General features: G+C 41.3%; 2 protein-coding genes across 4 annotated transcripts; both read right to left on the bottom strand.

The window, feature by feature from the left end:
• Nucleotides 1–12,257: 12,257 nt before the first annotated feature.
• LOC143746807 (uncharacterized) lies at nucleotides 12,258–37,435 on the bottom strand. The gene is made up of 3 exons (XM_077238943.1): nucleotides 37,379–37,435; nucleotides 36,555–36,687; nucleotides 12,258–18,901 (listed from the first exon to the last, which is right to left on the bottom strand). The coding sequence occupies exons 2-3, from the start codon at nucleotides 36,637–36,639 to the stop codon at nucleotides 17,643–17,645; spliced, it is 1,344 nt and encodes a 447-aa protein (XP_077095058.1). The 5' UTR covers nucleotides 36,640–36,687; nucleotides 37,379–37,435; the 3' UTR covers nucleotides 12,258–17,642.
• A 9,669-nt stretch (nucleotides 37,436–47,104) lies between these two features.
• LOC143746812 (uncharacterized) lies at nucleotides 47,105–69,549 on the bottom strand. Of its 3 annotated transcripts, XM_077238976.1 has the most exons (4): nucleotides 69,499–69,549; nucleotides 68,674–68,806; nucleotides 51,188–52,355; nucleotides 47,105–50,441 (listed from the first exon to the last, which is right to left on the bottom strand). In XM_077238976.1, the coding sequence occupies exons 2-4, from the start codon at nucleotides 68,756–68,758 to the stop codon at nucleotides 50,342–50,344; spliced, it is 1,353 nt and encodes a 450-aa protein (XP_077095091.1). In that variant the 5' UTR covers nucleotides 68,759–68,806; nucleotides 69,499–69,549; the 3' UTR covers nucleotides 47,105–50,341. The 3 variants fall into 3 exon arrangements, with proteins under 3 accessions (XP_077095091.1, XP_077095082.1, XP_077095072.1); XM_077238967.1 differs by having other exon boundaries at nucleotides 47,105–52,355; XM_077238957.1 differs by having other exon boundaries at nucleotides 47,105–52,355; nucleotides 69,433–69,548.
• Between the last annotated feature and the right edge of the window lie 2,540 nt (nucleotides 69,550–72,089).

The following is a 72,089-nucleotide window of genomic DNA, read 5'->3' as shown; positions in this document are numbered from 1 at the left end:
GATCTTCAAGAAAATGGAACAGCCCTGATTGTTCCAAGAGACATGAAAATGAATATCTTGGACAAATTGGCTGAAACTGTGTACTCTTACAAAGCTTACCCAAAAGACTCTGAAATAGAGAAGGTTGCTTGTGCTTTAGTAGAAAAACACCCCAGTCTCAAAGACCCAGGATCTGACACGACAGGATGTGAAGCATGGAAAATGAGCCTGAAGTTTAAAATGGCTAATTATCGTCAGAAACTCCGCAATGCAGGATGCAGTGAGATGGTTGTGAATACCCACTCTAGACAAGGTTCATCTCGAGGATCTCTCAAGAGACCCAGAAGATCTGAGCTCAACTTTCTTCCCGACCATCCTGTTGGTTTGAATGAAGAAGAATTGGAGAAGGAAAGGTCATTTCTGGAGGAAGAAGTGAAAAAGATAAATTTGAGCTTGACCGTTTTGAATGCAAAGATGGAGACAACATTTTCCTTGAGGAGAAAGGAAATTGTGCAGGATCAGCCGCTGGTGTCAACAATCCAGCAAAGATGGCCAGGACTGTTTTTTGAGGAGGAGTTAAGTCATTGTTTCCTCTGTCACAATTGGAATTTAATCAGAATCAGAATCAGAAAGAGCTTTATTGCCAAGTGTGCTTGCACACACAAGGAATTTTCCTTGGTACTGAGGCTTCCAGTGCACATATACAAATACAGATACAACAAGTATTAGTAATACAAATAGTAATACAAATTCTACAAATAAAATTATAAAAAATATGAAAATACTATAAAAATATATGGTCACAGTTGGGTTTTGTCAGAATAAACATTTACAGATAATGATCATATTTACAGTATTTTGTATAGTATGAATAGATATAAATATAAATATCACCTGAATTTTTAAGATATTGCACTAAACAGTGGGAGTATTGCACTTACAGGCATATACCTTGGGAGATATGTTAACTGTTCATAAGGGAGATGGCCTGTGGGAAGAAACTGTTCCTGTGCCGAGATGTTCTAGTGGCCAGTGATCTGAGTCGCCGTCTTGACGGTAACAGTTCTAACAGGAGGTGTCCAGGGTGAGTGGAGTCTGTGATTATTTTACCTGCTCTCTTCCTAACTCTGGAAGAGTACAGGTCCTGGAGGTTTGGCAGGGGGGCACCAATAATCCTCTCCGCAGTCCGGACTGTCCGTTGTAGTCTCCTGATGTCTGATTTGGTAGCTGAACCAAACCAGACAGTTATAGAAGTGCATAAAACAGACTCAATAACGGCTGAGTAGAACTGAATCAGCAGCTCCTGTGGCAAGTTGAACTTCCTCAGCTGGCGAAGGAAGTACAGTCTCTGCTGGGCCTTTTTCACAGTGGAGTCAATGTGATTGTCCCACTTCAGGTCCTGAGAGATGATAGTTCCCAGGAACCTGAATGACTCCACTGCTTCCACAGTGCTGTTCATGATGGCGAGTGGGGGGAGTGCTGGGCTGTTCCTCCTGAAGTCCACGATCATCTCCACTGTTTTGAGCGTGTTCAGCTCAAGGTTGTTATAACTGCACCAGACAGCCAGCTGTTCAACCTCCAGTCTGTAAACAGACTCGTCACCGTTTTGGATGAGACCGATTGCAGTGGTGTCGTCTGCAAATTTCAGGAGCTTGACAGTGGGGTCTTTAGAAGTGCAGTCATTAGTGTACAGGGAGAAGAGCAGTGGGGACAGAACGCACCCTTGGGGAGCGCCAGTGCTGATTGTGAGTGTCTTGGATATGTGTTTCCCCAGTCTCACTCGCTGCTGCCGGTCCGTCAGGAAGCTAGTGATCCACTGACAGATCGAGGATGGCATGGAAAGTTGGGTCAGTTTGGCTGTGAGAAGATCAGGCATGATGGTATTGAAGGCCGAACTGAAGTCCACAAAGAGGATCCTTGCATAAGTCCCTCGTCTGTCGAGATGTTGCAGGATATAATGCAGTCCCATGTTGACTGCATCATCCACAGACCTGTTTGCTCTGTAAGCAAACTGAAAGGGATCCAGCAGGGGTCCGGTGATGTCCTTCAGGTGGGCCAGCACAAGTCTTTCAAACGACTTCATGACCACAGACGTGAGAGCGACAGGTCTGTAGTCATTAAGTCCAGTGATTTTGGGTTTTTTGGGGACAGGAACGATAGTGGAGCCTTTGAAGCAGCAGGGAACTTCACACTGCTCCAATGATCTATTGAAGATCTGTGTGAAGACCGGGGCCAGTTGGTCAACGCAGGCTTTTAATCAAGCAGATGAGATGCCGTCTGGGCCTGAGGCTTTCCTAGTCTTCTGTTTTTTGAAGACTCTGCTCACGTCCTCCACACAGACCTTAAGCTCAGGTTGGATGGCAGGAGGGGGGAGTAATGGGAGAGCAGGAGGTGATGGTGAATGTGTGAAGTGCAGATCAGACCGGGTGTGTGATGTGAATGAGGGCTTTTCAAACCGGCAGTAAAATGAATTTAAATCGTCAGCCAGGTGTTGATTGTCCACAGATCGGGGGGATGGTGACTTGTAGTTGGTGATGTTCCTCAGGCCAGACTGATGATGGGTCGTTGGATGAAAACTGGTTTTTCAGTTTATCAGAGTAGTTCCTTTTAGCAACTCTGATCTCCTTTGTCAATCTGTTTCTGGCCTGGTAATACAAGATTTTATCCCCACTTCTGTAAGCATCCTCTTTGGCATGACGAAGGTGTTTGAGTTTCCCAGTAAACCATGGTTTATCATTAGTGAATGATAAGAATGTCCTGGTAGGAATACATGTATCCTCACAGAAACTTATATATGATGTTACAGTATCTGTGAGCTCATCCAGATCGTTGGTAGCAGCTTCAAAAACAGTCCAATCAGTGTAATCAAAGCAGGCCTGTAGATTCTGCTCTGCTTCATTAGTCCATCTTTTTACTGTCCTTATTAGAGGTTTAGCTGATTTCAGTTTCTGCCTGTAGGTCGGTATGAGATGAACCAAACAGTGATCAGAGAGCCCCAAAGCTGTCTGTGGGACGGAGTGATACGCATTTCTTATTGTGGTGTAACAGTGGTCCAGTATATTACTGTCTCTGGTGGGACATGTAACGTGCTGTCTGTATTTTGGTAGTTCACGGGAAAGATTTGCTTTGTTAAAATCCCCAAGAATGATTAAAAGAGAGTCTGGGTACCTTTGTTCCGTTTCAGCTATTTGTTCAGCCAGCTGTTGTAGCGCCGCGCTCACACACGCGTCTGGAGGGATGTAAACATTCACGAGAATGAAAGAGGAAAATTCCCGAGGCGAGTAGAAGGGTTTACAGTTTATGAAATGTGCCTCTAAATTAGGAGAGCACATCTTCTTCAGTGTTGTTACATCTGAACACCAACTTTCGTTAATGTAGAAACACAATCCACCACCTCTCGTTTTCCCCGTGAGCTCCGCGATGCGATCCGCTCGGAACAGCTGGAAGCCCGGCAGATGTATTGCATTGTCTGGTATGGCTTCACTCAGCCAGGTTTCAGTGAAGCACAAAGCACCAGAGTTTAAAAAATCCTTGTTAGTGTGTGTGAGGAGAAGAAGTTCATCCGTTTTGTTAGGAAGGGATCGGAGATTCGCGAGATGAATACTGGGGAGTGCAGTGCGCAGGCCGCGCTCGCGGAGTTTAACCAGCGCGCCGGCACGCTTCCCGCGTTTGCGTCTGAACGCGCGTTTGAACAACACCGCTGTCCCTCCGACGAGAATGTCCAGCAAAACGTCCGAATAATCAAAAACTGTAGAAAAGGTTTCTGGTGTGTGTTTCCTAATGTCCAGTAGTTCGTCTTTGGTGAAACTGATAGGAAAAGAATGACTAAACGCAGAACAAACGAACAAAAACAACACAATAGCTGGAGAGCTCCACACCGAGGCAGCCATCCGCGGCGCCATCTTGAATCAAACTAGCCGATTCAATTGGATGTCTTGAAATAATTTGCTCGGCTTTTACTTGTTTGCTTCTGAATCTTTCATTACCCACAGATTTGTGCTGAATTCTTCCGCATCAACCGTATTGACCTGAAAACAACATTCCTGACGTCGCTGGACAATCACACCCAGGGGTTGCTGAAGATGTACAGAGCCAAAGCAAGACAGGGAAGGTGGAACAACTTGGAAGAACTTCTGGAGAAACTGGATGCCCAGGTATGTTAATCATTTCTTTGTATAAAGTATAACAATGTTAAACAGTGTAACATAATTTACTGATACCTGTTTAAGAGAATAATCTGCCAACAGCTCACTGCTCCACAAAAACGTAACTGGAAAACTCAACATTTTAATTTCAAGGTCTCTGTCAGTTGAGTTGATACTTTGTCTTGTGACATTTATCCATTGCTCATTATGTGAGCAATAGAATTACATTATATGATCAGAATGTGTCAAAAAGGTTCCATGTATACTTGATGTTGATGATCTACAATACATGTACAAATTCCACAAATACATAATATAATGGATGCCATAAATGGTTTTCAGAGATGATGGCTTATTTTTTGTTTGTGGGATATGTCATGTATTGTTTACATTATCTTATTTACATAGGGTGTACATGGAACCTCGGTGAGACTTTGATTATTGTGCTATTTTATTGTTTCAATTGGTATGAATAACAAACCAGGCAAAGCAGTCAACTTCCCTGATTAAGACCTTGTGATCAACATGTATGCATTACACAGAAATATTGTGGTGTAGTATAGGCCTTTATCACAGTGCTCGTGTCGTCACTTCCAATGGCGGATAGTAGCGTAAAGCGACTTCCGGTTTAGTCTGTAGCAATGGCGGCGCGAAGGTTTTCAATATCACTACGGGATCTTCCCCATATCACCGATGTTTATAGCCTGGGTTTCCCCATACTGCCTTACCGCAGCGCGATTCAATTCACGCTGAAAGGCAGTCTGGATACCGTGGCCAGATTTTTCGCCTCATTTAGGGAACCAATCACAGAACGGGGAGGGAGCAGCTAGACGATGACGACATCTATGCGACACACGGAAACAGTTTGTTTATATCGATTTAACATGGCTGAAGACGCGAAGCTACTCTTTGATGCAGCCTTAGAACAATGTCTAAGTAGTTTAGAATGCAAGTTCATTGTTTACAAAAAAGATCTTTCCCATCGTCTTCTTCCTTGTCTAATTTCTGTCGCTCTACATACGTCATCTGGTATAATCGAAACGATTGGCTATGAGCTACGTACAGGCATATTTGATAGACATTCTTAGCACCCAATAAACTGCGACGGGCATTCTGAAACCACGCCTCAAATACGAGAAATTGCGCATGTGGTTCCCAGACCCAATTCTCAACGAGATTGGGTCTGGCGTTAGCCAGGCTACGACGTTTACGCAATTGTGGAAAATCATTCACAAACGAAAATATCCAAACTTGGAAGGGATATAAATTCTTCTACGAACACTACATCTTCAATTATGAAGGTAAGTTTAAGACCTGGACACGGAGGTGTTGAGTAGTCATGGTCTGTCGGTGCGACGGGACCATAATAGACTACAGGCTGTTCGTCACTGATCTCTGGTTCACTGCAATGTTGGCGCTTTAACGTTACCTTATCTAGCACATCGGATCGTTTTTGGCGAACACTCCCCCAGTTGTTCCATTCGAACCTGGACGGTATAACTCCACGTTTCAAGCGTTTACGATCGGCTGTTGACGAGTAGTCAGATTCTGTGAAGTGTTTCCTGCATACGTACGTACTCCCCTTTAAAACTGCAAAACTTTTGCCTTCATCCCGCCGAATAGCATGAATCCACAATTTCTTCGCTTTTTCGTCGGTTGGAAAAGAATGGAAACTGAGATACGGCTGTTTAGTAGAACTATTAGAACATTTAGGAACGCAACAACAATTCCTCGCTGTGCTCGCCGCCATTGCTACAGACTAAACCGGAAGTCGCTTTACGCTACTATCCGCCATTGGAAGTGACGACACGAGCACTGTGATAAAGGCCTATTAAGCTGTTTTTCTCCTATTGTCACGAATCTGGTCCACACTTCCGGTCAATCACCACCAGAGGTCACCAAATCACAGCATGGACTCTTGCACTTCACTACAATCCCCATCATTCATTGCACTGACGACTCACACAGCTGATTCCACTAATCACGCTCTCACCTGAGAACTATCACACACTTTCTCACACTCTTTATAAGCCTTGGATTTCCTCTCCCTGATGCCGAGTATTGTTTTGCGTTTAGCACTCCCCTAGTGCTAGCTTCTCTACTGAGCCCTACCATTGACCTTAGTCTTGCCTTGTCACGATTCTTGACTGTTTCCTGGATTCACCTTTAGCCTAGCCCTTTGGACTCTGTTTGTACCCTGTTTGGTTTATTGCTGTTTCCCTGGATAATCTCTCCTTGCCTTGCCCCTGTTGGATATTGTTCGCCGATCGTCTACCCACGCTTGCCCTAGGATTACTCTGTGTCATGCCTCTGCCATACCTGTTTGCTGTTATTGGACCTTGCCTTTATTAAGACTATGTTTTTGGAATAAAGCCTTGCATATGGATCCGCACGTCTCTCATCTTGTTCGCCCTGTTGCACCTATCATATAGCTCCATTTCACCAGCACCTACATACACTACTGTGCAAAATTGACTACTGGTAATTTCACCATTGGTTCATCTTGACCAGCCTAATGAAAGTCACCTGACATGCTTTTGGTCAATATGACTGAACAAAAAACAGCCAACAAGCACACAGCATGTTTGAGATCTATTTTAGGACTGTTAAAAAAACACTCTCAGTATCTAACCTAAGTAGACTCTGGGAATGTTATTCCAACAGTCTTAAGGGATCTGCATACTTGCTGCACTTGTTAGCTGATTATCCCTCGCAGATTGTAATCTTAATGTATTTCAGGTAACTATTTCTTACTGTTTGAGATGCAGTAATGATTGCATAAGACATTATGCTTTCAGTCTGACACTAAGTGTCATTTATTGTGTTTCACAGGATACTGAGGCACTGGGGCCACACACAAAGGCCATGAAAATGGGGATCCTGGAAGTGACTGACAGTTCTACCAACTCAGGACCATATTCCACAGTGGTCAATGTGGCTGTAGTACTGGAGGAGGAAGTTGTCATGGACAATCTGGGAGACTTCACAAATGCCCTCATGATGCTCTTTGGTCTGCTTTATGTTGTAAATATGGAGTACCCTAAGGACTTAAGGTACACATTCGAGGCAGTCCAGAAGATTATCTTAAACCTGGGAAAAGAGTGCACAGCAAGAACACAGTCCTTGAAAAACAAGTTATTACAGGTGTAATGGTCATTACATGTTATTGTCAGTCATTGAGGTATCAAAGGTTTCATGCAAAAGTTTCTGTTAATGCCAGTGATTTTATTCGTTGAATTTTTGTAACTGCTCCGGAACTTGTTGATTACTTTTTTCCCCACGCAGTTTATTTGTGAGGAATTTGAATTTCAGAGGGAATGTCTAAGTTTGTTTTAATAATATCTGAGTTTATGCTGATATTTGATTTGTAAAGCAGTCATCCCTGAGAAATATCAGAATGTTTCATTTTTAAAGCAGAGATTTATTTTGCCAATAGAACTGTTTTAATTTACATAGTGACATATGAAACCTGAAAGTAGTGGGCAGTACTGCAGGGCTGGACTGGGACTAAAAATCGGCCCGGGCATTTTCGCCCAGACTGGCCCACTACATATAATCATAAACACAACCGATCTTTTCACGCCCCTGAATATGTATACTAACTCCTATTAAAACCACTAATGCCATGTAGCCTAATGAGTGAGTAGGAATGAGTAAGAGTTAATAGATGAAATAACTACTAATTGTAAAATACAATCGAACTACTCCACAATGATGAATCCTAAAACAAGTTATAAGCTGCATTGGCATAGCAATACCAGTGTTTGACAAAGGATTTTTGGTAAATCTGTGGTGGGTGGACTTCTGTCCTTTTAGGGGGGTTCTGGTGCACTTTGAGAGTTAAAAATTAAGAGCAACAAACCCATAATCAGTGTGCAAATTGAACAAAGAAAAACTCAAAACTCTTTTAGCTGTGATATGGTGTCTGTCTGCATTAAACTACTACATAATAATAGTTATAATAATAATTCCATGACAGTAATAGCCATATATTGTAAAACAAATGCACTGAAAAATAAAAGGAACTTTCATAATTAGTTTTGTACTAATTTCCATGCTTGAAAGAGATAAACACATGATCTTTTATTTTGGCGGAAAACATGGTTTACAAACGCGTCTCATTACAATTCTAGTAAAATGCGTAATCATAAACTATGCCGATGTGTAAATAATGCGTGACTGGGTGATGGGTTCCCATTCTATGGAAGCTTGTTTCCGCCACTAAATAAATAAATAATAATAATAATTGCGACTTTTATCTCACAATTCTGACTTTTTTTCTCACAATTGCGAGTTTACATCTCGCAATTCTGACTTTATTTTTCAGAATTGCGAGATATAAAGTCAGAATTGTGTGATATAAAGTCACAATTGCGTGTTATAAAGTCAGAATTGCGAGAGAGAAAACTAAGAATTCTGACTTTTTTCTCGCAATTCCGACTTTATATCACGCAATTCTGACTTTATAACACATAATTGCGAGTTTATATCACGCAATTCTGACTTTATAACACATAATTGCGAGTTTATATCTCGCAATTCTGACATATTTTCTCAGAATTGTAAGATATAAACTCGCAATTGCGAGTTATAAAGTCCAATTCTATGGGGAAAAAAGACTGACTTTTTTCGTCTCAGAATAGTTTATATCTCACAATTCTGACTTTATAACACGCAATTGCGACTTTATATCACGCAATTCTGACTTTATATCTCACAATTCTGACTTTATAACACGCAATTGTGACTTTATATCACGCAATTCTAACTTTATATCTCGCAATTCTTACTTTATAACACACAATTGCGACTTTATATCACACAATTCTGACTTTATATCTCACAATTCTGACTTTATAACACGCAATTGCGACTTTATATTACGCATTTCTGACTTTATATCTCACAATTCCGACTTTATAACACGCAATTGCGACTTTATATTACGCATTTCTGACTTTATATCTCACAATTCTTACTTTATAACACGCAATTGCGACTTTATATCACGCAATTCTGACTTTATATCTCACAATTCCGACTTTATAACACGCAATTGCGACTTTATATTATGCATTTCTGACTTTATATCTCGCAATTCTGACTTTATAACACGCAATTGCGACTTTATATCACGCAATTCTGACTTTATATCTCGCAATTCTGAGAAATAAAGTCAGAATTGTGAGATAAAAAGTCGCAATTACCTTTTTTTATTTTTCATCCTGTGGCGGAAACGAGCTTCCATACTCATCGCCTCAGTGTTCTTCTGAAAGTTGCCTAGTTCTGCTTACCACAGTTCTCTACACTCACTCGTTCTCTCCTGATCCTCCTCAATATCCTCATCAGACACTTGAAGGGCCCGTTTCTTTTTTTTCACGCTATTTCTCTGCACATTTCTTGCGTTTCTTCTCCATCTCTGACTATTTTGACAGATACACACTGCACGCGCGCTCAGAGCCCAAAGGGAGAGGAGATTTGATTGGACCAGCCCAGTGCCAATCAAGAAAAGAACCAATGGGCCGCTGATCTACGTGTTTCATGGGCCGGTCTGTAAAAAAAAAAAAAAAAAATACTACGAAGACTTTTTTTGTCCAATGCATTACACCGGCACAAAGATCCCAGTGCCGCCAATTAACCAAAACTAAACGAATGGGCCGACGATGTACGAGTATTATGGGCCGTTTAGACAAAAAAAATGTTTTTATATTTGTTTTAAAGAATGATCTGTATCGGTCCAAAAAGCATGTCGGCCCACCGGGCAAATGCCCGGTATGCCCGATGGCCAGTCCAGCCCTGCAGTACTGTGTATTTTATTTTTTACATGTAATGTAATTGCCCTTAGTCTTAGACTAACAGACTAAAAATGTCAAATGTTTACAGGCAAAGCCGTTGTCATGTTTTACTGAGTTTCATTTTGTAAAGCAGATATTTGTTGTACAGCTATTGACTAAGAGTGATATGCCAAGCTTTCTTGAACTCTCAGATCTTGTTTCGGCACTGGTTGAATGCTTGTGTAATATTTTACTTGAGCCTAACAGGCAAGTTCTTATGTACTTTAATAAATACATAAAATGTACTTTATCAGAGCATAGTGTGTAATGTATTTGAAATAATGAAAAAGAGACTTTTTTGACCAACATTAATGAAAAATAGACTTTTTGGCAAACATGAAATATTTAATTAATTCAACATTTTATTTCAATTTGAGTCTGCTTGTTGGCCCAACAAGCTGTTCAGTCAACAGAAAATATTAAATTGACACAACATTCTATTTCAAGTTCAGTCTACATGCAGGGGTAGTCAGCACAACACAAAAAGTTGGTTTCCGCAACTTAAATTGTGCCAACTAAAAATCTTAGGTGCAACGGGACACTAGAAATGTTTATGTTGGAGAGGCATATATTTTTTTTACAGTGTAGTGATATAAATATCCAAACTATAGTGAAAAGAGTTTTTATTAGCAAAGTAACTTAGGGTTTAAGACAGCAGTTTAAGATGTTAAATTCGTAAGCAAATAACACAAGAACACTTCTCTGTAAAATACAAACAAGACTTTATTGGTAACTCTAACACATTGATTCTCAAAGTGTGGTACGCAGAGGAATCAATGAACTTCGATCTCACCGGTTAGAGTAGAACCGTCAGTGCATCACGTGATCAACTGCTAAATTCAAACTGTGCTTTTGCGCATTGGCTGGCGCATTTCAACCACATAATGTTTATTTTAGGTTTCAGACATTTCAATTCACACAAGTACTAAAAAAAACAACACATTTAGAGTTTGTAAAATACACACTGATGACTATGGAAGCGTCAATAATAATCCTATCCATTATAATCAGGCAGCGCCCATCGCGCATAAGCCTATAGCTTAACTAACAAAATTTTAATATTTTGAAAAAAAAAAGTAAATAAAAGCAGATCATCAGTCATTCATTTAAAGGGGTGATGAACTGAGAAATCAAATTTTCCTTGAGCTTTTGACATACATGAGGTCTTCATACTATAAGAATATCCTGTAAGTTTCAGAACTGAAAACTTCCTTGTTAGTCCAATAAAAGTTTTTATTGACACCAGGCTCAGCGAACGACAGGTTTTTCAAAGTGGGGATCTATGACGTCAAAGAGGATAAAACCCCTCCTCTGCAAAAGAAGATCAACGCCTACTTCAAAACGGCCTGTTTAGCCCCGCCCACCGACTCGCGCATTACATAGGCCCAAGACGAGGTAATTTTGCTAAACTGGATCGAGCTACCAAGCAATAACATTTACGAAATATTGTGCAGTACCTGGTTGTGGAAGAAGACAGTTGCTGTATAAGCTTCCTTCGGATTCCAATATTAGGAATGCGTGGTTAAGCTTTATTAAATCAACAGAAAATCAGTCACAATTTCCAACATAGGCTCTGCAAACAGACTTTTACGACACGGTTTTGCCAGTAATGCCACAAACATGTAAGTAACCATGTTTATTTTAATGCCAGATCTGTGAGCAGTGATTTCTGATGTGTAATTTTTCAAGTTCCGTATTATATTTCTCTCAAAATCATTCAATACTGTTTATGCATCAGTGACTAAACGATCAACTTCACATCGTTTCTCTTAAGATTAAATAATATTAAAACTGTGATTAAGTAATAGAAAGAAAGCGACCAAAGAACGGTCCCTTTCCAATCGCCCAAGCTGTCAGTCAATCAATCACACAGCGTGCAAATCTCGTTATGAAATCAATGACGCTGTTACACTGCACAACGAAGCTCTACCTGTATTTACGTCGTGTTTGCATTGTTATTTGGTGAAAAAGCATTCGTGAGTGTGCAAAAACTGCGTTGCAAAAATGAGATCTTTATTCACGCGATCACCAGACTGTATGTCATCTGCTCAGCTCATCACTGCAACCTTTCATGTGATGGAATAGATTTAAATATAATGTTTTAAACAATACATTTAAAGATTTGTTAATCTTCTCGATAGCTGTAATAGTAAAAACTTAGTAGTTTCCGAGAGTTTCACATGTAATACTAGCTATTTTATATGCAAACATGTCAGCCTATCACAGCAGTGGGCGTTTACACTGAAGTCTCACAGCAGACACGCCCTTTCATACAGAGCGTTCAAACCAGAGGCTAAAATCAGGCTAGGAAAAGTGCCTTTTATTTCTTAATTATGACAATGTTTGATGTAAAAATCATACTAACATTATAAGGGCACCCCAGGCAATATTTTAAAATAATAAAATAATCCAGTTCATGACCCCTTTAAAGTGGCTGACAATAATACATATTCTTATAACTAAAACTACCTGTTTTTTGAGCTGTGCATAGCTGTAGCTGAATAGTTAGGCCTACTACTACTGTATTTTAATATTGGTCATTATGGTGGTACTTGGAGAGCCAAATATTTTCTGAGGTGGTACTTGGTGTAAAAAGTTTGAGAACACATAATTAATATCTAACTCGAACACATGCGCACACACACATTCATACGAGTTGTAGAAAGAAAGGAAGTGAGAAAATAATGGGTTTTAAGAGTGAGATGATGAAATCCTAAATTTCAAGAGTGAGAAGATGAAATCCTAAGTTTCTAACAATATATGCACTTATAAGACATGACCTGAACAAACCATCAATCATTAATTTAACCCTTCTATTGTTTCTTATGCGTGTGTTGGGGAATCTCCTCTGTCTCATGTACAAGTCTAAATGCTGTAATGCCAAACAGAAAACTAGGTCACAGAAAACTGGGTCACAGGGATAAGAGAATGGAAAAGTACCCAGAAAACACTTGTAGGAGAGATGCAGGTGTTGGGAAGCACTGGAAGAGAATCATATTATATACAATGTAAGATGTTCCACCAATGGAAGAAGGTCTAGGGGAGATGTTTTGAATGGTGGCGAGAATACGAGTAAGAAAACAGATAATAATACAGATGCACATTGTGTAAAAAGATATCAATACAGATGCTCATTGGGTACCAACGATAAAAAAAGGTATAAGACCTGAATGTCGACAAATGTAAAGTCAGATGGCCAACTGGCATCTCACTTTGTTGAATTGCTCAATAAAGTTACTTCTTCTGAGACCTGGAACTTTGACTCTGAAAGATTTTCTTTGAGACCTGAATAAGAGAACTTTAAAATCTGCAGACCAGAACCAGAGCCCTTAAATCTGCCACAACACGGGTTATTCAATTTTATATCAAAGCACCAGTTCAGCTAAGAGTCTGGAGGCTACTTGTGGTTGTCTTTGCATTCCTTTGGGGATTCCGTTTGTTGACGTGAAAGGGGGTTTGCTGGGTTCGTTGATTGGTTGGCGGTCTCATCGTGTCTGGATAGATGTCTTGGGCAGCCAATCACGTGGTGTGTTGGACGATGGATGGAAATTCTTTGAATTTGGAAGCGGCCTTTGCAGTCGAATCCTTGACCGAAACTTTACAGCAAAACATAACTTAGAACTGAGACTCTCAATGAAAAAGAAAAGAAACAAAGAGAAAGAAAAGTGAGAGTTGTAAGATGGCTTGAAAGAAGCTGTTTAACCCATGTTCTTCTGATCTTTATCTGCAGTCTTTTGTCTGCTCGTCTACATGGTTACTCAATCGTCTTCTAATCATCATCTAATGCTTTTTTCGTGTCCTAAGATTTTAAATTCAAATGTTTGTCCAGCTTTCAGGATGAGTTCTGACCAATTAGACATGGTCTTTAGTTGAGAGTAGAGCCCGACCGATATATCGGCGGGCCGATATTATCGGCCGATTTTAGGCATTTTCCTAACTATCGGTATCGGCATTTATAATGGCCGATAAATGAATATTTTTAAAAATGCGGGTACGGTGATTCATGTAAGGGTGGCGCTGCCAATAAAGCACCTAAAAGCTGTCACAAGAACTGGCAAAAATAATGATTATGAATACAACAAATATAGCAAGGAGACTTTTTATTGTTTATTAATAAACAAGTGTTTTCAGTCAGTGTCAGCCAAAGATGAAGTTGACGATGCTGACTCCCGATCTTCAGTGAGCGCGCGCCAGAGAGAAATGCACATTTCATACGATTACATGAGTCTGTCTGTCTTTTGTTTTGAATTGTTCTGTTTAAAAGTAGACATTTCAATTTAGATATATTTCAGTGTGATATATTCTCAGGTCTATACGCTGAGTTTCGGTTCATGAGACGAGCTCCAGTTCACCCGCAGGCGCCTCCGTGTCGAGATTATCTATCGTCTGCTAAATTTACTTCTTATAAATTAAATCCAGGCAAATGGCTGATGAAACATTGATTAAAATTAAGATACAATTAATACAAAACGAAATTCACTTTGAAACGAAAGGTTTTGTGCTTTCTGTTTGATGTCTATGTGAAAGTTTCAAAGCATTAGTGCCGCTTTCAGAGCGCTCACGTCCGTAGTGCTGAACTGTCGCGTCTGTAACATTGTTTTTTCCTCATAAATGCAAACACGAAAAATAAAATAAAATAAAATAAAGTGAATATTTTATGTAGCCTGTGGAGACTGAGAGCCAACCCTTCTTCATCCGGTGGGTAGTAGCCTACTTGTGATTTGCGCAGTGTAATTCACAGAATTGATTTCTCTGCTACAAGCCTCTGTCACGTATTGTTTGAGCTTGTGACTATTGCAAGCGCGCAGCTGAGAAGTCCTGATTATATTGTCTGCTATATTTAGGCCTTCTTCTTATTTATTAAGGCAATTGGTTGATGAAACATTGATTAAAATGCGTGGCGCGAGCGATCTCCGACAGTAAACTGATTCTGCTTTGTCTAGGGTAAACAGCTGTTGCGACGCGAGCAGTAACGGCCGCGTCCGGTGTAGACACAGTGTTAAAGCTCATTCTGCCTGATAACGCTTCGTTACAACATCAAGCAATATTCCAAAAATGTATATAATTATAACACTTTATATAGGGCCATTTTGCATTAAGAGTAGCCTAGTTTCACGTTTAGTACATTTTGCTTACTAATTATTTAAAATAGTATAAAAGTACTGTACATATGTAATTAAAAACGTTTTCATTATGATATTATTCATTTTACTTTAGTAAAAAGATCTGAGTTCTTCCTCCACTGGTAGAGATTAGAGGAATTAAGAGTAAAAATAGAAGATAATAAGGTTTTGTCAGTGACACTTTTTATATATTTATTGATACAAGTTATGACTAAATTAAAAGACAAAGTCGTCGTTAGTGAAGATTATGCAACAGTATTTAGAATATAATATAATATAATATAACATGCAATGCAAACTAGTTTGGTTACAGCTCAGCTGTATAAATCTCATTCTATCATTCCCCCTGCCTCCATTACATATCTGTGTCACACAAGTGTTTGATTACCACATTTGAGTGATCATTGCAAAACGTGTTTATAAAATATATTTATTCTGTTTATAGCTACTGTGTAAAGTACCCATCAAAAGTTACACACCAATAGGAAAGTGTCCAAACTTTTGACTGGTATACTGTACTATAATACACATAAATAATATTGCTACTGTATTATAATATACACATAAATAATATCGGCCGATATATCGGTATCGGGCTTTTTTTACTCCCTAATATCGGTATCGGCATCGGCCCAAAAAAATCCATATCAGTCGGGCTCTAGTTGAGAGGTTGCTTTTTCTTCCCCTCTCATCGTAAACCATGCGTTATCTGTGGTATCTTACCTTCCCGCTCTGAGCAGAGTACAGAGAGTAAAGTTTATTCATGATTTCTTATAAAAAAGGATATGATATATTTTACACAGATTTCAATCAAGCCATCGTCAGAATTATGAGCATACGATCATACTGATAGGAAAGAAGAAAGACTTTCAATCAACCATCTAATAGTTATAACAATTGCATGACTTGCATATGTGATCTAAGCATAATAGTCACATATAGGTTATAGGCATGATATAGAATTATTCAGTTGAACGATGTTTGATTATAAGTCCATCTAGCATTTGGAATGATCTGGTGCATTCTGATCATATAAAAGCATTTCTGTGAGTTTCTCTGTGCATTTCAATCCTGAGGTAAGAGAGGTCATGCAAAGGTTTCAAGAAGAAGGAGGTCTGTTTTTGATCTTTTGTCTTTTGTCATCACAACCTCTGCCGTTTTCTTGGTCAGGCTCAAGCTATGCCATCTCCGAACCAATCCGTCTTTTAAAAACTGACTAATATTGACACGTTCTTCCTTTAGCTAGGCTCATCTTGACAAGCTTGTATGGCCTTAAAGTACTTAGCTAGGGGCTTTCTCTAGTTTGCTCAGACTGGCTGGAGCCCACTTCATTTATGGTCCTTGATTGTTAATTTGGGGTCTGGACTGTAGAGTTGAGGTTTTTGTGTGGAATTATGTTTGAACGAATCATCTGGAAGATTCATTTGTGTTTGATTCATTCTCAAATCCTACAAGAGATCAGATGCTGACTGTGTGTCTGTGCTGGGGTGATATAGTGTCCGTGATGAAGGGATAAAGAGGAATAGGTGAGCTTGATTAGAACTCTGGTAAGTGTGAGTGACGTATAGCTGGGAGCGTCAGGAGAGTGTAATCCTGACAATAGTGGTTTTTGGACAAACGATGGGATACAGTGAAGTTGAATCCTATGAAGAACAATGCCCAACTGGGCCTGGAGAGGGTTCAGCCATTTGTTGTTGTGAAGGTATTCTAGGTTTCATTGATCCGTGATCATTAGGACCTCCAGCCAGTGGCGCCACACTTCTGGTCCCAGTTTGATAGCAAGGAGTCACAGTCACCTATGTCGTAGTTCTGCTAAGGTTTATGAAGTAGGTGAATGGATGGTGCGTGGACAGATTCCTCTGCTGCTGAGACAACACTGCTCCAATACATGAGGTTGCGACATCCACTTCCACCACAAACGGGAGGTAGGGGTTGGCATGAAGGATGATAGGCATGTTGGTGGATTGCAGTGGCTTCCTGCTAGATTTTTTGTACTAGATGGAGAGATGGCCACACCCCTTCCCCAAGATTCAAGCAAACATTGAGTTTGTTATCTCTTTGCTCTCCGGACGCATTTTGCAATGGGCAAACACTATCTCAAAGCAGTCACCATCATGCAATTAGCGGTGAGGTAGGATCAGTGGTGAGGCAGCTGCAGCTCTAACAAACTTACAGATGTCACCAGATGAGCCCCAACAGTAGCCATATTCAAGTCCAGATTGAAAACATTACCAATTAATTCTCTCACTAAAAATGAAGCAAATAATGCAGTGTAATGTTCTTATTTCATTCAGTTTTTGTACTTTTATGTATAATCATTCAGTTACGTTGTGCCATTTCACAGCAATTTCAACACGTGAACCGCTTCTCTCCTGTGCAAGTACTTCTTGTGAAAAACTCTTGCCACACAGTTTATAGATGAAAGGCTTCTCTCCAACGTGAAGTCTCATGTTGCAATTAAATGTTACTTTACGTGTGAAACTCTTTCCACACTGATCACATATGAACGTTTTTTTCCCCCAATAAACAGTTTCTCTCCAGTGTGAATAATAATGTGATTTCTAAGATTTACAACTGTTGTAAAGCTTTTCTCCAGTGTGAATTCTCATGTGGGAATTGAGGGTGTTTTTATGTGCAAAACTCTGTCCACAATGAGAGCAAATATAAGGCTTTTCTCCAGTGTGAATTCTCATGTGAACTTTAAGGCTTTGTATTCGAGTGAAACTCTTTCCACACTGTTGGCAGGTGAAACGGCTCTCTCCAGTGTGAATTCTCATGTGGACATTAAGGTTGTGTTTTTGAGTGAAACTCTTTCCACACTGTTGGCAAGTAAAATGGCTCCCTCCAGTGTGAATTTTCATGTGGACATTAAGGTTGTGTTTTTGAGTGAAACTCTTTCCACACTGTTGGCAGGTAAAACGGCTCTCTCCAGTGTGAACTCTCATGTGGACTTTAAGGTTTTGTATTTGATTAAAACTCTTTCCACACTGTTGGCATGTGAAAGGCTTCTCTCCAGTGTGAACTCTCATGTGGACATTAAAGCTGTGTTTTTGAGTGAAACTCTTTCCACACTGTTGGCAGGTAAAATGGCTCTCTCCAGTGTGAATTCTGATGTGAACATCAAGGTTTTGTTTCTGAGTGAAACTCTTTCCACACTGTTGGCAGGTAAAATGGCTCTCTCCAGTGTGAACTCTCATGTGAACTTTAAGGCTTTGCATTTGAGTAAAACTCTTTCCACACTGTACGCATGAGAAAGGCTTCTCTCCAGTGTGAACTCTCATGTGGACTTTAAGGTCTTGTTTTTTAGTGAAACTCTTTCCACACTGTTGGCATGTGAAAGGCTTCTCTCCAGTGTGAACTCTCATGTGGACATTAAAGCTGTGTTTTTGAGTGAAACTCTTTCCACACTGTTGGCAGGTAAAACGGCTCTCTCCAGTGTGAATTCTCATGTGAACTTTAAGGTTTTGTATTTGAGTAAAACTCTTTCCACACTGTTCACATGTGAAAGGCTTCTCTCCAGTGTGAACTCTCATGTGGACATTAAAGCTGTGTTTTTGAATAAAACTCTTTCCACACTGTTGGCACGTGAAAGGTTTCTCTCCAGTGTGAACTCTCATGTGGAGTTCCAGGTTTAGTTTTTCACTGAATTTTTTCCCACATTGACGGCAAGTGAAAAAACTGTTAGGTTTGGTCTTTTGAGCTCTTTTTCGTGAGCGAGTCTTTTCCATCTTATCTCCAGTCATGAAATCATGTTTCTCATACTGATCTTTCTCTTCCATTCCATTCGGTTCTTGACTCTCCTCTTTCAGCAGCATCAGGTCTAAAGCAAAAATAGACAAATAAAGTTGACACCAGTTTAATGGCACAAAACAGCAGACATAAAAACCAACTCAAGGCATCAAAGCCTACTGAAATACGTCTACTAAAAGAGAGATTTGTCTGCAATCTTTCAGGACTTTCAAGCACTTTTTCCAGTACCAATTTTTAGTTTAATGACACCATAAAATACATGTAGCTATACTATACAAAAAAATGCAGACTAAGAAACTTATTGTATTATACATTATAATATATATACCTCATGTCACTATATACTGCATGGCTGTCATTATCATGTCATTGGCAAATAAGATAACTACACATCTAGTGCATATTTTTGTTTGCCTCTCTAATCAAACACTCCGGATTCAACGCATTAGTAGAGACTTCTGAAGTGGGTGTACTCGAAAGGTAAATGTGTTTACGATAATGCATGAACATTGTGGGAGCAAACTCTCCCGGATGGGTGAAATGGGACTCAGTAGCCTGTTTTGTACATACTCTGCAGCTGGTGGTTAATGATAGTTTTATTGCATTTGTGCATTGGGTAATCATTACAGTTGGGCGGCTTGTCAGGCACTTCAACCACAGCAGCCCTACATGCAAAGCACTGGAGGCAAAACAAGAATATATTAAATTTCCAAAAACCAGCTCATTCAATCGTGCAAAAGAAGATGAAACTCAAGCCTGGTGCAAACCGGAATGATTATCGCACGCATTTATCGCCAACGTTTAACACCTCGTGACTAAACAAAGGCGGCCAATGTGAGGATCTGCTTATGACGTGCAAAACGGCAGGTGTAAAAACCCAACACCTTGGGATTGTTTTTTTGGTTTGCCGCGCCGCGTTAAAAACTGGCCGACCAATCAGATTGGCGCTTTTGTTCATATGCCAGGAGCTGCTGAAGGTATAGTACTTGGTGGTGCTCAAGCACAAAATGGTCTTGCTGAGCACACATTGATAGAAGATGAAGAAGAGGACGCAAGTAGACGAAGAAGATGCAACCATTTGGATAAATATCACAAATAATTGTGTCTGATTTGTCTCAGTCGTTACAGTTCTATAGTCCTACAGGTATGCTTGGGTTGCGGAAAAACTTAAACACACAAAACAAAAATGACAACAATACAATTAACTATGATTATAAAAAAATATATATCTCATGCTCGCTTTTTCCAGGCCCAGCGAGGTGAAAATATCTAAACTTTTCAGAATGCCCCAAGCCTACCGCAGGTCATGTGACAAGAACCAACCAATCAGCTTCCCCCTTTCTGTAACAATATTGAAAGCTTTGTCAACATGTTGTGGAGAGTGCCGTTCATGGTTGCACAGCAACAACAGATGCCACTGGAGCGCAAGTGCTTTGGAAAGAAGAAGACAGCGGCACCGCCACGCCTTCCATGCGTTTTTAGACGCGACATGTGAACGGCCCCTTAATCCATAGAGTTTAATAGGGAGTTGGCCCACCCTTTGCAGCTATAATAACTTCAACTCTTCTGGGAAGGCTTTCCACAAGGTTTATGAGTGCGTTTATGGGAATTTTTTTACCATTCTTCTAGAAGCACATTTGTGAGGTCAAGCACTGATGTTGGACGAGAAGACCTGGCTCACAGTCTCCACTCTAATTCATCCCAAAGGTTTTCGATCAGCTTGAGGTCAGGACTCTGTGCAAGCCAGTTAAGTTCCTCCACAACAACCTCGCTTATCAATGTCTTTATGGACCTTGCTTTGTGCACTGGTGCGCAGTCATGTTAGAACAGGAACCTCCCCAAACTCTACCCACAAAGTTGGGAGCATGAAATTGTCCAAAATGTCTTGGTATGCTGAAGTATTAGGAGTTCCTTTCACTGGAACTAAGGGGCCAAACTCAACCCCGGAAAAACAACCCCACACCATAATCCCCCCTCCACCAAACTTGGCACACTGCAAAACTACACTTGGCACAATGCAGTCAGGCAAGTACCGTTCTCCTGGCAACAGCCAAACCCAGACTCATCCATCGGATTGCCAGAGAGAGAAGCGTGATTTGTCACTCCACAGAACAACACGTCTCCACTCCTCTAGAGTCCAGTGCTTTACACCACTGCATCACACACTTTACACCACTGCATCACATGCTTTGCATTGCATTTGGTGATGTAAAGCTTGGATGCAGCTGCTCGGCCATGGAAACCCATTCCATGAAGCTCTACGCACTATTCTTTAGCTAATCTGAAGGCCAATATATAATTGTATATATGAATAATTGAATAATTGTAACTAGTTCAGTTCAGTTCGTGCCACATTAACCAATCAGGAGCCTACTTGCTGCTGTCACGTGGTGAATTAAATATTTGATCACATAAAAACTTGATTTCAATATATGAGACATATACATTTTTTTATTGAATGCTATTTATTCCATATCTAATCTAGATTATATGAAACATTATTATTCTAATGTAAAGACAACCAACATACTTCAATGCAAGAACATAGTTTGTGTCTGGACAGTGTTGTGTGAGAAGAAAAAAAAAAATCACAGGAGAGGTTAATCACTTTTGTAGGCTGGCTCCATCTATCATCAAAACAAAAATAAATGACAGATTAGGTGGGTGAGGGAGAGGGTGATCCTCGCTCCGATGCGGGACAACAGGTCATCAAACTGGGCGAGGGACAGGCGGAAATAGGCCGTCATCCAGGCGCAGCTCCTGGAGCAAATGGTAAACTGGGAATGCCTCCGGAGGGTCTGGTGGACCCCAGTACGGCGATGATGACCCCTACACCGCTGTTCTGCTCTCAAGAACAAATACAGAGCGCTGACTCTCGATGAATGCTCGGAACAACATCAGTGATCTTGCAAACAGACAACCGCCTAGCACTCGCCCCTCCCACAAGAAGCGGATTTCGCCTCAGGCGCGCGTACATTTTTTGCTTTTTACGCGCGTCAATTTCGCTTTGTGTGCAATTGCTTTGTGTGCAAATTCGCTTCTGCAAATGGATTCAAAATGTTCAAGCGTCCAACTAGACTCGATAGACGTGAATCTGACGCTCTATTCGTGTTTGGTGTGAACGAATCATGAGAGTTCGTCTCCGGCCAAGATGGCCGCCGCCACACCGGAGAGTTCGTCTCCGGCCAAGATGGCCGCTGGCATGCCCCCTGAGCCCTCAGACAAGATGGCCACCGCCAGGCCACCTGTTCCTGAGTCTGAGCCTGTTCTTGAATCTGAACCCGTGCCTGCGGCTGTGTCTTCGGACAAGATGGCCGACTCTACGCCTGTGTCTACGCCTGTGTCTACGTCTGTGTCTTTGGACAAGATGGCTGCCTCTACACTGTGACTGTGTCTTCGGACAAGATGGCTGCCTCTAGACCTGTGTCTACGTCTGTGTCTTCGGACAAGATGGCTGCCTCTACACCTGCGCCTGTGTCTTCGGACAAGATGGCTGCCTCTACACCTGTGTCTACGTCTGTGTCTTCGGACAAGTTGGCTGCCTCTACACCTGTATCTTCGGACAAGATGGCTGCCTCTACACCTGCATCTTCGGACAAGATGGCTGCCTCTACACCTGTGTCTTCGGACAAGATGGTCGACTCCACGCCTGTGTCTTCGGATAAGATAGCTGTTGAATGTCTATTTTTTATGTGTCCACTTACAATCAAAATAAAACATTGCACTTTTGTAAAATAAAGAAAATAAACAGGGTGTGCTTTCGGTCTCTCCATCTCCGTTAACCTTTTTTCTGGAGCACGTCTCTAAACTTAAAACTCAGTGAATACTATTCACCCAGGCATGAGCAATATATCTTTATAATCATTTAAGTTTGTACTTTTAAAATATCTAATTCAAAACTAAAATAAATATTCTCTGTTTATGTAATCTATAAAAAGAGCGAGCTGTCAGCCGATCTTATCGTTTTCTCAGCTCATTATTCAGCTAATGTGACACGCCCACGGAGAGCGCGCGCTATTCAAACGCAAATGATCTGAAGCAACACATGCAAACGTGTAAACGCCCCTCATAAACGCGATAACAAATTTAATCATCAGATTAATGTACTATTTCGTCTTGCAAGCCTGTGAGGAATAATCCTGGGACATTTACCTCAGAACATGTGGTTTATTTTCATTTCGAGGAGCGACAGATCTAGCCGAGAACTGTGAGTAAGTTTATTCTTGTGCTTTGTTCTAATCGCGATATGGAATAGTGTCTGTAAACGCAAAAAGACTGTTTAAATTTGAATCACGTTTCTGTGTGTGAATTAATTAACGGCACAGATGGGCGCTGTTGTTTATGTTTTCTATGTTACAGATGAAATATGAAAGACAACATTTCATAGTTTTGGATAGATTATAAAGTTTTTATTCTAAAATATCAAATAAGCTTTTGTTAGCCAGTTTCTGCTCATATGTTAAATATATAGTAGGCTGTGTTCTGTCAAAAATAAACTCATCAACTAAGATGTTATTATAGTGTTTGTTCCAATGTAAGCTATATAAAACTAATGAATCCTTAACTTTAAAATATGTATGATAAAATGTATTGGCCTACTTTTAAAAAGAATACTTGTATATGTTTCCAGGAATGACTATGTACTAAAAATGTGCTTTTGACTTTCATTTATATTTGGATTATACATTTACACTACACTTCAAAAGTTTTGGGTCGATACGATTTTTAATGTTTTTAAAAGAAACTTATGCTCACCAATGCTGTATTTATTTCATTAAAAATACAACAAAAACAGTAATATAGTGAAATATTATTACAATTTAAAATAACTGTTTTCGATTTTAATATATTTTAAAATATTATTTATTCCTGTGATCAAAGCTGAATTTTCAGCATCATTACTCCAGTCTTCATTGTCACATGATCCTTCAGAAATCATTCTAATATGAGGATTTGATGCTCAAGAAACGTTTATGATTATGATCAATGTTGAAAACAGTTGTGTACCATTTTTTTAGGATTCTTTGATGAACAGATAGTTAAAATCAACAGCATTTATTTGAAATAGAATCTTTTGAAACATTATAAATGTCTTTACTGTCACTTTTGATCAATTTAATTCCTCCTTGATGAATAAAAGTATTGATGAGCATTGATTTATTTCATTTATTTCCCCCAAAAAATAAAATAAAAATACTTACTGACCCCAAAGTTTTGAACGGTAGAGTTTAATGTTACAAAAGATTCTATTTCAGATAAATGCTGTTCTTTTGAACTTTCTATGTATCAAAGAATCCTGAAATAAAAATGTAAATAACTGTTTTCAACATTGATAATAATGAGAAATGTTTCTTGAGCATCAAATCAGCATATTATAATGATTTCTGAAGGATCATGTGACACTGAAGACTGGATGGAATAATGATGCTGAAAATTCAACTTTAAAATCACAGGAATAAATTATAAAATAACTGAAAACAGTTATTTTAAATTGTAATAATATTTCACAATATTACTATTTTTTTGTTGTATTTTTAATTAAATAAATATAGCATTGGTGAGCATAAGTGACTTCTTTTAAAAACATTAACAATCGTACCGACCCCAAACTTTTGAACGGCAGTGTGTGTATATATAATTTTTCTTTTCACTTTCTTTTTCCTCCTCACATTCTTTCTTGTGTGACACACCTGAATGAAAGGCTGATTATGCGAGATATTGTCTTCTCAGGTGTGAATTATTCATGATAGGGGTTGGGCCGTTCACGCCCACACGCATATTGCCTTTCCAAACAAAAAGTGTTTTACAAAATTTAAATCAATGTATTGTTTTATTGGAATGATTAGGCAGGATGATTTTCAGATCATTTTGAAGCAAAAACTCTAGGCCACAACATCCATTAGTCAAAAGTATTGTGGACACATTTAGTATGTGTTTTGTGGCCTTATTTCAGAAACTTTAATTTTTAGTTTTATCAATAACCATGCATAAAAAATATTCTCTCAAAAATACAAACGTACATACATGTTGCCCACATATTATGGTAGCCCTGTTTGTGCTAAATAGAGTGTAGTTACACCTGTGCCATTAATATGTTTATAAGCAACTGAAAAAAGCACAAATGTTAGGGCATGTCAAAACATCTCAAGGACCCCAAAAACACCTTAGACCCAAGAGGGTTAACGTCAGTCCTGCCGCACCAGAGACTGTTCACGTCACGTCTGCCACGCCAAAGACTGTTCACCTGTCGAACGGTCACTTCGTATTGCGTAGTTATACGCAGTGGGAAAAGTCCTTTTCCTCGATTTACTGAAGCCTATATGTAAAATGCATTTGCAGCTGCACAGCTAGCACACTGAGCGTCTGGCACTCTCATAGGCTGTGCTGCAGCAACTGCACATCCAATGGCGCGGGCGACTCTGACGTGCGACCAATGAGCTAGCCCAACGTCAGAGCCCACCGAGGGGGCGTGGCCTAGCCTATATAGCCCCCCGAATTAGCCATTATAGATTTTTACTCCTTCAGCGACAGTACACATGTCCCTGAGCTTTCTACTGTTATTCGCCGTCGAACAAGCCTTTTCAGCCTAAGCGAGCTTCCTTCAGCAGACTTCACCTGCATGCCGTTGTCTCCTGACGCCGTCTCACCTGTGGCTATCCGGCGACAGCCTATATCCTTTGTTCGAAAGCTTTGCGTTTTATTTCAGATGCCTCGTTCAGCCTGCGCCACGTGCGGAGGCCGTCTGCACGAGGCAGACCAACACTCGAGCTGCATTTCCTGCCTGGGGATCGACCCCGCGGAGAATGCACTCCCTGCCGGCGGATGTGCGGCCTGCGAAAGCATGCCTATCTCCGTGCTCCGCAATCGGCTAGCTCTCTCTCGACACGGCGATGCCGCTTCAGCCACACTGTCTATTCCAAGAAAGAAGCAGCGTCGCAGCCAACGGCAACCAGAGGGTATGGAAGTTGTTGAACGCACGCCGGCCGCGTCCCCGCGTGCTTCACTTTCTCCTACTCGGACGACATCAGCGGTCCTGTTTGTAGGAGACCAGCGCCCTCCCCCCCACGTGGAGGGCCTCGCCTCCTTCGGCGGATCTCTCGAGCGCGACAACAGCCTGTCCATCGCCGCTTCGGAGGATGAGTGGCCGGGCTCTCTCGACCCTGTCACCGCTTCTCAGTCTATGGCTAGTGGTTCAGCGACCAGGACAAACTCCGACGCCGAAATGCTTCAGATCCTAACGAAGGCCGTCGCGGACCTCGAGCTAGAGTGGACCACGCCCGAGGAGCCGCCGCGTAGTCGGCTGGATGGATGGTTCCTTTCGGGGCGCCAGCAGGCCCCTCGTCACAAACCAGCGCCATTTTTCCCCGAGGTCCACGAGGAGCTCACCAAGTCCTGGCGCGCTCCGTACTCAGCACGTGTGGGATCTGCAGTTATCGCAACGCTCTCCTCTGTGGATGGCGCAGCGGAAAAGGGTTATGAGTCTTTGCCGCCCCTCGAAGAGGCCGTGTCTGCTCATCTTTGCCCGAGCACTGCAGCTAGCTGGCGAGCTAGAGCCTAAGGCTACAGCACAGGCCATCGGAAGGAGCATGGCGAGCTTGGTCGTGCTAGAGCGCCATCTTTGGCTTAATCTCACCGAGATCAAAGAAGCCGACAGGACTAGATTTCTCAACGCCCCGCCTTCCAGCTCCGGTCTCTTCGGCCCGGCCGTGAAGGGATTCTCGGATAGGTACACAGAGGCACAGAAAGCGTCCCAGGCTATGCGACACTTCTTGCCAAAACGCTCGAGCTCCACGACCAGCAAGCCCAAGCCACCGCCTTCGCCTCATCCAGCCAAACCGGTGAAGCAGGCCTCTCAGCCACCGCCAGTCAAGGCCCCCGAAGCGCTACCCGCTCCCCCAGCGTCAAGGCCCGCGGCCCAGCGCCGTGATTGACCAGGTACCTCCGAAGTCGTCCTAGCACAAGGAGGAAAGAGAGAGGGCTCGTGTCTTGCGTTAGCCGGACCACCCTAGAAAAAACCAGCAAAACTTCCCACAGCTCCCTGTTCAGTTCAGGCGGCTGGGGATTTTATTATTGTAAACAGGCCCGCAGCAGTGAGCGCGTCTTTGCAAACAAACGCCGTTTTCACGGCAACCCAAATAAAGCACAAAAAGAGCATGTTTCACAATCACAACACACGGGTTCACGGTCCCCCTTCACTAGATGGCCCCCTCCCTGTTGTAACACTGACTTCCCCCCGGGCAAAAGCCTGTATAGTCAGTCAAACACTCAGTATGTGCACAAATCACATTATAAGGGTATCAGGTCCCCCTACGTTAGGCGGCCCGTCCCATTCAGTGTGTCATGCCCTAGCCACACGGGCCATGGCCTGGCAAGCCATCCCCGGTGTGTCGAGTTGGGATATAAACACTATAAAGCGAGGCTACTCGCTCCAATTTGCTCGCAGACCCCCGAAATTCCAGGCAGTTATCGAGACGTCGGTGAGAAGCAGCGTGGGTCACGTGCTACGCACCGAAGTTCAGAATTTATTAGCAAAAGGAGTGATAGAGTCAGTCCCTCCCGCGCTAATGTATTCGGGGTTTTACAGCCGCTATTTTCTAATTCCAAAGAAAGACGGCGGACTCAGACCCATACTAGATCTGAGACATTTGAACAAGGCTCTCACGTGGGGCAGTCATGGCCTAATGGTAGCAGAGTTGGACTGGTGACCCAAAGGTTGCTGGTTCAATTCCAGTACCGGCAGGAATATGACTGAGGTGTCCTTGAGCAAGGCACCTAACCCCCAATCGCTCCCCGGGCGCCACTCAAGGCTGCCCGCTGCTCCGGGTGTGTGTATCCACGTTTGCAGTGTGTGTGTGTACACTACTCACTACTCTGCTCCTAATGTGTGTGCACTTACTTGGATGGGTTAAATGCAGAGGTCAAATTCCAAGTATGGGTTACCATACTTGGCCATCACGTGTCAATTTCACTTTCACTTTTCACTTTCACTTTCACGAGGCGGCCTTTCAAAATGTTAACACAAACAAATTCTCGCACAAGTTCGCCCGGGCGATTGGTTTGTTACAATGGATCTGAAAGATGCATATTTTCATGTTCAGATCGACCCTCGTCACAGGCCATTCTTGAGATTCGCCTTCGAGGGGAGGGCATATCAATACACCGTTCTGTCTGTCCCTGGCACCCCGCACATTCACAAAATGTATGGATGCAGCGCTCTCCCCACTGAAAAGTCAGGGAGTGCGCGTGCTGAATTATCTCGACGACTGGCTGGTGCTGGCGCAGTCGAGGGACGAACTGATAGTTCACAGGGATTTGATTCTCAGCCATCTAAAATACCTGGGGCTCACAATCAATGTGACCAAGAGCAAACTGACCCCCAGCCAGACTGTTGTCTTTCTGGGCACGGTTTTAGACTCGGTGACAATGAAAGCGCGGCTCACTCAAGAACGCGCGCTCTCTATACAGACACTGGCGGCTGTATTCAGGGCGCGCGAGTGCACGCCTCTGAAGAAATTTCAGAAACTGCTTGGTCTAATGGCAGCTGCATCGTCAGTACTCCACTTGGGACTGAAACGCCGTGTGCCAACCCATGCATGGCAGTCAAAGAGCCTGCGCATTATGGTGAATCACGGGTGTTTAAGAACACTGATTCCCTGGCGGGCTCAGGACTGGTACCACATGGGGGTGACCATGGGGGTAGTTTCCAGGAGGAAGGTGGTTTTTACAGACGCGTCCAACCTAGGTTGGGGAGCGCTGCACGAGGGCAAGCCTGGCTCCGGCCTCTGGTCGAGCACGGAGCAGAGCTTACATATCAATTGTCTGGAAATGAAAGCAGTTGGTTTGGCCCTGAAAGCTTTTCTGTCAAACCCCAGGGGTCACCACTTCCTAGTCCGTACGGACAACATGTCAGTGGTGGCCTACATAAATCGCCAGGGTGGCATCAGGTCAGCCAACATGCATGCTATGGCAAGGGAACTCCTCCTGTGGGCACAAGCCAGTCTGAGCTCTCTGAGAGCAGCGCACATCCCGGGCGTCCAAAATCTGGGCGCGGATATGGTCTCACGGGGCAACGCTCCCCTATGCGAGTGGTCCCTGAACCCTCAGACGGTCAGTCTAATATGGGAGATGTTTGGAGAGGCCGAAGTCGAGCTTTTTGCCTCGAGAGCAAACACCCACTGCAGGGTGTTCTTCTTGAAGAAAAGGGACGCACTGGCTCATCCCTGGCCCAGCCGACCCCTTTATGCTTTTCCCCCCGTTTCGATGATCCCACAGGTCATCGAACGGGTCAGGGAGAGCAGATGCCCAGTCCTTCTGGTGGCTCCTCTCTGGAAATCCAGACTGTGGTTTCCGGAGCTGGTTCAGTTGTCAGACACGATCCCCTGGACTGTTCCAATGAGGAAGGATCTCCTCACACAGGCCAACGATATGGCATCCCCGACCCGATTTATGGGCCCTCCATGTGTGGCCCCCTAAACGGGTACCCGGGGTCCTTCCTGACAGAATCTTGAGCACTATCTCTGAAGCAAGGGCCCCCGTCTACTCGGCGCCTGTATGCTTTGATGTGGTCGGGTTTTTCCAGCTGGTGCTTGAAAAATCAAGTTGACCCAGAGTCATGTGAGGTATCTGTGGTACTCTCCTTTCTGCAGGAGCTACTGGACGTGGGCCGCACCCCGTCCACGCTCAAAGTTTATGTGGCAGCCATCGCAGCGCATCATGCTTTGGTGGTTGGCCACTCACTGGGAAGAAACAACCTGGTGGTAAGGTTTCTGAAAGGCGCTAGGAGAATTAATCCCTCCAGGCCCCCTTCGTGCCGCCTTGGGACCTCTCCACGGTCCTTAGGGCCCTGAAGGGACCGCCTTTCGAGCCGCTCCAGTCGGTTGATCCAAAACCACTCTCGCTAAAGACTGCTCTCCTGTTGGCATTGGCATCTTTCAAGCGAGTGGGAGATCTGCAGGCTCTCTCTGTGAGTCCTGCATGTTTGGAGTTTGGGAAGGATGACTCCAGAGTCATTCTCAAACCTAGGCATGGGTACGTACCCAAGGTGCTCTCAACGCCGTTTAGAGCACAAGTTATTACGCTATCAGCCGTTACCCCTTCGGCTGAGGATGGGGAGGTTAATCTCTGCCCTGTCAGGGCGCTTAGAATCTATCTGGAGCGTTCTGCGTCTTTTAGACAGTCAGAACAGCTGTTTGTCTGCTTTGGTGGCCCATCTAAGGGTGATCCAGTCACGAAGCAAAGACTGTCTAGATGGATAGTGGATGCCATTTCTATGGCCTATACATCAGTGGGTCAGGTTTGCCCTATAGGTGTCAAGGCCCACTCGACTAGAGGCATGGCCTCGTCATGGGCTTGGTCATCGGGTTTTCCCATTCAAGATATTTGTGAGGCGGCCGGGTGGTCCTCGCCTTCCACATTTATGAAGTTCAATAATATGGAGGTGCCTTCCCTGCAGGCGAAGGTACTTTCGGTATGATTAAGACCCGACGGTGTCTGGTCTTGTCTACAAAGATTACTGTACATAATCATATACATATATATATAAAACCCGCTTAGGCCGGTTATAAAATTGTGCTAATAATCCCGACAGTGTCTTGATTTGTTAGTATATTTTGTCAGTTGTACTGACTCATATATATTTTTCAGGCCCGACAGTGTCTGGTCTGTTATGTATATAAATATATTGGTTGGGTTCTGGCTTGTTCTGTTAGCTCAGGGGTCCTGAGTTGCAGGGCAACCAGTTACTTAGGGTGCGGCGTTTTGCATGGCGTCCCCACTGCGTATAGCTACGCAATACAAAGTGACCGTTCGAAAGGGAACTACTCGGTTACTATCGTAACCTCAGTTCCCTGAGAGAGGGAACGAGTATTGCGTAGCCGGCCGCACTATAGTAACTGGTGAAGTTGTCGCTTCAGTCGTATAAACCTGCTATAATGGCTAATTCGGGGGTCTATATAGGCTAGGCCACGCCCCCTCGGTGGGCTCTGACATTGGACTAGCTCATTGGTCGCACGTCAGAGTCGCCCGCGCCATTGGATGTGCAGTTGCTGCAGCACAGCCTATGAGAGTGCCAGACGCTCAGTGTGCTAGCTGTGCAGCTGCAAATGCGTTTTACATATAGGCTTCAGTAAATCGAGGAAAAGGAGTTTTCCCCACTGCGTATAGCTACGCAATACTCGTTCCCTCTCTCAGGGAACTGAGGTTACGATAGTAACAGAGTAGTTTTTGGTTTCAGTCTTAGGTTTAGTGAAAGGTACTTGATGGGGCTGTGGTCAGTGTTGTACCTGAACGCGTTCATTGAACGATAGTTCATGAACTCGTTCATATTGTGGGCGAACGTGAACTGAATGTACTGTTTTACTGCCTGATGAACGTTACTGTGAACTCGGTCATTCTGGTGTCAGTGAACGACAGCACTCTCAATATAACTTCGTTCAATAGGGTGCCAGATTTCTATAAAGCCTTCCAGATGAAAACCCGGCTAAAACACACTGTAAACAGGCCTTAATATGTAGCAGATAAAACACCCAATCTGGCAACACCAGCCACCAGTGTCACAACCCCGCATTCGTAATCAAAACAAAAAGCAGCAAGGAGGCGTCGTATGATAATTTAAATAAGTTTTATGACAAGGTCGGTGAGAATGGGAAAAATCTTACATTTCTGTGCAAACTTTACCTGCCGATAAAATAATTGCTGTCTGTGGTTCTATATGGGCTGTGGCAATAATTTTAAAAAATAATAGCTTGCAGCAACATATGGAAACAAAGAACTATGAACTAGTTCAAAATTTTAAAGTATGAACTATGAAACTATGTGAACTGAACTTAGTTCTTGTAGAAAGTGAACTTTCCCAACACTGGCTGTGGTGATAGTTAAAGGGACACTTCATCCAGAAACTAATGTTCTCTCATCATTTATTCACTCATACCATCCCAGATGTAAATGATTTCCTTTCTTCAGAATAACACAAGACATTTATAATCCATATAAAACATAGGCTAATGCAAGCAAGGGCGTAGGTTTGGTTTTGAGATTGGTGGGGACATTCCCAGAAGCTGGGGAATCAGGAAATTAATAGGATAATATTAAGGTTTTTAGTCTATATTGACCTTAACAATACGTTAATGAATTCTGTAATGTTAGGACAAATATTAAAGACAAGAAGGGAGTTTAACAGAGACTGAACTTTCCTCCATTCATAGTGCAGTGCAATAGTGCAATGCGGTCTTGTTCCTTGCTTTTTGAAGAAGCCAAACACATGTCTGTATCTGTCATTAAAGGGATAGTTAAGGGAATAGTTCACCAACATGAAAATTCGGTCTCTCCCACAAGTTGTTTTAAACAGGGTTCGTACGGACTCTGTGAAATGAAATTCCAGGACTTTCAAGGACTTTTCAAGCACTACTTTTTTGGATTACAAGGACCTCAATCGGCAATTATCAAACAATGTCTTTATTATTATTTTTATTTATTTCATTTTATTTTTTTACTCAAATTAAACATAAGGTATCTGATGTTTCTCAGACGGGCTGCTGTGTTGATTTAGCGTGAAAATTTTATTTTTTCAACAAAAAAACACCACAATATTTTGAATTAGGGATGCACAGATAACACTTTTTGCAGAACGAGATACCGATACCGTAACCGATCCCTGAATTTTCACTGCATTTGTAATTTTTAAATGTATTAGTAGATAAACCAAGAGAATATAAATCATATTAGTTGGCTTCATTTGTTCATCAAACATATATTTCTTTCAATTATTTTCATGCTTAATTAAGCCTGCTAAAATATATTGTATGAGCTTCAGTTACTGTACATTCTATTGCTCTATCATATTGTATCTTTCATTGAATAGCACAGAACATATTTACACTAGAGCAGCTCCAGCAGGGTCAGTGCTGAGGATTGGGTCAGTGAAATATCAATTATTTAATCCAATTTTGATACTTCAACAAAAACTTCCTGCCTAATTAATGTGAATTTAAAACATTATTAAAGGTAAGCAGTCAGCAACAATATAAGAACGAATAATCAACTTACAAATAAATACGATAGAACAAAGAAAGGCTACAAATGAAATAAACAGTGTTTTTAGAGTTTTTCGGGTAGATCTAACAGGTACAGAAATTTGAATAAAGTAATAAAATGTGAAAAAATTGCATATTCATTACTGGATAAATTAAATATAGATGGATCTTTTTGTAAAGTTGAAAAGTGTAGCCTATTTAGTCAAGAGCAGTGAGTAATTTAGTTGTCCATTGTTTAATTAACATTTAAACAGCAGTGGGTTTGTTAAACTGCCCCTTTAAGACCGAACGCACGGACGCATTTGAACATAGCTACTTCACTTGAGATATAACTGACTTTGTTTACTAGGATACTCGCCAAGATGGGCGTTTTTACATAATTTTGTGTGAATTCGTCCGTACAAGCGCAAGACGTTCAGTATTCGCGCTCGGAGACGCCGGTTTGCGGGGCGCGCGCTTATGTTTGCTGCATGGAACTTCTTGACTGCAAACGTCCAGTAATAATGTAGGGAATCAATCCTTATACATAAACCAGGTAACAGTTCATGTTTTACTTTACTTACATATATGATTTAGTTTTCATCCAAATAATACGTGCTGAGTGAACGATCAGCAATCAAGAGCATTCAACAGAACTGCGCTCTCTCTCTCTCTCTCTCGTCAGTTAACGTTAATAATAAGCTACATGCCTCGTTTTATTGTCTTTGCCATTGACGTCCGACTGAACTACAAACCTTCCACTGATTTCCTTCAAAACTTCCTTCTGTTTAAAGAGATGCGCTCGACCAACTCGCGCGTCTGTGCCGCTGCGCGCTCAATCCACTGCGCGGTTTCCTCTGATCAGCGCGCGCACCACAGCTGTGTGTTACTATACACACGCTGCCTGGGAGGCCTATCGGTTGTCGGTATCGGAGCATTTTTACATGAGCTCGGTATCGGTGCATCCCTATTTTTAATAATTCAAGCACTTTTCAAGTACCTCTTCAAAAATATGGCTGTTTTCAAGGGTTTTCCAGGACTTAAATTTCAAAAAGTCAAATTCAAGCACTTCAAGCACTTTAAGCACCTTGTACGAACCCTGTTTAAACCCTTATAAATTTCCTTCTTCTACTGAACAATAAGGAAGATATTTTGAAGAATGTTGGTAACTAGACAGTTGATGGACCCCATTGACAACCATAGTAAGAAAAAAAAAAATACTATGGAAGTCAATGGGGCCCATGAACTGTCTAGTTACCAACATTGTTCAAAATAACTTCTTTTGTGGTCAGCAGAAGAAAGAAACTGGTCTGAAACAACTTAATGATGACAGAATATTCACTTTTTAAGGAAACTATCCCGTTAACAGAAATTAACTTTTAGCATATTTGTTTTCACATCCTTACTGTCCAGTTTGTCCTGTTGGACATAACACACAACAACTTGTGCCATTGTTCTGAACCATGTTTTCAGTCTCCTAAGAGCAATGAAACTTATTTCAGCTTCAGCTGAGACTGGGATGACAAGGGTTTCAACTTGATCAAACAGACTTCTCATTTCAACAGACCAAACAATTTTGTGTTTTCATGTTTAATGTGGACTTTCCATAGTCGTAATGATTTATACTGTACAAAGTGTATTCTATCCCCCTACACTAACCCTAGCACAGATAACTTTCTGCATTTTCAACAAACAAAAAACTTAGTATGATTTATAAGATGTTTTAAAAAAAAAAAAAATTAGTATGATTTATAAGATGTTTTCAACAAAAAAAACTTAGTATGATTTATAAGCTGTTTTCAAAAACAAACAAAAAAATCCCCACAAGGATTTCGGAAATTGCCATCTTTGTGTGGACATTCTGTCTTTGTCCCTACAACAATGGCAATGTACGAAAATCCTGTCCTTCTGGGTATTTTCTTTCTTTTTTTGGAAAACTGATCATTATTATGATATTTAAGTGATGTTTACTCCGTGATGTTTTCAGTGCTCTTTGCGCGCGCGCACACAAACACACACACACTAACACTAACGACATGTTTGCCACTTATCCTGCGATTGTCACACATTATATTGTAAAAACGGAGCTGTCCCCGAATCATTTGACGCGATTTGCCCCGTATGTTTGTGCACAGAACTGTAGATCAGTGGTTCCCAACCTTTTTTGGTCTGAGACCCCCTTTTTCCCAATAAAATATTTTAGGGCCCCCCTTCACATTTAATGATATTATCGCTCTTGTAAGCTTGCAGCAAGGATGACAAAATATGTTGTTTTCAAACAAATGGTATATTTACTATAACCAGATATGTTTATGCACAAATAATAGCCTATATTATTGAAAATACAATAGCAAAAACATCAGTAGGCCCGTTGTAATTTAAAAACTGCAATGCAAAATTGAAATGCAAAACCTAAAAATATTCCCACTGGTGTGTAGGTAAAAAAAGAAAGAATATAGGCTATTATTAAATGACTGCTATCTGGGTCCTCAATACTTGCAAGTTATTTGTGAGGCTTTATCAATGTGAGGCTTTATTTTTTGGCGCTTTAGCGAGCTATAATAAACTTGCGTTTATTAACAGAATAATGTGTCTTTCGGAAGAACATTGTAGCCGGAACTACTCTCTGTGTACGTCTATGACGAGTCACGCAGGTACTGGGCTACTCCGCAGCGGCAGCGATCCGAACCAGTGTAAAATAGTCCCAATATAAACACTTATTATAGGTGTACCATAGTGGTTCAGGATAAGACAAAAACACGGATTGATGGATTCATGATGAACTCGCTCATTATATAAATTTTGAACAGGAAAAAGTTAAGGACTTTTATTTAATGCTCATTGCTCCACACTTTTCAAAATATGACGCGACCCCCCACAAAGCTCGCTGAGGCCCCCTTGTGGGCCACGACCCCCCTGTTGGGAACCACTGCTGTAGATTACTCCCTAGTTTAGCGCACCGAGGAGGTTTCCTTCGAGGTGCATTGCCGCTTCGCACAATCAAATGTAGCTACAGCCTCTCACAAGTTAGAAAGAAAACACAAAGCCAATCAGTTTAGCAATGTGTGTTCACGAGGCGGGACTCAGATCTATTAACCGTTTGTGTTCCAGGATTTGCGCATTTTTCTCAGAACGCTCTTATAAGAGATTTTTATCTAAATTAGATGTTTCCTGGTTAAATAAAATAAGAACTACACAAAACACACTGGCAACAGTGGTTATATATAAAAATATTAGCATTTTTGATCGAAATTATTGCTAGGGACAAATCAGTGTCACTGGATATTGGTAGGGACACGTCCCTAGCGTCCCTACTAAATTCTACGCCCCTGAATGCAAGTGTACAGGTCCTCTAAAGTTCATGCGGAAACACTTTAGGCTTGTTCGACTTGAACCGGCGCTGCACAGACCGATCGGTTGATGACATCAAAGTACCGCGAGAGCGATTAGAGAGCAGACGGCTCCTTATGCTTTTGAATCGCTCTCGCGGTACTTTGATGTCATCAACCGATCGGTCTGCGCAGCGCCGGTTCAAGTCGAACAAGCCTTTTATTTCCATTTGTCTGGTCATGTGATCTCAACAAACATGTCTGTCCACATGAGAAGAACCGCCACTCCATGTCAAATAAAACCGCTTTAATTTGGACACTCATATGAAATTCTTCAGAAATTTCATTTCTGTAGATCGTATAAATAGGTCAGAATGAGACTAACCTGTTTGTTCCTCAGTATCTTCATCTTTCACGCCGAACACTTCTTCAATCTTTATGTCTTCACTCTCCTCTTTAATAAACGCCATCTTTATAATAGTGTGAAGTGGATCTCAGATGTTTCTCCAGGAGTTTTCCTGTGTGTTTGAACAATTGTTGAAGATGAGAATAATTAACAGAAAGAAAAATAAATTAACAGTAAATTTGAGTGCATCTCAATCAGCTCTAGTTCAGTAGTTCAGCGCACTGGTGAGGGAGTCAGTCAGAGTGAGAGTTAATGGACTTAAATCAACTGATCAGACAAAAATCACTCAAAACAAACACTACTTATAAAATTATATACAGACACTTCATATTTAATAATTTGTAGATTTATCAGATTACATTGTCAGTAAAACATTTAAGATTTGTTCATGAAATTTGTCATTGTTAATCATCATATTTGTGCTTTCGTTGTATTTTTACTCTCTTTTGAGCGGCAGGATTCGTCAGCGAGCAGTGATTCAAGCGCTTCGAATCAGTGAGTCATTTGGCAAAGAATTAGATTCAATTGAATCGGAGTTTCGAAAAGCTCCGTTTGTCCATCACCACTTTTCCAAAACCCGAATTCGTGTTTAGGAGAAACTGATACAAGATATAGTGCGCGAATTGAGACGCACCTTTTCTGTAACTCACATTCGAATACGCTTTCAAACAAAAAACGTAAACTTGTTACATTAAGCGTATAACAAAGATATGTCCAATAATACATGGTCACATACATCTTGTAAAAAACTTTCAAATTGACGTGTATCGATTTAAACTCTTTAAATGCGTAAAGCCACAAACCTTTCTTCAGTCTAATCATAACAGTTGCGGGAGCACGGCGCAGCTTTATGATGTCATATATTCATACCAAAATAAAAGTCTTGTTCACTCTGCTGTCCAATATCCAGAGTCCATAAAAATATATATAATAGATGTCATGGGAAATTTTTGGTGAACTATATATATTTAATACATGTTGTCCAATTAGGTGATGAAAAAGATTAAGAATGACATTGTTAAAAAGACTGAATGAGTTCTTAAAGCACAGTTCATACGTGTCAGCATTGAAGTGCATACATCTTCCACAAGAGCAAGTATAAATTAAAAAATAATAATAATAAAAAAAAATTGTTAAGGTTAATGTTAAAGCTAAAATAGTATTGATAAAAACATGTATTATCCTGCATGTCACCTGGTCGTTGTGGTTCCCTGTGTTCGTCTTTTCTGGCATTTAATAATAAACATCTTCTGATTACAACATTATTATCTTTGTCTGTGACAGATGTCCATCCTGTTAAGCATTTACAATGATTTCATAAAGTCAGCAATAAATAAAGTGTCGATGAAAATGTATTGAAGTGTCAATACTATAAAAAAAAAGATTTTCTTTAAAAACAGTAAGTAGAATTCATACATACTTGAGTGGTATTTTGCCTTAGTAAAGGCAAATGATAAATGATATTCATGATAAAGCTTATTATACTCCGTTTTGTCTTTTATTTAGACAGAATCTCACATATTAGTTGTACGACATACTCGACATATTATGATGACGACATATTACGTCATCATCAACTGTCAAAGTTCAATTCCAGTATTCAAGTGAGTGAGTGAGATTTGTTGACGGGGGGGGGGGGGGGACGGGGGGTTGTTGGTAGGCTACTGTATCACGTGCCGTTTGAACTGACATATTTAAGAGTGACAAAGCGTTGGAAATATTGACAGAATCTGACAGCTGAGAATTTGTTCCATATCAAAAGTAACTTTCTCTGTCTAGTCTGTCGGTGTCAGTGTCCTCTTTGTCCGTGATTTTTCTCTGCGTGAGAAAATGCAGTGGTTCAATCAGTAGTTAAGAGCCTGAAATTGTTTATAGTAATTCGGAAATTAGTGCACATGAGTGAAAAAGAAATACAGCACAGAAGAATGTCTAATTTAGCGTGAGATTTCTTTGTTGAGCGTGAGACCGTGAGATTGAGGCTGAATGCGTGAGTGTCACGCCAGATGCGTGAGAGTTGGCAACCCTGTTTTTGTTCATGATATTCAGCTACAACTAAATGTTTTCCAACAATATTAAATGTGACTGATATCTTTAGTTTTTTTTTTTACCTCATTGGAATCTAAATTAGGAATCGATAACTAGAATCAAAATCGGAATTGTAATTGTTAAAATTCAAACAATGCCCAACCCTAGACATCCAATCAGCGCATGTTCACAGAGGAAAACAAGTGAAAAACAGCACTGGTTGTTCTCTCGATGCCGTCTGTTTGTTTTACTGACTGATGAATCGTTTCATCTGATTCAGTGAGAGAGCAGTCCAAGCGAATGCGAGTGGATTCAGACCGTTCTGCAAAGTGTTTCACTCATTCATAATTTAGAACATAATTTAAGCATCAAAAATATGTGCGCTTTTCAGTTACACAGTTTAACTTATTCAACCTAATGCTGTTAAATTGAATATACAAAGCAAAACAAACTTTTTTCTTAAATATCCACAACACACACTACAAATTTTTTGTCACTATAGCAACAACCTCCCCAAAAGGGGTAGCTTCAACGTAGTGAAGCTTCATTTAATGTAGAGTAATTACTAGCTTAGCTCACTACATTTTCCAAGTAGCTTGCCCAATACTGCAGCTCTGACAAGGTTTTGTTCCGTCCTCCACACGGTGCCAACTCGCACCAGGAACATTTGAGAAGCGAAGCAACTGGATTCGGGAGACCACAAGATTTGCCTTTCTGACGTTGTTTTTTCTTGATTTTTGGGGTTCTACCATGGTTGGCTAAGTGGTTATGTTTTTATTGCGTTTATTGTTGTGTGCATTTCTATATCCTACTTTGTTGTAATATAGCCTACAGACAAAGTTGATACCCTTAAGAGTCCAGTTATAAACAACAAGGATAAAAGATTTGTAGCTGCGATTTAGTTATTTAAAATACATTCTCAATTATCTTGTATCTTTATTTCACATACAGTGCCTGTGAGAAGGTGGATTTCGTATTTGAGCTGTGCGGTGTCCGTCAAAATAGACCAGGCACTTATCTTTAGCGAAGCAGGGCGGAGAGATGCTTCTGGGGCGCTTCTGAAGCGCGGCTGGTATAAACACAAGCATTGACTAGAATGGCCACAATCTGCCTCGCAGGCGTGTGCAGTGTAAATTAGATGTTAGCCGTACAGGACTACATTTGCCCTCACGGCTAGAGCGTATGCCGCGAATGGTCAAGCTGGATCTTCCCTTCATACAATGGCAGTCCTTCAAGTCTACCAGACCAAGATCCCACACCATGGATTAAACTGGTTCTGACCCAGTGGCCTTCAACGAGCTGCACAGCATGACCGACCTCGCCCGGTGCGCCACTGAGTATATGGCCTAAGTAATTGGTCGTGCCATGGCCAGATTGGTGGTCCTCGAGTGCCACCTTTGGCTGAACCTGCGGAAATCAAGGACGCCGACAAGGACAAATAAAAAAGGTTCAAACAGCTTTCTACAAACAAGTTTTTTAATAAAACAAACTCAGCCCTCCTTGACTCCCCTGTCTCTCCCTCTGGTCTGTTTGGTTCTGCGGTGAACAGCTTCGCTGAGCTTTAGTCAGAAGACCCAGAAGTTGTCACAGGTGATGTGCCACTTCCCGCCAAAGCGGGCCAGTTCTTCTGCTTCTTCCAGTCGCCCTATGACGACGTCGACTCAGAAGAGCACCAACTCAGCTTACACCCTTGCCCTGCCTCAGCCCAGTACTGGGTCCGCCCCACCAGTAGAATGCGCGCCCACTCCCTTCCGCTGTTATAACAATAAAAATAAAATACAAACACCCTGATAAAAAGCACCCTAACAAAAAGTGTTAGTGCGGCGAGCTGCCACCTGCGACTCTTCAACCCCTCGCAAACCGGAGCCAGGCTTTGGAAGCCATTCCTGGAATGTCGGATTGGGTTTTAGAGATAATCAAACGGGATTACTTGCTCCAGTTTGCTTGCAGGCCCCCCCAGTTCAAGGGTATAATTCACACTTCAGTCAAGTCAACGGTCATGTCCTCTGAGCCGAAGTACACACTCCGATAGTGAAGGGCTCTGTGGAGGAAGTTTCCACAACCCAAAGTGAGTCAAGCTTTTACAAACTGCTACTTCCTCATTCCAAAGGATGTCAGCCTTAGATCCATCCTCGATTTGAGATGTCTGAACAGCGTTCTGATAAGACGGCCATTCAGAATGCTAACTTTGAAACAAGCACACATACTCTTTGTGTCTTACTGCCCAAAAAAACAAACCAAAAATGTGCTTGTGATGAGCACAATTCACCGGGATGCCGCAGTAAGCACAAGAGAAGACAAGAAGCCACATATCATCTTGGATTACAAGAAGACCAAAGTTGAATGACTTGACCAGGTATTTTATTATGTATTTTTTTGCATTATTTACTCATGTAAGGAATTTAGCTCAGGTTTGGGGAATAAGTATTCAACAATTATTAATTGAGGATCAACAGCGATTGAATAGGGGTCTGAACTAGATCATCATACATAAAAATCACCCAAATAGGGATTATATAGCTCACGCGTCTGCTTCAGATATATATAGTTAATTAACACAACGTTGTTGTCGTTGATGTATAGTTGTGTGTTCCTGAGTTCCTGTGTTTTCCTGTAACCTGAGTTTGTGAATAAACCAGCTGCACTGAAATCCTGTCTCCTCGTCTTCAACCTGCAATACCCTGACAGAACGACCGACCGCTCTAAAATGGATATCCCCGCTGTCCTCCTCCTGTGTTTGGAGCAGGGAAATCAGACCTTGGAGGAACACACGCAGACCTTTTTAGAGACTGCGCATCTAACACACTACCCGGACGACTGCCTCTGCACGTTTTTTAAGGTGAGCATGAACGCCGTCTGCAGAGAGCAGTTAACCGGAGAAGGTCCGCAGGATAACTTTGCTGCCTTTGTGGAATGGGTGTGGCGAGCTGTAAATCTCCCTACACCGTATGCTTCAGCCCGTCCAGCGCAGAGCCTTCACCGCTGGTCCCGTCCAGCACAGAGCCCTCGCCGCTGACGCCGAGCAGCCCAGAGCCCTCGCCGCTGACGCCGTGCAGCCCAGAGCCCTCGTCGCTGACGCCGTGCAGCCCAGAGCCCTTTTCCCCGCTGGCGCCGTCCGCCCAGCGAACCCTTTACCGCTGGCTCCGTCCAGCCTAGCAGACCCTTTCACCACTGGTTCCGTCCAGCCCAGAGACCCTTTCACTGCTGGTTCCGTCCAGTTCAGAGACTCCGTCCCCACTGGTTCCGTCCAGTCCTGAACATTGTCCTGACCCAGTCACTCTCCCCATTAATTTGTTGGGGGGGGGGGGCAAAGACCCTCGCCGTGGGCGCCCAAGGGCCCACGGCCACCAGAAGGGTCTCCACCGCCACGGCCGCCCGAAGGGTCTTCACCGCAGTGGCCGCCCGAAGGGTCTTCACCGAAGTGGCCGCCCGAAAGGTCCTCACCGCCGTGGCCGCCCGAAGGGTCCTCACCGCCACGGCGTACATGATTATTGTAATGCTCTACTGGGTGGTTGCCCTGTACGCTTAATAAACAAACTACAGCTGGTCCAAAACGCAGCATCTAGAGTTCTTACCAGAACCAGGAAGTATGACCATATTAACCCGGTTCTGTCAACACTGCATTGGCTCCCTATTAAACATCGTATACATTTTAAAATATTGATGATTACTTACAAAGCACTAAATGGTTTAGCTCCGCAGTACTTGAGCGAGCTCTTAACGCATTATAGTCCTTCACGTTTATTGCGATCTCAAAATTCTGGCCAGTTGATAATACCTAGAATATCAAAATCAACTGCTGGCGGTAGATCCTTTTCCTACTTGGCACCAAAACTTTGGAACAATCTTCCTAACATTGTCCGGGAAGCAGACACAGTCTGTCAGTTCAAATCAAGACTAAAAACACATCTCTTTGGCTTAGCATACACATAACACATTATAGATTGCTATAATTCAATGTTAGGCTGCATAGTTTAGATCAGCCGGAACCAGGAACACTTCCCATAAATCCTGATGTACTTTGTACATCATAAGAAGGATGGCGTCTACGCTAATATTAGTCTCTCTGTTTATCCTAAGGTTTACCGCAAACCGCCGGATCCAGGCCATATCTAGATCTGAGGAAGGACCATCACATGGACACGACAACAACGCATCCCTGAAGTGCCAGCCTCATCAACACTGTGAAGGCCTCATGGACACCTCAACAAACTCATCTCCATACCAGCGTGATGTCTCCGACCCCTAACCAGATTAACTGGATAAATATTGTGAAAGTTCTGATCCAATCTGACTTCTGACCAATTATGTCGCCTAAATCATAATCATACACTGTTCGTTTGTTGGCCAAAGGAGGACTGGCCCCCCGACTGAGCCTGGGTTCTCCCAAGGTTTTTTTTCTCCATTCTGTCACCTGATGGAGTTTTGGTTCCTTGCCACTGTCGCCTTTTTTTTTTTTTTTTTTTTGCCTTCATTCGCCATTGGCTTTTGGCTTGCTTAGTTGGGGACATTTAACATTTAATTTTGAATTTAACAATACTATTACAACTTTACTTTCCTGTTATCTCTGTAAAGCTGCTTTGAAACAATTTGTATTGTAAAAGCGCTATATAAATAAAGGTGACTTGACTTGACTTGATGGCCGCCCGAAGGGTCCTCACCGCCACGGCCGCCCGAAGGGTCCTCACCGCCACGGTCACCCGAAGGTCCGACTGCTCCGCCGTGGTCACGCCCACAGCCTGCTCCGCCCTGGACGCCCGAGGGTCCAACAGCTCCGCCCTGGACGCCCGAGGGTTCGTCTGCTCCGCCCTGGCCACGCCCACAGCCTGCTCCGCCCTGGACGCCCGAGGGTCCAACAGGTCCGCCCTGGACGCCCGAGGGTTCGTCTGCTCCGCCCTGGAGGTTTCCTACACCAGAATGGCCAGGCCCTCATCAGCCTCCAGGGCGCCCGGCCCCTCACCCTATAGGTGTTGTACGGCGCGAGGTCGAGTCCAGTTGCCAGTTCCCTGCTCCTCGTTAGTGTTTAGTTAAGTCACCTGTTTATTTGTCATTATCGGTTAATTTGCCCCAGCTGTGTCTTGTTACCCTAATTTGTTCCCTGTGTATTTAAGCCCTGTGTTTCACTCAGTTCTTTGTCGGTCGTCGTTGATGTATGGTTGTGTGTTCCTGAGTTCCTGTGTTTTCCTGTAACCTGAGTTTGTGAATAAACCAGCTGCATTGAAATCCTGTCTCCTCGTCTTCAACCTGCAATACCCTGACAGAACGACCGACCGCTCTAAAATGGATATCCCCGCTGTCCTCCTCCTGTGTTTGGAGCAGGGAAATCAGACCTTGGAGGAACACACGCAGACCTTTTTAGAGACTGCGCATCTAACACACTACCCGGACGACTGCCTCTGCACGTTTTTTAAGGTGAGCATGAACGCCGTCTGCAGAGAGTAGTTAACCGGAGAAGGTCCGCAGGATAACTTTGCTGCCTTTGTGGAATGGGTGCTGGCGAGCTTTAAATCTCCCTACACCGTATGCTTCAGCCCGTCCAGCACAGAGCCTTCACCGCTGGTCCCGTCCAGCACAGAGCCCTCGCCACTGGTCCCGTCCAGCACAGAGCCCTCGCCGCTGACGCCGTCCAGCACAGAGCCCTCGCCGCCGTGCAGCCCAGAGCCCTTGCCGCTGACGCTGTGCAGCCCAGAGCCCTCACCGCTGACGCCGTGCAGCCCAGAGCCCTCGCCGCTGACGCCGTGCAGCCCAGAGCCCTCGCCGCTGACGCCATGCAGCCCGAAGGGTCCTCACCGCCACGGCCGCCCGAAGGATCCTCACCGCCACGGTCACCCGAAGGTCCGACTGCTCCGCCGTGGTCACGCCCACAGCCTGCTCCGCCCTGGACGCTCGAGGGTCCAACAGCTCTGCCCTGGACGCCCGAGGGTTCGTCTGCTCCGCCCTGGCCACGCCCACAGCCTGCTCCGCCCTGGACGCCCGAGGGTCCAACAGCTCCGCCTTGGACGCCCGAGGGTTCGTCTGCTCCGCCCTGGAGGTTTCCTACACAAGAATGGCCACACCCTCATCAGCCTCCAGGGCGCCCGCCCCCCCACCTTATAGGTGTTGTACGGCGCGAGGTCACATGTATGTCCAGTGTTTACCCCGTTCTTCGTGTTTTTGGTTCAGTCCTGTTGCCAGTTCCCCGCTCCTCGTTAGTGTATAGTTAAGTCACCTGTTTATCTGTCATTATCAGTTCATTTGCCCCAGCTGTGTCTTGTTTCCCCTAATCTGTTTCCTGTGTATTTAAGCCCTGTGTTTCAGTCAGTTCTTTGTCGGTCGTCGTCGATGTATGGTTGTGTTTTCCTGTAACCTGAGTTTGTGAATAAACCAGCTGCATTGAAATTCTGTTCCCTCGTCTTCAGTATCCTGCAACAATCCTGCCAATAGGACTTCTATCAAAAACGTAAAATGCTGCGCTCGGTCTGCCGACAAGAACTGAGCATCAAATAAAAGACTGAGTTAAACGTAAAATAAAACCAAATTCCATGTGTGACCGTGGCCTGGAGTGGCCCGGGAAAATTGAGCAAGATCAGTCTGAAACGATTAAATTAAATAATAATGCCTGACTACGCCACCTTGGGAATTTCACCCAAGGAATCAAAGCATAAAACTTTACACAGGTTCGCTACCCCGTGGCAAGCAAAACATGGAGACACAGGTATCAGTTGTATACAAAAGTTTTATTATACAGACATAAAAATTATAAAAGTTTAGATTAGACTAAACCCCACATCAAATTTAATACAGACCTACACAAATCAAGTCAAATGTCATGGAGCTGCGGCCAAATTACCAGGAGAATGCTCCAATAATAAGGGATCTCCAAATCTGCACAGTAGGGATGGGCATGATTAATCGACGATCGATTATTGATCATTAAGAATTTCGTCGATCAGGTTAATTTGTTATCGATTATCATTAAACTAATGCTGCTGCGTTGCGTAGTGTGAGTGGAAAGTGAACGTGTTCCCCGGGCTGGTCAAGTTAGTGCGGAGGTACCTGTGCATCCGGCAACGTCAGTCCCCTCAGACCGGGTGTTTTCAGCGGCTGGACTGAAGCCTTGTTTACACTCGACTCGTCCGCACGAGCGCGAAGGTGAGCGCGGCAAAAATGACGTCATTGCGGTATTCGGTGTTTCACAGACGAGCGCGTCGAGTATAAACGCCTCGTCTGTTTGGGGAGGTGCGCGAGCAGTCTGCGGAGACTCGCGCTGCAGAGCCAGGCGAAAGTGTAAACGAGGCTTGACGGTCAGGTTGCGGTCGCGTCTGACCCCAGATCATGTCATCAATGATGCAATGCAATGATCTTTCTCAACAAAAATCAGTAGACTGGTGTAGAAGTTGTATGTGAGTGACTAGTTATTTTTTATGAGGCTTTGTTAAGTAGCCTAGCCTAATTGATTGTTACTGTAGGTAGGCTAATCTCTCACCCTCTTTCTCGACTCCGTTCTCGGATAGTTTTGAGTTACATTTTGACAAAACCTGTCAGATCTAAGAATTATTATGTTTTTGGTTAAGTTATTGTTTAACATGATTTTTTTTTATTATTTATTATTTTGGAACAAACGAGGGTCTCTGTTTAAGAACGCCAACTCGCAGCTGCAGGTTCCGTTACTTTCGAGCACCGCCGCGCATATATCTTCAAGTTTAGCCTAACCGAACGTCCAGTTTTACTGCCACAGGTTGATCATCTTGTAATAAAGATCTAATCGAGGAAAAACACACTGTATGTTTGTATTTTCATTGCATTTTTTAATTTATAAAAAGTTAAATAAATAATGAATTTGAATATAAAAATATTAATGATTAATCGATAGTCGATCGTTAATTCTCCCGACGATCGACTAAGAAAATTTAATCGAATGCCCATCTACTGCACAGCACATTCACATACCAATTAAAGAACCCCAGTGCACGTCACAGACCACAGCACACAATGAAGAAACACCACCACCATCTACAGAGGATTGGAATGGTTGCCCCGGTCAATGAGGCCTGCAGCTCCTAGACGAAAAATAAAAAATAACTCAACACACACACACACACACACACACACACACACACACACACACACACACACACACACACACACACACACACACACACACTAATGCAACATACTTTAACTCAAAGGAAAAGTATGTTGTGAATGAATGAAACAAAACCCAAAGTTTACAAAACAATGTTTCACAATATTAAACAAAATAAATCAATAAAGACGAAAGCGATAAACTCAAGACTCAAATTAAACAAAGAAAAGCTAAATCAAGTATCAATGAGGAATCAATGAACTTCGATCTCACCGGTGTGAGTAGAACGGTCAGTGCATCACGTGATCAACTGCTAAATTCAAACTGTGCTTTTGCGCATTGGCTGGCACTGAGCCAGAGACAGACGTACTCAGCATCACTCACACTCAGGTCAACTCATACACTTGGCTTGTCATATATAATCCACAACTATTCAGGGTTTTCAACCACATAATGTTTATTTTAGGTTTCAGACATTTTAAAAAAACTAAAACTAAAAAAAAACAATACATTTAGAGTTTGAAAAAAACACACTGATGTCTATGGAAGCATCAATAATAATCCTATCCATTATAATCAGGCAGCGCCCATCACGCCTAGGCCTATAGCTTAACTAACGCGATCATTATACACGTGATTGTAATGCTATAGCTAACAAATTCAAATATTTTGAATAAAAAAGTATTAAATAAAACAGTAATGCATATTCTTATTATAACTAAAACTACCTGTTTTTTGAGCTGTGCATAGCTGTAGCTGAATAGTTAGGCCTACTACTACTGTATTTTAATATTGGTCATTATGGTGGTACTTGGAGAGCCAAATATTTTCTGAGGTGGTACTTGGTGTAAAAAGTTTGAGAACACATAACTAATATCTAACTCAAACACATGCGCACACACACACACATGAGTTGCAGAAAGAAAGGAAGTGAGAAAATAATGAGTTTTAAGAGTGAGATGATGAAATCCTAAATTTCAAGAGTGAGATGATGAAAATATATGCACTTATAAGACATGACCTGAACAAACCATCAATCATTAATTTAACCCTTCTATTGTTTCTTATGCGGGTTATTCGATTTTATATCAAAGCACGAGTTCACCTAAGAGTCTGGAGGCTACTTGTGGTTGTCTTTGCATTCGTTTGGGGATTCCGTTTGTTGACGTGAAAGGGGGTTTCCTGGGTTCTGGTTGGCGGTCTCATCATGTCTGGATAGTTGTCTTGGGCGGCCAATCACGTGGTGTGTTGGCGAATGGATGAAAATTCTCTGAAGTTGGAAGCGGGCTTTGCAGTCAAATCCTTGACCAAAACTTTACAGCAAAACATAACTTAGAACTGAGACTCTCAACGGAAAAGAAAAGAAACAAAGACAAAGAGAAGTGAGACGAGAGTAGTTAGATGGCTTGAAAGAAGCTGTTTAACCCATGTTCTTCTGATCTTTATCTGCAGTCTTTTGTCTGCTCGTCTACATGGTTACTCAATCATCTTCTAATCATTGTCCAATGCTTTTTTCGTGTCCTAAGATTTTAAATTCAAATGTTTGTCCAGCCTCCTGGATGAGTTCTGACGAATTAGACACTGTCTTTAGTTGAGAGATTGCTGTTTCTTCCCCTCTCATCGTAAACCATGCGTTATCTGTGGTATCTTAGCTTCCCACTCTGAGCAGAGTACAGGGAGTAAAGTTTAGTCATGATTTCTTATAAAAATGATACAATATATTTTACACAGATTTCAATCCAGCCATCTTCAGAATTATATGATCATACTGATAGGAAACAAGAAAGACTTTCAATCAACCACTATTTATAATAGTTATAACAATTGCATGACTTGCATATGTGATCTAAGCATAATAGTCAGATATAGGTTATAGGCATGATAGAATTATTTAGTTTAACAATGTTTGATTATAAGTCCATCTAGCATTTGGAATGATCTGGTGCATTCTGATCATATAAAAGCATTTCTCTGAGTTTCTCTGTGGATTTCAATCCTGAGGTAAGAGAGGTCATGCAAAGGTTTCAAGAAGGAGGTCTGTTTTTGATCTTTTGTCTTTTGTCATCACAACCTCTGCCGTTATCTTGGTCGAGTTCAAGCTATGCCATCTCCGAACCAATGCGCATTTTAAAAACTGCCTAATGTTGACACGTTCTTCCTTTAGCTAGGCTCATCTTGACAAGCTTGTATGGCCATAAAGTACTTAGCTAGTGGCTTTCTCTAGTTTGCTCAGACTGGCTGGAGCCCACTTCATTTATGGTCCTTGATTGTTGATTTGGGGTCTGGACTGTAGAGTTGAGGTTTTTGTGTGGGGTGGTAATGGCGCAGTGGATAAGACACATGCCTCTGGTGTGAGAGACCCGGGTTCGAATCCACTGTGAGACACCAATGTGTCCCTGAGCAAGACACTTAACCCCTAGTTGCTCCAGAGGCGTGCGACCTCTGAAATAGAGCAATTGTAAGTCGCTTTGGATAAAAGCGTCAGCTAAATCAATAAATGTAAATGTAAATATGTTTGAACTAATCATCTGGACGATTCATTTGTGTTTGATTCATTCTCAAATCCTACAAGAGACCAGATGCTGACTGTGTGTCTGTGCTGGGGTGATAAAGCGTCCGTGATGAAGGGATAAAGGGGAATAGGTGAGCTTGATTAGAACTTTGGTAAGTGTGAGTGACGTATAGCTGGGATCGTCAGGAGAGTGTAATCCTGACAATAGTGTTTTTTGGACCCACAATGGGATACAGTGAAGTTGAATCAGATGAAGAACAATGCCCAGCTGGGCCTGGAGAGGGTTCAGCCATTTGGTGTTGTGAAGGTATTCTAGCTTTCATTGGTCCGTGATCACTAGGACCTCCAGCCAGTGGCGCCACACTTCTGGTACCAGTTTGATAGCAAGGAGCTCACAGTCACCTATGTCATAGTTCTGCTAAGGTTTATGAAGTAGGCGCATGGATGGTGCGTGGACAGATTCCTCTGCTGCTGAGACAACACTGCTCCAATACCTGAGGTGGCGACATCCACTTCCACCACAAACGGGAGGTAGGGGTTGGCATGAATGATGATAGGTATGTTGGTGGATTGCAGTGGCTTCCTGCTACATTTTTCATTCTAGATGGAGAGGCGGCCGCATCCCGTCCCCAAGGTTCGAGCAAATATTGCGTTTTTTATCTCTTTGCTCTCTGGACGCATTTTGCAATGGGCAAATACTATCTCAAAGTAGTCCCCATCATGCAATTAGCAGTGAGTCAGGATCAGTGGTGAGGCAGCTGCAGCTCTAACAAACTTCCAGATGTCACCAGATGAGCCCCAACATTAGCCATATTCAAGTCCAGATTGAAAACACTACCAATTAATTCTGTCACTAAAAATGAAGCAAATAATTCAGTGTAATATTCTTATTTCATTCAGTTTTTGTAATTTTATGTATAATCATTCAGTTACGTTGTGCCATTTCACAGCAATTTCAACACGTGAACCGCTTCTCTCCTGTGCAAGTACTTCTTGTGAAAAACTCTTGCCACACAGTTTACAGATGAAAGGCTTCTCTCCAACGTGAAGTCTCATGTTGCAATTAAATGTTACTTTACGTGTGAAACTCTTTCCACACTGATCACATATGAACGTTTTTTCCCAATAAACAGTTTCTCTACAGTGTGAATGATAATGTGATTTCTAAGATTTACAACTGTTGTAAAGCTTTTCTCCAGTGTGAATTCTCATGTGGGAATTAAGGGTGTTTTTGTGTGCAAAACTCTGTCCACATTGAGAGCAAATACACTCACCTAAAGGATTATTAGGTACTAATACTAATGCATACTAATACTGTGTTTGACCCCCTTTCGCCTTCAGAACTGCCTTAATTCTACGTGGCATTGATTCAACAAGGTGCTGAAAGCATTCATTAGAAATGCTGGCCCATATTGATAGGATAGCATCTTGGAGTTGATGGAGATTTGTGGGATGCACATCCAGGGCACGAAGCTCCTGTTCCACCACATCCCAAAGATGCTCTATTGGGTTGAGATCTGGTGACTGTGGGGGCCATTTTAGTACAGTGAACTCATTGTCATGTTCAAGAAACCAATTTGAAATGATTCGAGCTTTGTGACATGGTGCATTATCCTGCTGGAAGAAGCCATCAGAGGATGGGTAAATGGTGGCCATAAAGGGATGGACATGGTCAGAAACAAGGCTCAGGTAGGCTGTGGCATTTAAACGATGCCCAATTTTCACTAAGGGGCCTATAGTGTGTCAAGAAAACATCCCCCAGACCATTACACCACCACCACCAGCCTGCACAGTGGTAACAAGGCATGATGGTTCAACAACCATGCCACGCTCAAAATTGCTTAAATCGACTTTCTTTCCCATTCTGATATTCAGTTTGGAGTTCAGGAGATAGTCTTGAACAGGACCACACCCCTAAATGCATTGAAGCAACTGCCATGTGATTGGTTGATTAGATAATTGCATTAATGAGAAATTGAACACGTGTTCCTAATAATCCTTTAGGTTAGTGTATAAGGCTTTTCTCCAGTGTGAACTCTCATGTGGGCTTTAAGGCGTTGTTTTCGAGTGAAACTCTTTCCACACTGTTGGCAGGTGAAACGACTGTCTCCAGTGTGAACTAACATGTGGACATTAAGGTTTTGTATTTGAGTAAAACTCTTTCCACACTGTTGGCATGTGAAAGGCTTCTCTCCAGTGTGAACTCTCATGTGGACTTCAAGGTTTCGTATTCGAGAGAAACTCTTTCCACACTGTTGGCATGTGAAAGGCTTCTCTCCAGTGTGAACTCTCATGTGGACTTTAAGGCTTTGTATTTGAGTAAAACTCTTTCCACACTGTTGGCATGTGAAAGGCTTCTCTCCAGTGTGAACTACCATGTGGACTTTAAGGTTTTGTTTTTTAGTGAAACTCTTTCCACACTGTTGGCATGTGAAAGGCTTCTCTCCATTGTGAACTCTCATGTGGACATTAAAGCTGTGATTTTGAGTGAAACTCTTTCCACACTGTTGGCAGGTAAAACAGCTCTCTCCAGTGTGAACTCTCATGTGAACTTTAAGGCTTTGCATTAGAGTAAAACTCTTTCCACACTGTTGGCATGTGAAAGGACTCTCTCCAGTGTGAACTACCATGTGGACTTTAAGATTTTGCTTTTTAGTGAAACTCTTTCCACACTTTTGGCATGTGAAAGGACTCTCTCCAGTGTGATCTCTCATGTGGACATCAAGGTTTTGTTTTTGAGTGAAACTCTTCCCACACTGTTGGCAGGTGAAACGGCCCCCTCCAGTGTGAATTCTCATGTGGACGTTAAGGTTTTGTTTTTGAGTGAAACTCTTTCCACACTGTTGGCAGGTAAAAGGCTTCTCTCCAGTGTGAATTTTCATGTGAACTTTAAGGTTTTGTATTTGAGTAAAACTCTTTCCACACTGCTGGCATGTAAAAGGCTTCTCTCCAGTGTGAACTCTCATGTGGACTTCCAGGTTTCGTTTTACACTGATTTTTTTTCCACATTGACGGCAAGTGAAATAACTGTTAGGTTTGGTCTTTTGAGCTCTTTTTCGTGAGCGAGTCTTTTCCATCTTTGTTGATTTATCTCCAGTCATGAAATCATGTTTCTCATACTGATCTTTCTCTTCCATTCCATTCGATTCTTGACTCTCCTCTTTCAGCAGCATCAGGTCTAAAACGAAAACAGAAAAATACAAGTTGAAACCAATTTAATGGCACAAAACAGCAGACATAAAAACCAACTCAAGGCATCAAAGCCTACTGAAATAAGTCTACTGAAAGAGGATTTGTCTGCAATCTTTCAGGACTTTCAAGCACTTTTTCCAGCACAAATTTTTAGTTTAAGGACACCATAAAATACATGTTACTATACTATACAAAAAAAATGCAGACTAAGGACAGAAAATAAACTCAGAAAGTTATTGTATTATATATTATAATATATACCTCATGCCCTCGTGTCACTATATTGTGCATAGTGCAATATAGCAATATAGGCTGCATGGTTGACCGCTGTCATTATCATGTCATTGGCAAATAAGATAACTACACATCTAGTGCACATTTTGTTTGCCTCTCTAATCAAACACTCCGGATTCAACTCAGTAGTAGAGTCTTCTGAAGTGGGTGTACTATATCGACGAGGACTCGAAAGGTAAATGTGTTTACGATAGGGCTGGGCGATATGGCCAAAAAAAATTATAACGATAATTGTTTTATATCAGTCGATATCGATAATTATCACGATAAATGTCAAATTTTTATTTCTTTAATTGTATTTAATTTACTGTTTATTTGACAGGGACAGCGCACAATTTAAACAATTGCACCAGAGTTAGCTAACAGCTAATTTGCATCTGTTGTCCCTGGGCAGGTCGACTAAACAAAAACAGAAGACACAAAGCAAGCACTAAACAACAAATACACTACATAAATTTACAAAATACATATTATCCATCAGTTCAAAATTGATAAAAACGATTTGATGTATACACCAAATACAGAATACAGAAAATACAATGCAATCATTAATGGTGACACTTAGCCAAATTTTGAGGCTGGCTTTAAATACGGCAAAACTTCCTGAGTTTCTAATGTTTGTGGGTAATGAATTACACTTCCCCTCTACTTTAACAGAGAAGGCGGATTGACCAAAGGTTGTCTTTCTAAAATGCGGTACCAAATCACCCCTAGTTGATGCTCTAGTTCTACTGGCACTGCCAGAGAATACTATGCATCCTCTAAGAGGAGGGGTTGCAAGATCATGAATAACTTTAAACATGAGACATGCATCCGAATAAAATAAGAAATTATCAAAATTGAGAAGATTATATTTTTTCAAGATGTTACAATGATGATAATCCTTAGGTTTTTTGTCTAGTACCTTTAAAATTTGTTTGTAAAGTGAATACATAGGCTTTAGCGTAGTCACTCCTGCCTGTGACCAGGTTGTTATACAGTAAGACAAATGGGGAAAAATCATTGTATGTACAAAAAGTTTTGCAGCAGACAGTGACAAATGATGTCCGATACTCTTAAAATTGTTTAGATTAAATTTAACAGTCTTAATGACCTTACTAACTTGTTTTTTGAAGGGTCAAATTGTTGTCAATTATGATGCCTAAATAGTTAACATGTGTCACAGATGTAATGACTTCACCGTTAATTAAAATATCAGGACTAACTGAATAAATAATCCTCGCTGTAAAATACATGCAAACTGTTTTACTTAGATTAAGGGTCAAGCATGAATTTGCCAGCCAATCCGACACCTTACTCATCGAAGCTGTCAGTTTGGCTGCAGCCTGTTCTTTAGATCTTGCATGGGTAAAAATCACAGTGTCGTCAGCATACATTTGGATGTTAACATCTGGACATGCTTGAGGGAGGTCATTTATATGTATACAGAATAAAAGAGGTCCTAGAATAGACCCTTGAGGGACCCCTGAAATACAGTTTACAAATGAGGAACACTTATCACCCACTCTTGTACATTGTTTTCTGTTATTTAAATAGGATTCCATCCAGGTCATGGTATTAACAGATCAATTAAATTTAGAAAGTTTCGTTAGTAAAACATTGTGATTAACGGTATCAAATGCCTTCTTAAAATCTAAAAACACAGCTCCGACGACACCGCCTTTATCAAGTTGACTTTTGATTTGTTCCACAAAAAAACTATTTGCTGTTTCTGTCGAGTGATGCTTTCGGAAGCCAAACTGCATCGGGTGCAAAGTAAATTCACCTTCATTTAGATGAGAGACTAGCTGATCACAAACAACCTTTTCTGTAATTTTAGAAACTATTGGAAGTATACTAATGGGCCTATAATTTGATGCAAGTGTTCCATCACCTGTTTTTAAAATTGGGGTCACTATTGCAGCCTTCCAGGATGAGGGAAAATCTGAGTTTGTTATTGACAAATTTATCAAATGAGTTAAAGTCTTGCAAAATTCTTAAACAAATATAAATTAATACTATGTATCAAAATCAAAAACATCCTTAGACTTGGACCCTTTCAAACAATCAAGTGTTTTCATTACTGTATATTCTGAGACATTTTTTGATGCACGACTTTGAGCCGAATCTGGCCAAGCATATGCGTCTCATCACACCGGCACCCAGTTTGTGCGTCTAATTGTTGCTTAAATTTACAAAATGAGCCTACAATAGCAGACATAAGCCCTTTTAATTATGGTCCATGTTTTATAAAAACTGTTCTCGAAACTTAATGAAAATATTTAGTGAAATTAGAAAATATGTAAGTTATCGTTAATTTAGTTGTATAGGCTATGTTCTCAAAATGTATTTATTTTGTTCTAATGTAACAAGTAATAATCTCAAGGTTTACTGCTTTACACGATTCTTTTGTAGTGTGGTTTTGGTGATGTGTACTAAAATAAACATTCACATTCACCTGGATCGCTAAAGGGCAATTACTCAGTCGCCTCCTGTCGTTTCAAAGAAAAGTACAACGGCGAGCGGATCAAGTATAGGCCAAACGCCTCGTCCGTTTGAGGAGGTGCGCGCGCAGGTAGCGGAGGCTCACGCTGCGGAGCCAGGCGAAAGTATGAACAAGGCTTAAGTCCCAATACTGTAAAGCTCGACGTACATTCACATCACGTTAACGCAGCGGTAGAGTTACTCTCACATGACACTGCACTTATTCGCAATCACAAAAGTTCATTATTTGCTCACTTTAAAGCTTTGCCGGGTAACATTTCATTGGCGTCCTGTTCTGACATGATGGACTTTTTCTGAGCGTGTACGCACTTTCAAACAATGACTTTATCTTTCGTGTCTGATTTTTGTTGGGTCAGACCCATCTGCTAGCGAAGGGTAGCCAAGACTGAGGGGGCTTACACACTAGCACTTTTGGTGCGCACCCGGGTTCGAATGACGTCAGAGTTCGGTTCGTTTGGATGATGTGAACGCTGTCTTCCGAACTCGGGTCCGTACTCGGGTCCGCTTAAAAAGGTGGTCTGGGTTACGGTTCATGTGAACTCCAGTACGGTTCGCTGCTGATATGAACGCAATCGAACCAAACCGCGGAAGTGAACCGGTATTGATGACGTATAATGTATAATGTGTTTGACAGGACAGTCGTCAGTGCGCGCGTGTGTGTGTATACACTTACCTTAACGAAAAGCGGGATTGACGCACTGTAAGCAGAGAGATGATTAATGATTGCCTCCGCAAAAATTGTCTTCGGCTGACAGCCAGCTGTCTTTGGAACGATTTTAGTACTTTTGCGGCAGACAGATGCAAGTGTGTCTCTGTACGTTTTCTTTGAAAACAAAACCAAAGGTTAAAAAAAAAGAAGAACAAATGTGAAGCGAGCAATTCTATCCATTTTGACGCCTTTTCATTCATTGCGGCACCGGTTACCAAGCAACACAATTATGCGCCAGCTGCAGCTTGATGACGCAAGCGTACCACGGTTCGGATACAAATAATAATGTGAACACAGTCCATCGGGGGCAGGGGGAGGCGGGAGCAATCGAACTAGGGTTCGGAACAGGCAATCAAACCAAGTGTGAAAGCGCCCTGTGAGAGCTAAATGGAGCTACATGGAAAAATATTATGCACCAAACCAGCCACTTTGAAATGTTGCTGTTTTCATGAATACAAAAGTTGGGTGACCCTCCCCCTAGACTAAAAAAAGTTAAATGACCCTCCCCTCAACAAAGACTAAAAAGATATGACCCTCCCCTATTTTCCTCCGGTGGTCCATTCCATAAATACCGAACGGTCCCCTAATAGAAAAATTAATTTCTTAGTTTCTGCATACAATGCAATATTGTTTCAAGTCCTGGAACAGCTTTGTGTTGCCTGACTTTGATGGCACGTATCTTCAGCACAGTTTGCAGTGCAGGCGGCAATATTAATATTACATGTTTTGTCTCGAAACGCATATTTGACAGTGAGTTGACAGTAGTATTAGCTTGAGTTAGGATGCAGATTTACAGTTAAATTTATGTTCATTAACAAAACAGTAACATCTGTTAAAAAAATGTAACAATCTCAATTTTATTTGGTAAGATGTAATATTCTAACTTTGAGTTTTATTCAAATTAACCATTGGTCATCCAGTATCATGCATTTAGATCATAATAACCACAGATAAAACCAGGCATAGCCTATAGCACCTCACTATCAAGGCAAAATGTAACTTTATGGTTTCTATGGTATTTTTTATGAAATACAGTAGCCTAAATACTGTAATTATATTCCATTAGTCTTTAATACATTGTCTACATTAATAATATAATACAATTCAATATGTATATCCCACATTTCATGGTGAAGTTAATATTACTAGGCTTACTAGGCACAGTTTCTCCTGTTTGTCAGCGCTGTTTCATCTGCCTTTAAACCGGTTTAAATCACTGAGACATTTGTGTTCTTCACTGAATTCAAGCGCTTCTCACTGGATCTCGTGACCGAGACGATTAGAGTAACGCATCTGCTCTAGTGAGCTCGCGCTGCTGCCATTTGGACTTTGAGCCGAGCGGATAAATGGTCCGTGTTGCGCGCGGTTCAAATGAGTTTTGTTCCACTTTTGGAGCATAAACATTATCAAACATTTATCGAACTCTTAATATCGTTTTATCGAGAAAAATTTATATCGCGATGATTATCAATATCGTTTTATCGCCCAGCCCTAGTTTACGAAAATGCATGAACATTGTGGCAGCAAACTCTCCCGGATGGGTGCAATGGGACTCAGTAGCCTGTTTTTTACATGCACTGCAGGCTGGTGGTTAAAGTAATGGCGCTTTTCCATTGCCAGTATAAGCTCAACTCGACTCGAATCGGCTCGCTTTTCGTTTTCCATTACAGATAGTACCTCCAAAATAGTACCTGGTCGTCATAGCGACTACAGGAACTACGCGACACACACCCACTACCCACACACACACAGGAGAAAGGACAATGGAGGAAATCGAGTGTATGCTGTTTTTTAACCTCGGGATGTGGCTATTTCTCACAGCAAGAAGACAAACGTTGTTTCAGGAGAGCAAAACGAAACACTGCTGAAAAAAATAGCTCCGTCTGGTCTGGCGCGTGCAATGATGACGCAGTGAATCTCTCTGACCAATCAGCAGTCTGCAGTTTTTTCACTTCACATTTTAGTATCGCCTCAGCCCGCTTAGAACCTTGCCGGAGGTGATACGAAAAAAAGTTCCCTGAAAGCAGGTACAGGTACAACTTTTACACAGTGGAAAACCAAACAAAGGCGAGTCGATTCGAGCTGGTACTGTGTAGTGTAACAACGCAGTGTTGTAATGTAACGGAGTACAAATACTTCGTTACTGTACTTAAGTAGAAATTTCACGTATCTGTACTTTACTTCGCTATTTAAATTTTTGTCAACTTTCACTTTTACTCCACTACATTTCCTAGATAAAATTTATACTTTTACTCCGATATATTTCCAATAAGCATCTTCTTTACTCGTTACAACAAAATAAAATCAGAAGAAATGGGTGCGGCTGCAATAAAGGAGGTTTGGCGGATCACTGCTCCTAGATTGCATTGCGCACGCTCTATTTCAGCGTAATGCTTGTTTGTTGCCAAAGGAGGAGGAAGCACAACTGAAACCGCCATGGAAGAACCTACTGGAGGACCGGGGGGAAACTCCTTTTCCTCGATTTACTGAAGCCTATATGTAAAACGCATTTGCAGCTGCACAGCTAGCACATTCAGCGTCTGGCTCATAGACATATGTCTATGGTCTGGCTCGCTCATCGGCTGTGCTGCGGCAACTGCACATCCAATGGCGCGGGCGCTTCTGACGTGCGACCAATGAGCTAGCCCTATGTCATTACACGTCAGAGCCCATAAAGGGGGCGTGGCCTTAGCCTATAATATTTCCCTGAATTCGCCATTATAGCAGGTTTAACGACTGAAGCGACAACTCGCCAGGTTACTATAGTGCGGCCGGCTACGCAATACTCGTTCCCTCTCTCGGGGAACTAAGGTTACGATAGTAACCGAGTAGTTCCCTTTCGAACGGCCACAATAAAGTTCACAATCAAAGTTCTAACCGCTTGCTTTAAAAGAAAAAACTTTTTACTTTTACTTCAAATACTTAAGTACATTAAATATCAGAAAATTACTTTTGATACTTAAGTACAGTATATATCAGATACTTTAAGACTTTTACTTAAGTAATATTCTAAAAGGTAACTTTCACTTCTACCAAAGTCTTTTTCTAGGACGATACTTGTACTTTTACTCAGGTATTGCTTTCTAGTACTTTATACAACACTAAAGCGCCAATAGTTATAATGCGTTTGTGCATCAGGCACTTCAACCAAAGCATCCCTACATGCAAGGCACTGGAGGCAAAACAAGAACAAATGAAATTTCCGAAACTCCAGCTCAATCAATCATGCAAAACAAGATGAAACTCAAGCCTGGTGCACACCGGGACGATTATAGCACGCGTTTAACACCTCGTGAATAAACTAGGGATGCACCGATACCACTTTTTTCAGAATCGATCCGATATCAAAAGTTCTGAGTATCGACCGATACCGATGCCGATCCGATTTTTTTTTTAAAATTAAGTAGAATTTATATAACTCTCTGTGTGTGGAACTGATAATCACTCTTTTGTGTGTTAAACACAATCTACTTAATACAGACAACTTCATTATAAAGAAAAACAAATCCAAATAATATATGATCATAATGTATGACTAAAATGCTTTTATAAACTAGATTAGTGGATAATTCAGCAGTAAAATTTAGTCTAGAAGAATCATAAGTCAACAATAATTGTATAAAATCTGAACATTTAGTGAAAAAAACAAATAAGAGACAATAAGTGTAACACTAACTCTGGTAAAACGTTACACATTGCTCTTTGTATTGTAAAATACATTCATGAAAAACAAGATAACAAAAATCAAAAAGATAAATTATTTTATATATAGCTATAGGCTACTATACAATTGAGACATGTTTTACATGTATAGCACACCTGTTTAATGAGGCAGCAACATTAATAGAAAGAAAGAACAAGAAAGGCCATTAATAATCTTTCATTGCGTCACTGTATTATGATATGAAATGCTGTAATACAGTGCGGCACAAAGCGCTTATGCGCATCCCGAGCGCAGAATGATGCGCTTGAAGCACCACGGAGTCACAGCGCGTCGAATCCGCATTGAAAAGTTCAAAGCACAAACGAAAGACATATTGACACGTAGTGTATTATACAGTATCTATCTATGCAATAGTTTATTGAGCCTTTTATTTTAACAGTTTTAAATTTTAGTTACCATGCGCGGGAAGAACAATTATAGTGGACTCTACTCTAGTGTTGTGATCTAACAGACACCAGGAAGAAACATGATTAAGTTAACGTTACAGCAATAAAGTCCAACAAGATAAAGTTGTTTTATGCGAAACCATAGACCTTTATCTACAGATCAAGTATAATAATAGTAACATTGAATCATCTTGGAGAGGGTTTCATCATGTTGACTGTCGTAACCGAAAGCGAAGCTGAATACTGAATGAAGAATGACTGACTGCCGTAGCGGAGGGAAAAGTTTACGTGATCTTGAATTTAATGACTTAAATGTTAATTTCTATCTCACATTATACTATAATGGCTTCAGAACACTTGTAATATAGTGCACGAAAACTTTATGGTGCTTTATAATGTTTTTGGTGCTTTTGTGGAGCTTAACAATAACAGAATAGTAGGCTATACGCACAATATCGGATTTGGATTGGCCTCGTCTGATCGATACCCGATCCGGCAAAAATGGCAGTATCGGAGCCGATACCGATGCCGAGTATCGGATCGGTGCAACCCTAGAATAAACAAAGGGGGCCAATGTGAGGACCTACTCACGTCGTGCGAAACGGCAGGTGTAAAAACTTAATTCTTTAACAACCAATCAGATTGGCGCTTTTGTTCACATGCCTGGAGCTGCTGAAGGCACTCAAGCATAAAATCGTCTTGCTAAGCACACATTGATAGAGGACAAAGAAGAGGACGTAAGTAGACGAAGAAGAAGATGCAACGATTTGGATAAATATAACAAATAATCGTGTCTGATTTGTCTCAGTCGTTACAGTTCTATAGTCCTACAGGTATGCTTGGGTTGCGGAAAGACTTAAACACACAAAACAAAAATGACAACAATACAATTAACTATGATTATAAAAAAAAATCCTGTGCTCGCTTTTTCCAGGCACAGTGAGATGAAAAAATCTAAACTTTTCAGAATGCCGCAAGCGCACCGCAGGTTATGTGACAAGAACCAACCAATCAGCTTCCCCCCTTTCCATAACAATATTGAAAGCTTAGTCAACATGTTGTGGAGAGCGCAGTCAATGGTTGCACAGCAATAAGACGCCACTGGAGCGCAAGCGCTTTGGAAAGAAGGAGACAGCGACACCGCTGTGCCTTCCATGCGTTTTTAGACGCGATATGTGAACGGCCCCTTAATCCATAGCGTTTAATAGGGAGTTGGCCCACCCTTTGCAGCTATAATAACTTCAACTCTTCTGGGAAGGCTTTCCACAAGGTTTATGAGTGCATTTATGGGAATTTTTGACCATTCTTCTAGAAGCACATTTGTGAGGTCAGGCACTGATGTTGGATGAGAAGACCTGGCTCACAGTCTCCACTCTAATTCATTCCCAAAGGTTTTCTATCGGCTTGAGGTAAGGACTCTGTGCAAGAAGGGCTGCACAATTAATAAAATTTCTAATCGCAATTACGATTACGGATGCCAGGATTACGTAATCGTTCAAAGCCGCGATTACAAAAGAAAATCCACTCTGCGTATGTGTGTTTAGAGCATAATTATGTTATGAGAGGCGAATCACGACTACTTCAGAAAACCCAGCACAATATGACATACCAGGCAGTGACGTAAGTGTACGCTGAAATAAAAAGACTTTAACCTCAGAAAAACGGACTTTACTGTCCTGTCAGCCGTTACTGTGCTCGTAGCGCGCACTCTTCAATTGCACGCGCAAATGTGACGGCGAGCGCTGTGTATCGCTTCACTGTATAAAGTGCAAAAGAAACTACGAGCAACGTCGTTACAATGTAAATTAGTAAGTCACGAAATAAAAGTAAAATACCAATAAATCACGTGTTAGCTGAGAAGGATTTGCAAGCAGGTATGATTTTCATTCTATTCAACAGTAGTTGTTTCATTAACAGTTCTTGTTAGTATTGTGTATTCACCATGGTAACTGTCCTTTCCATAACCCCAAAATGCCACTTTATTTTCACTTTGTGTTGTTTTTTATATTTTTAAATGACTGTGGTGGCTCACATCAACATTGTATTAACAAAAACTAGTTTGGGACTGCTATTTAATTGCGTTAGCATAGTCCTAATGTTTATCTATTAGTAGTCTTTACTATTAGTCATTCCTACAATTGATGTGTTTGTTAAGTAAAGGGGACAGTACTGTGTGTGTTAACAATTTTTGTGTAAACATATTATAATACACCTATATATACTCAATGTAAATTGTGATAATCGTAATTAATAAATCGCAATTACAATTTCAAGCGAATAATCGCAAATTATGATTTTTGTGATAATCGTGCAGCTCTATGTGCAAGCCAGTCAAGTTCCTCCACACCAAACTCGCTCATCAATGTCTTTATGGACCTTGCTTTGTGTACTGGTGCGCAGTCATGTTGGAACAGAAACCTCCCCACAAAGTTGAGAACATGAAATTGTCAAAAATATCTTGGCATGCTGAAGCATTAGGAGGTCCTTTCACTGGAACTAAGGAGCCAAACTCAACCCCGGAAAAACAACCCCACACCATAATCCCCCCTCCACCAAACTTTACACTTGGCACAAGGCAAGTACCGTTCTCCTGGCAACAGCCAAACCCAGACTCATCCATCGGATTGCCAGACAGATAAGCGTGATTCGTCACTCCACAGAAAACGTCTCCACTGCTCTAGAGTCCAGTAGCGGCATGCTTTACACCACTGCATCACACACTTTACACCACTGCATCACATGCTTTGCATTGCACTTGGTGATGTGAAGCTTTGATGCAGCTGCTCGGCCATGGAAACCCATTCCATGAAGCTCTACGCACTGTTCTTTAGCTAATCTGAAGGCCAATATATAATTGTATATATGAATAATGGTAACTTTTTCAGTTCAGTTTGTGGCACGTTAATCAATCAGGAGCCTGCTTGCTGCTGTCACGTGGTGAAGTAAATATTTTATCACATAAAAACTTGATTTAAATATATGAGATTTGTATTGAATGCTATTTATTCCATATCTAATCTAGATTATATGAAACATTATTATTCTAATGTAAAGACAACCAACATACTTCAGTGCAAGAACATACACGTGCTGGTCAAATTATTAGAATATCATCATTGATTTATTTCAGTAATTCCATTCAAAAAGTGAAATTTGGATATTATATTAATTCATTAAACACATACTGATATATTTCAAATGTTCATTCCTTTTAATTTTGATGATTATAACTGACAACTAATGAAAACCCCAAAATCAGTATCTCAGAAAATTAGAATATTGTGAAAAGGTTCAATTTTGAACGCACCTGGTGCCACACTCTAATCAGCTAATTAACTCAAAACACCTGCAAAGGCCTTTAAATGGTCTCTCAGTCTAGTTCTGTAGGCTACATAATCATGGGGAAGACTGCTGACTTGACAGCTGTCCAAAATACGACCATTGACATCTTGCACAAGGAAGGCAAGACACAAAAGGTCATTGCTAAAGAGGCTGGCTGTTCACAGACTTCTGTGTCCAAGCACATTAATAGAGAGGCGAAGGGAAGGAAAATATGTGGTAGAAAAATAGTGTACCACACTTTTGGTGTACATAACCTCACCCTAGAGAAGATTGTGAAACAAAACCCAATAAAAAATGTGGGGTAGATTCACAAAGAGTGGACTGCAGCTGGAGTCAGTGTCTCAAGAACCACCACACACAGACTTATGCAACACATGGGTTTCAGGTGTCGCATTCCTTGTGTCAAGCCTCTCTTGAACAAGACACAGCGTCAGAAGCGTCTCACCTGGGCTAAAGACAAAAAGGACTGGACTGCTGCTGAGTGGTCCAAAGTTATGTTCTCTGATGAAAGTAAATTTTGCATTTCCTTTGGAAATCAAGGTCCCAAAGTCTGGAGGAAGAGAAGAGAGGCACAGAATCCACGTAGCTTGAAGTCCAGTGTAAAGTTTCCACAGTCAGTGATGGTTCGGGGTGCCATGTCATCTGCTGGTGTTGGTCCACTGTTTTCTGAGGATCAAGGTCAACGCAGCCGTCTACCAGGAAGTTTTAGAGCACTTCATGCTTCCTGCTGCTGACCAACTTTATGGAGATGCAGATTTAATTTTCCAACACGACTTGGCACCTGCAAACAGTGCCAAAGCTACCAGTACCTGGTTTAAGAACCAAGGTATCCCTGTTCTTAATTGGCCAGCAAACTCGCCTGATCTTAACCCTATAGAAAATCTATGGGGTATTGTGAAGAGGAAGATGCGATGCGCCAGACCCAACAATGCAGAAGAGTTGAAGGCCACTATCAGAGCAACCTGGGCTCTCATAACACCTGAACAGTGCCACAGACTGAACGACTCCATGCCACGCCGCATTGCTGCAGGCAAAAGGAGCCCCAACTAAGTATTGAGTGCTGTACATGCTCATATTTTTCATGTTCATACTTTTCAGTTGGCCAACATTTTTAAAAATCCTTTTTTTGAACTGGTCTTAAGTAATATTCTAATTTTCGGAGTTACTGAATTTGGGATTTTCATTAGTTGTCAGTTTTAATCATCACAATTAAATGAAATAAACATTTGAAATTAATCAGTCTGTGTGTAATGAATGAATGTAATATCCAAGTTTCACTTTTTGAATGGAATTACTGAAATAAATCAACTTTTTGATGATATTCTAATTATATGACTAGCACCTGTAGTTCATGTCTGGACAGTGTTGTGTGAGAAAAAAAATATTCACAGGACAGGTTAATCACTTTTGTAGGCTGGGTACATTTATCATCAAAACAAAAATAAATGACAGATTAGGTGGGTGAGGGAGAGGCTGATCCTCGCTCAGATGCGGGACAACAGGTCATCAACCTGGGCGCGGGACAGGCGGAAGTAACGCTGAAAGCGGCCGTCATCCAGGCGCAGCTCCTGGAGCAAATGGTGAAACTCGCCAAACTGGGAATGCCTCCGGAGGGTCTGGTGGACCCCAGTACGGCGATGATGACCCCAACACCGCTGTTCTGCAATCCAGAGCAAATACAGAGCGGTAACTCTCGATGAATGCTCGATCAACATCAGCCATCTTGCAAACAGACAACCGCCTAGCACTCGCCCCTCCCACAAGAAGCGGATTTCGCCTAAGACGTGCGTACATTTTTTGCTTTTTACGGGCGTCAATTTCGCTTTGGACACGCAAATGGATTCAAAATGTTCAAGCGTCCAACTAGACGCGATATACGCGCCTTTGACGCTCTATTTGCGTTTGGTGTGAACGCAGCATGAGAGCCAAGATGGCCGCCGGCACGCCCCCTGAGACCTCAGACAAGATGGCCGCTGCCAGGCCGCCTGTTCCTGATTCTGAGCCTGTTCCTGGATCTGAACCTGTGACTGCGCCTGTGTCTTCGGACAAGATGGCTGCCTCTACACCTGTGTTTTTGGACAAGATGGCTGCCTCTACACCTGTGTCTACATCTGTGTCTTCGGACAAGATAGTCGACTCCACGCCTGTGTTTTCGGATAAGATGGCTGCCTCTACCCTGAAGCGTCGGACCCGTCATGGTCCCCTGAACCGTCGGCGCCTGCTCGGCCTGCTCCACCCTGGACCCCTGCTCAGCCTGCTCCACCTCAGTCTCCAGGCCCTCTTCCGCTCCACGGGCCTGGCCCTTCATTTCCGCCCCTGGGTCCACCTCCGCTCAGTATATGGACTTTACCCTTTTATTGAACATCTCGTCCTTTACTGTGGGCTTTGCAGATGAGGAGCCTCACAAGCCCACAGTATCCCGTCAGCCTGAGCTTCTTAACGTTAACGTCTGCCGTGCCAGAGACTGTTCACGTCACGCTTGCCCAGCCAGAGGCTGTTCACGTCATGCCTGTGTCTTCTGACAAGATGGCCGCTGCGTCTGAGTCAGCTCTGGAAGATGCAGCGCTGATAGTAGTGGCCAAAGCTATTTTGTGTGTGTGGGCAGCACACACATCGGCTTCAGCCCACAAGCTTTGAAATTATTTTGTTTAGGGTTTAAAATAATGTGGATGTCAATACATCAAAATAATAATTGTAACTACTCTCATGATTTGGCAAATATAAATCTTTTTTCACCAACAAACTTGATTGTTTTAAGTGTATTATTGTAATAATGCCCACCTATCATTAAATGTTAAAATTATCATTAATATTACTGTTTTTGGTTTCAGTTTTAGATTTAGTGAAAGGTACTTGATGGGGCTGTGGTCAGTGTTGTGCCTGAACGTGTTCATTGATCGATAGTTCATGAAATAGTTCATATTTTGGGCGAGCGTGAACTGAAAGTACTGTTTTACTGCCTGATGAACGTTACTGTGAACTCGGTCATTCTGGTGTCAGTGAACGACAGCACTCTCAGTTTAACTTCGTTCAATAGGGTGCCAGATTTCTATAGAGCCTTCCAGGCGAAAACCTGGCTAAAACACACCGTAAACAGGCCTTAATATGTAGCAGATAAAACACCCAATCTGGCAACACCAGCCACCAGTGTCGCAACGCCGCATGCGTAATCAAAACAAAAAGCAGAAAGGAGGCGTCGAATGATCATTTAAAGAGGATGGGAAAAATCTTACATTTCTGTGCAAACTTTGATAAAATAATTGCTGTCTGTGGTTCTATATGGGCTGTGGCAATAATTTTTAAAAATAATATCTCGCAGCAACATATGGAAAAAAAGAACTATGAACTAGTTCAAAATTTTAAAGTATGAACTATGAACTGAACTAGTTCATTTTAAATTTTGTGAACTGAACTTTGAACTAGTTAATGTAGAAAGTGAACTTTCCCAACACTGGCTGTGGTGATAGTTGAAGGGACACTTCATTCAGAAACTAATGTCCTCTCATCATTTATTCACTCATACCATGCCAATGTATACGATTTCCTTTGTTCAAGATAACACATAAATGTATAATCAATATAATTCATAGGCTAATGCAAGTGTACAGGTCCTCTAAAGTTCATGCGGAAATACTTTATTTCCATTTGTCTGGTCATGTGATCTCAACAAACATGTCTGTCCACATGAGAAGACCCGCCGCTCAATGTCAAATAAAACCGCTTTAATTTGGACACTCATATGACATTCTTCAGAAATTTTATTTCTGTAGATCTTTTAAAGGGGTGGTAAAACACATTTTTTCAAAGGCTTAATTGTGTTTGTGGGGTGCACTGTAACATGTGTTCATGCTTCGTTTTTAAAAAGTTGCAATATTTTTCATATATTTTACCTTTATTCTTCACTGCTCTGCCCCTCCTTGTAAAAACGGTCTGATGGTTTCCGGGTTCTATGAAGCCAGTCTCTCAAAAATACGCAATGGGCTCAGATTGGTTAGCTGGCCCAGTGTGTTGTGGTTCGCTAACCGTCTAGTGCACGTTTTCCGGAAACGTCATGCCCCTTAACTTTACCAGTAGTTTGTGCTTTGGTGTATTATAAACAATGTCGTCCATAAAACCAATCAGACCCAGAGAATGTTAGTGAAGATGATCGAGCAGAACCTGTTCAAGAACGGCTGTTAAACGACGTTTCAGAAAGGTTTGTTTTTTGTTGTTGTCGCATTACTTTTTAGATACGCTGTTATTTAATTGTACTAATTATTATAGTATTACAAAAAATAAGCTTTATAAACAAGAATTTCATATAATCGTTCTAACAAATTATACTAGTCCTAAAAGGGATTTTTTTAAGTAAAGACTGCGAATCTATAGTGATCGTTACTGACTGTATGCCACCGTTACTTTTGTATTTTTAGAACGATTGTAGCCAAATATCTGTCGCCAGAACCATTAACCCAAAACGAACACTAAACATTGGCTTTACTACAGTAGCCAAATCAAACACAGAACCATGTTTAGCATGCCTGCGGATATCTACAAACATATAACATTACATAAAAGCTCTAATCAAAGAATAATTTACACTAATTCGAAGTTCGCTGTTGAGATTAAAAAAAAGTTTGTAACGTTAGGTGTTTATCGGATAACGTTAAGTATGAAAACAAACTGGTTTGAAGAGCCAAACAGCATTGTCATTTGTTTACTTCCTTGCTACAACGTACAATTAACAATATGAACTATTACAGGAAAACACATCGACGAAAAATAAATCATACAGATTGTGGACCGTAAACAACAGCTTCTGTTCTTAAGAATTGGAACTGCTCCATCTTTCAGGACAAGCCGCTGTGTGAATCCTGCATTGAACTCGCGAAGATTGTGGAAGCTTTCCTCCGTGTGCAGCACAGAGAGCGAGATTTGGGTGATAATTAACCATTGATCCCTAACTCCCCCGACCCTAGGAAGGCTGAACAAAGTCGACCTGCAATCCGGATAAAAATAACAGCGTTTCGACGGCATTGCGGCAACAACACTCCAGCCTACTCTACCACAACAACTCTTCTCCAAAGCAATATAAAATGGCCTCGCCCTTATTTAGTATTCTCGGAGGAGGGGTTTATGTAAATATTGGGGTTAGTGATGTCAGCAACCCTGGAAGGAAGAATGTCGTGTAGTCCCTACTGGCCGTTTGCTGTGGTCCTTAGAAATTGATTTCTTTAAAAGCAAATATCTCCCTTTGCTATGAACTTTGAGCGCTGTAACTTTGCAGATGTTATTTATGCTCAAACAGCAATATTACACACTAACTAAAGTTAGAAAGTGAAATCGTGTTTTACCGACCCTTTAAATATGGGCGAATGAAACTAACCTGTTTGTTCCTCAGTATCTTCATGTTTCACGCCGAACACTTCTTCAATCTTTATGTCTTCACTCTCCTCTTTAATAAACGCCATCTTTATAATAGTGTGAAGTGGATCTCAGATGTTTCTCCAGAAGTTTTCCTGTGTTTTTGAAAAATTGTTGAAGATGAGAATAATTAACAGAAACAAAAATAAATCCACAGCAAATCTCTTGAGTGCGTCTCAATCAGCTCTAGTTCAGTAGTTCAGCGCACTGGTGAGGGAGTCAGTCAGAGTGAGAGTTAATGGACTTAAATCAACTGATCAGACAAAAATCACTCAAAACAAGCACAACAATATAATAAATTACAGACACTTCATATTTAATAATTTGTGGATTTAACAGATTACGTTGTCATAAAAACATTTAAGATTTGTTCATGAACTTTGTCATTGTTAATCATCATATTTGTTTTCGTTGTATTTTTTACTCTGTTTTGAGCGGCAGGATTCGTCAGCGCGCGGTGATTCAAGCACTTCGAATCAGTGAGTCATTTGGCAAAGAATTAGATTCAATTGAATCGGAGTTTCGAAAAGCTTCGTTTCTCCATCACCACTTTTCCAAAACCCGAATTCGTGTTTACGAGAAACTGATACAAGATATAGTGCGCGAATTAGGACGCACCTTTTCTGTAACTCGCATTCAAATACGCTTTACTCAGAAAACACATAATTGTTACATTAAGCATATAACAAAAAGATATGTTCAATAGTACATGGTCACATACCTCTTGTAAAAACGATCAAATTGACGTATATCGATTTAAACTCTTCAAATGCGTACAACCACAAACCTTTCTTCAGTCTAATCATAACAGTTGCAGGAGCACGGCGCAGCTTTATGATGTCATATATTCAGACCAAAATAAAAGTCTTGTTCAATCTGCTGTCCAATATCCAGAGACCATATATATATATATATATATATATATATATATATATATATATATATATATATATATATATATATAAAAATATAGATGTCATGGGAATTCATGGTGAAATATATATGTTACATGTTGTCCAATTATGTGATGAAAAAGATTAAGAATTACTAATTGTTAAAAAGACTGAATGCGTTCTTAAAGCACAGTTCATATGTGTCAGGATTGAAGTGCATACACATCTTCCACAAGAATAAGTAGAAGATAAAAAAATAAATTAAATAAAGAAAAATAAAAATGTTAATGTTAATGCTAAAAAGTATTGATAAAAAAAATTATCCTGCATATCACCTTGTCGTTGTGGTTCCCTGTGTTCGTCTTTTCTGGGGTTTTATAATAAACATCTTCTGATTACAGCATTATTATCTTTGTCTGTGACAGATGTCCATCCTGTTAAGCATTTACAATGATTTCATAAACTCAGTAATAAATAAAGTGTCTATGAAAATGTATTGAAGTGTCAATACTATGAAAAAAAAGAAAAGATTTTCTTTAAAAAGAGTAAGTAGAATTCATACATATTTGAGTGGTATTTTGCCTTAATAAAGGTGAAGGATATTTATGATAAAGGTTATTATGCTTCGTTTTGTCTTTTATTTAGACAGAATCTCACATATTAGTTGTGCTACATATTCTTTTGCTTTTTTTTTATTATGTCATCATCAACTGTCAAAGTTCAATTCCAATATTCAAGAACGCATATACAGAGGACACATGAAAGTGCCCGGATGTTCCAGCTAACAAAAAAAAGTCCCCTGAACGTCTTCGTGTAATTCTTTAAACGTTCGCAGGACGTCCCGAGGGACCTTCGCGGGACGTTTAGAAAACTTTCGGGGACCTTTACGGAACGTTCACTAGAAGTCCTTTTAACATCTTAACACCTTTTTATAGTGTAGCATTATTCTGATTCAACACAAAATTGAACAACCAAGGAACAAACACACAACAAGGAATATCAGGAAACGAAAATACTTTTATTTTCCTAAACAAAAAAAGTGTGTGTGTGTGTTTGCGTGTCCAGTTGCCAAGTTTCCAGCTGAAACGCGTTACTCCTCCACATCTGATTCCACCCGTAAGCTTGGAACCTAAAACAAAGTAACAAAATTTAAACCTTTAGGTTTTATTTTAAATACAGCTATTTTTATATAATTTAAATATTTTTAAATGGGCTACAGGGGATCATTGTGCCCTAGGCTATACAGTGTACTTGACAGTGTAATTATATATTTAAGTAATATTAATTAACTACATGTACTTACTATAGAGTTAGGGTTGGATTAGGGTTTGGTTGAGGGTTATTTGCATGTAATTATGCATAATTAACTGTTAATACTATTGTAAGTAGGCTACATGTAACATATGTAACAAGGACACTGTAAAATATAGTGTTACCGCATCGTACCCACTGTCTGTTTGCATACACACACGACACAAGCCCAGCATCATAGAGATTTATGAATTCTGGAAGTCTCCTGGTACTGAGTACAAATTCATGTTTTCATTTTGCGTGCTCTTTATACACATAAATGACCTTTTACTTGCTGATACACACCTTTTTTAGTATATAGCCTACGCACTTTTTTAGCATAGGCTATCACTCAACTATAAATTACTTTGCAAAGTCATCTTCAAAAATGCTTAAAGATCATACAATTTTGCCTTATTTTTGTATATAGGCTATCATATTAACAATGACAACAGGTCTATATTTGTCAAGTTGCAAGACATGCTTGAATATATATGCAAACATTATATTTGATTAGACACATGGCAATTCACAGAATCATCTTGCTCGAGCACTTTTGGAGCACCCAGGTGAAAAAGACGTATATAAATGTATTACAAATGTACTTGAGTATGTTTTTAGTAAAATACACTTTTTTGCCAGGGTTGATATTGTCCCCATCACTTTTTAAAACATCTCGCGGCACGGATGTACCAATACAAATAAATAATTGTATGTACTGTACGGGAGGGGGGATTTTTTTGGTGGTGTAAATATATTTATTCTGTAGCAAAATTTTCAGATTTTACATACTTAAATCTTCATATTTGTGATATTTACCCCAGTGTGTTATTTATTTTTATAAAGAGAACTTTTATTACCTTGGGTTAAATGTATGTATCATCTTTATTGTCAAATTCTTACATTTGATCAATAAATTCAGTTATAATAATGAGACACTATAGGGCTGTTACATCAAATTAAATAATTCGCACTGCAAAATTACAACTGCAATAAATAAAGTTATGAGATTGATGTATTAAATAAATGTGTAACAATCAACCTTTTATCTTAGGCTGTGTTACTAAAACTCAAAGGGATTCTTCTAAAAGATTGAACAGATTAGTAATACCCAACTATAACACCTCCTTGGTTTACCAGCATGAAACAAACACAAAAAAAAAAAAACATGCATCACACACATCAACCAGATATG

The sequence above is a fragment of the Siphateles boraxobius genome, unplaced genomic scaffold (genome assembly GCF_051911475.1).
Source record: "Siphateles boraxobius isolate OS27281-9 unplaced genomic scaffold, OSU_SipBor_1 100, whole genome shotgun sequence".
Classification (NCBI taxonomy): Eukaryota; Metazoa; Chordata; class Actinopteri; order Cypriniformes; family Leuciscidae; genus Siphateles; species Siphateles boraxobius.
This window is presented reverse-complemented; position numbering and strand designations above follow the sequence as displayed.

What these genes read in the sequence shown, in the direction of transcription:
- LOC143746807 (XM_077238943.1), bottom strand. Translation starts at nt 36,639, where the DNA reads ATGGCGTTTATTAAAGAGGAGAGTGAAGACATAAAGATTGAAGAAGTG. An exon ending in AGATACTGAGGAACAAACAG is followed by an intron (nt 18,902 to 36,554) that starts GTTAGTCTCATT and finishes TTTTTGCTTTAG; the next exon opens with ACCTGATGCTGCTGAAAGAG.
- LOC143746812 (XM_077238976.1), bottom strand. Translation starts at nt 68,758, where the DNA reads ATGGCGTTTATTAAAGAGGAGAGTGAAGACATAAAGATTGAAGAAGTG. An exon ending in AGATACTGAGGAACAAACAG is followed by an intron (nt 52,356 to 68,673) that starts GTTAGTTTCATT and finishes TTTTCGTTTTAG; the next exon opens with ACCTGATGCTGCTGAAAGAG. An exon ending in ACTGGAGAAAAGCCTTATAC is followed by an intron (nt 50,442 to 51,187) that starts ACTAACCTAAAG and finishes AGGTGAGTGTAT; the next exon opens with TTGCTCTCAATGTGGACAGA.